The sequence below is a fragment of the Hibiscus syriacus genome, unplaced genomic scaffold, assembly GCF_006381635.1.
Source record: "Hibiscus syriacus cultivar Baekdansim isolate YM2019G1 unplaced genomic scaffold, ASM638163v2 tig00116994_pilon, whole genome shotgun sequence".
NCBI lineage: Eukaryota > Viridiplantae > Streptophyta > Magnoliopsida > Malvales > Malvaceae > Hibiscus > Hibiscus syriacus.
The window spans coordinates 672,083-744,171 of NW_024063510.1; the positions used below are offsets into that span (position 1 = coordinate 672,083).

The 72,089-nt window shown below is 34.4% G+C and overlaps 1 protein-coding gene and 1 pseudogene across 1 annotated transcript; both read right to left on the bottom strand.

Annotated features, from left to right (window-relative positions):
• Window positions 1-17,694: 17,694 nt before the first annotated feature.
• LOC120193260 lies at window positions 17,695-18,890 on the bottom strand. Its single transcript, XM_039195801.1, has 2 exons — window positions 18,580-18,890; window positions 17,695-18,256 (listed from the first exon to the last, which is right to left on the bottom strand). Exon 2 carries the CDS (start codon window positions 18,243-18,245, stop codon window positions 17,784-17,786), a length of 462 nt encoding a protein of 153 aa, XP_039051732.1. The 5' UTR covers window positions 18,246-18,256; window positions 18,580-18,890; the 3' UTR covers window positions 17,695-17,783.
• An 11,024-nt stretch (window positions 18,891-29,914) lies between these two features.
• On the bottom strand, window positions 29,915-40,647 carry LOC120193293 (annotated as a pseudogene).
• Window positions 40,648-72,089: the final 31,442 nt, after the last annotated feature.

A 72,089-nucleotide genomic window follows, 5' to 3' on the forward strand; every position in this document is an offset into this window, starting at 1 on the left:
GAGCGAATATGCTATGATCAATAGAATTACCCTGAGGATTTAACGCAGTTGTATGAGTTTTAGTGGCGGAGAAGCCTGTTTGGTAGCTAGGAAGCTTGTGGGGTGAAATAAGTATCAGTGGATTAGCATGGGCCATCACACATTCAGAGGTTTCCATAGTCGATGAAATCTTCTCTTTGCCTCTTTCTTGGTTGAGCCCAATCAGTTTGGCTACAATTTGATCGACTAGGTCATTTTGGTTTTACAAGATGTATGATCTATACTGGCCTTTTGCATCTGCTCCATTTTAACTTCCCACTTTGCTTGCATCTTTTGCAAACTCCCTTCCAGCTCTTTCTTCAACTTCTCAAATTTTCTTCCATTCTCAATACCGTGTGAACGAAGTTGCACAGTTAGAAGCACTTTCTCATAGTCCTCCACGAGACAAACCCATGATTCCATGATTAATGCATGTAAAAATGCTTCAATAAACGTCATGCAGAATGCGAATATGCAAATGCAGATGCAAAAAATGTTAAAATGTTTAAATAAATGTAGTGCAGAATTTAAATGCAAAATGTATCGATTTTTAAAAGTAATCATTCTTAGAAAGAGTTCCATTTGTCCAAAAGAGTTTTCATCTTTACAAGAGAAATCAATCTACGAATGTGTTTTGTGATATGTAATCCCTAGGCAAATTATCTCCTTTTTGCTCTTTGTGTTTCTTCATACCAAGCTCGAATCGCCGGATTGCGTTCTTCCTTGTTATGAAAACTCTTTTCCATTTTAATGATCGCTCTTCTATTCTGATGATTACTTGGTTAATCAACACCTTTATTTTATTTATGATGATCATGCAAAATGCCAAACAATAATAAATAAATAAATCAAACATAGAAAATGCGTCAGTATAAAAGAATTCAAATATCAAGCAAATATAAAGAAAATAAAATAATGCAGGTAAAGAGAATAGGTTTAGAGTCGTTTCTCCTTTGTGTACACTTATTTTGGGTACCTACTAACGTACAGAGGTTTGACACAAAATTTATCGGGGTGGGTTACTAGAGCTCATTATATGCTGTGTTGGGTTTTAAGAAAAAAGGTACTCAAATTGTCCATGTTGGTGACTCCTTAGGCTACCAAACCCTCAATCGTGGCCCATTACAAGCTCATACAGATTGAGTTCAATTCGAGAGGATGCATTCGCTTATTTCCGTGCGGAGAAACAATTTATCTCACGTAGATAAAAGGTATATAAACCCCAAAGATTACTTATTAAAATCTGTGCGGAGAAACAATTTATCTCACGTAGGCTAAGCTTTCACCTCAACTTAAAAGGGAAAAAGATCGTAAGTGAGCTTATGATATGTATACACGTGTTGTGTGTGCGGAGAAACTCACAAACCTTTAAAAACACGAAAAAATAACACTCTCACAATTTACAAAATCTATTCAAATCTTAAAATCATTAAAATAAAAAATCAATTAGTTTAAAAAATAATATGTTGAAACTCAAAATAAATAAAATGATCATTCATGGTCTGAGTCTTGAAGTCCCCAGCAGAGTCGCCAAGTTGTCATAACGTCTCTCGCGGGGATTCATTAGACTTAAAATTTAGTTTTGGGGAATGTGATGAAATATGATTTGGAAAACGGTTTGATTTTTTTGAGTCACCACCAACCATTAAGTTAGGTAGGTTGGAAACCTTAAACATAAAAAAATGGTCTACATTTTATCAAAGATTCATTTTAAGAGTTCGAGAATCGGTTACGTGTAGGGAGGGTTAGCACCCCCACAACGCCCAAATTTCGGTACCTAAATGATTATATATTGTTTAAATATTGGGAATTACAAACTTGAAAATATATTTAAATTACGATCATTTTATTCATTTGACTTTATTCAAAAGGTGTCAATTTTTGGATAATAAATGCTCTTTTTGTGTGAATAGTCTTAGGGAATGCACTTCCTTTGCAGTTAGGAAACTTTCCCATAGATTCCTCTAACAAAAAACATTATTTTGCAATTTTTGCAAAGATAAAATAAAATAAAATAAAACAAAATAAAAGTGAAAAACGTTGAAAAATACTTGAAATAAATAAAATGGAATAAAGAAAATTATAGAATATAAAACAAACATTTATGCAAAAAATCCTCGAAAAGATATCTTCCCTTTAGTTGGGAGATATCTTCGTAGATTTTCCTCGCATTGAAATTTTCTCATTTTCGTATATTAAAACAATGATGATTTATGTAAAAATAACAAAGTGGAAATAAAATTTTATACAAAGAATGCTTTCAACAACTACATAATTTGTATACAAACATATATGAAATTATAATGATTGATAAAAAACAAAATTACAAATTTGTATCAAAATGTACATTAACATGATAAAATAAAATACTAATAAACATATCTATTAAGGACTAAATTGTGAGAACAACAACTTTAGGGATATAATATTAATAATATAACAAATCATGGCTAATATATCAATATCATTTAATATGAGTACTAAAACAGAAATAAATCCCAAAAGCAATAGGCAGGACCAAAATGAAAAGAGATAAAACATATTGTCATTTACAACAATTTAATCAAAATCTCAATAATTAGGAACAAAGACTAAAATGAATTATTCTAAACATGTATTGCTGAAATATAAATGAACTAAAACATGGTGACTCTAATTTGAATAAAGCCATAAAAACACTTAAAGGTAAATAGAGACGAAATTGTAACATAAATAACATAGAAAATCAAAATAGAAGAGATTAAAAGCTTCATTTATGGTTAACATGAAATATTACAAATGATCAAGGACTCAAACTGCAATTATCCCATGCACTATAGAACACACGAGTGAGTTTACAAAGTAATAGGGATCAAAGTTACAATTATAAAAAACACAAAACACGCTGAGCCCCTTCCTCTGATACTACGTCGTTTTGGTCAATGTATAAATGGCCCATTTCCAAGCCAAAAACAATCCATGCCTCCTCATTTCCTCTCTCTCTTCAGTTTAGAGAGAAAAAAAATATTATCTCAACATTTTCTTCTCACTGTCGAGGGAGAGGAACCGTCCCTTCTCCGACCACCGTAGATCGGGGGGTCACGGGAAGCAAAGAAACTTCATAACACCTCCTTTCTTCCCCTACACTTTGAAACAACCAAAACCCAAAGCCAACTCCCCTCACTCAAGAATCAACCCTAACTACCCAAAAGTGATATCTTTACCTTCGATGATGGAGACCTGGGTCCGATGAAGCGGTGGCCAACACTCCTTTTGGGTAAGGAATTTTTTAGTTCTCTCTTTTTTTTCTTCTGATTTTCTCTCATTTCTGTCTTTTTTTTCTTAGTTTTCTCTTTCTGGTTTTTTTTCTATTTTATGGTTGTTCAAATTTCCCATTTTTGTTATAGTTGATGAATGATGATATCTAGGATTAGGGTAATGGGTCCTTGACTGAGTTTGGTGAAAATCCTGAATTCTTGGGATTTAGATATTTTTATTTTAGGGTTTTGATTTGGTTACTGTTGATGATATCTTAGGTGCCCTGTTTGCAAGTTTAGGTGACGACGACAACGTGAGAGTGATCGGCAGCGTCTCACGCACCAACTGGATGAGCGTGTGCATCCCACGTGCCAATGGGTGATCTAGATCCTGTGAATGGCGATAAATGGATGATGTTAGAGGATTAGGGTGAAAACCCTAATCTGCTTAGGGTTAGGTCAGATCAGATCCTGGGCCTAGGGTCTAGATCCGGGTCCTCTTCGGGTCAGGTCATCTGTTGCATTTGGGTTTATAATTGAGTCGGTTTTGGGTTAAGTGTTGGCTGTTGGGCTTCTTGTAACGGGCTCTGGGTTTGTGTTTTAGGTCTGCATAACATGTATTAATAATAATTAATAATAAAAGTAATAATAATAATAATAATAATAATAATAATAATAATAATATAATAATAATAATAATAATATGAAAATAGTATTTTTGTAGACTCGGACAAAAATGAGTGTCTACAAGGAAATCTTCAATCAATGGAGCCAGTGACTGTCATGGTAGATTGAGAATTGGAAAGGCCTCAAGAAATGCCAAGACGACAACTCTTGATTGGTCTAAAGAGCAATGCTTTGAGTTTCAATTGGTGATAGAGAATTTGGAAGAAAAAATGAGTGGGCTGGAGTCAAAATTGTAATCAGTGGGCGATAGTCAGTCCCTTCTTATGGAGCTTAGAATCCTTAAATGTAAGTTATGGGAAGAATTTATGAAGGAGAGATATTGGCTTCAAAAGTCGAGAATCAGATGGATTTCAGAGGGCAATTGCAACACAAGGATTTTCCACAACTATACGTCTTTCAGGAGAAGGCATAACACGATCGTTTACTTGTGTGAGAATGGGGCTCAATAGAGGATCCAGTAAGTGTGAAAGGCATAAAAAGGCATAATCTTGTCCTACTTCAAAAAAGGTGTATGAATCCAAGTTCGCGTTAGAGGTCTCTGATATGGTTATGCCTTTTGCGAAATTAAAGAAGGACCAAGCTTGGTTTTTAGAAAGAAATTCTCCGAAGAGGAAATCTATCAAGTGTTAAAGAGTTCAGACTGTAATTAGGCTTCGGGGTCAGATGGGTTCAACTTCAGTTTTTTTAAGAAGTTTTTGTCATGACCTTAGATGAGAAATTGGGAAGAGGATGAGAGGAATTAGGGATTACAGATATGAAAAATGGGAAATTGAAAAATGAATTAGGAATTCGAGAGTTACCTGTTATTGGGGCAGATGAGGAGGCTGATAATTAGGTTAAACAGCAGATGGGCACGACAGTTGGGCTGAAGATGGTAACTGGGCTGGAAGGCAATTAACAGATCAGACAAGAAAGGCCATAGCTGGATGCTGAGGTGGACCATACGGTTATGCTGTTAGAAAAATATACAGCTGTCAATAAATAATTTCATTATCTGAGGAATATATATGAAATGTATCAGAACAATGGAATTATGAATGAAAATACATAGAATTCCTTTCTGAAATCTAAAATTCTTCTCTTTTCCTTAAACCTTTTCTCACCATTTTCAGGGAAAACCTGACAATTGGTAATCAGAACTAGATTAGTGATCCCAAAAAAATTATTTTTAAGCTGGGTAAGACAAAGAAAATGAAGAAGAGTGGAACCATAGAGACACCAGAACAATCAGTGGAAGCTGGGAATGAAGAGACCTTACCATCTTGGTGGGCTGGTCAGAAAAGTGAGCTGGAAGCAAGGATACAAACATTTGAAATTGAAGTGATTGAGAATAGAGGATATTTGCAGAGAATATTGCAGATGGTGAACCAGATAGTTGAAGAAAATGATTCTCCTTTATCTGATAAAGGCCGATTGCAATCAGCTGAAGATCAAACAAAAAAAGGAGGTAAGCAACCATGCTTAATAACAGTTCTTAATGAGCATGAGAAATATACTTTCAGGAATGATAAACCTGGAATATTGTCATCTAGACCTGCTATTATTCCTCAAAAGTGTGAAAGTCCACTTAATGATATTATGGATGTGCAAAAATTGAAAATAGAAGGAAATACAGTGGACTTAGGGGAGTCATCTGTTGGTGGAGAGGGTCAGTCAAATTATGTTTTCAGGCCAAAAATAGAAATTCATATGTTTGATGGAACAAACCCAAGAGGTTGGGTAAGGAAATGTCAGAAATATTTTTCCATCTTTAAAGTACCTGAATACCAAAAAATAGAATTAGCTACAATGTACTTAATTGGAAAAGTTGAGATTTGGTTTGATGGTTATATAGCCCAGAAGAATAAGGTGAACTGGCATGAGTTTGTAGCAGATATATGCCATAGATTTGGTGATAAGAATTGTAATGACATTGTGGAGGAGTTTAACAAGCTGGTTCAAAAGAATTCTGTAGAAGATTATCATGAGAAGTTTGAGGAGCTGAGATCTTATATGTTGCAGTACAACCCATTCTTGGAGGAAGGGTATTTTGTTTCTAGTGTTTTGAGTGGGTTGAAAGAATAAATTAAGCACAGAGTGAAAGTTCATAATCCAACCACTCTGGTTGTTGCTTTCAGACTAGCAAAATTGGTTGAGTTGACTTGGGAGGTGGAAAGCAGGAAGTTGAGGTTTCAACCTAGAATGACACCTACAGGGCATAGTTCCATCTACAAATCTCCTAACCCTATTCCGAATCAACCTCAAAGAGGAGTTGCTCAGAATACTAATCAGAGTAGATAGTCTTTGGTAGAGTATAGAAGAACACATGGACTGTGTTATAAATGTGGTGATAAATTCAGTCCAGGACATCAATGTAAAGTTAAGCAGCTGAATTATATGGAGGATATAGAAGATACATGAAAGTTTGTGAATGTGGAAACAAAAGACAATGAGGCTAAAGTAGCAGAATCTATGGAAGGTGAACTTGAAATCTCTATTAATGCTATAACAGGACATACAGGTCATAACACTCTAAGAATTCAAGGTCATATCTTAGGAAAACATTTGAACATACTGATAGATAGTGGAAGTACTCACAGCTTTATAACTGGTCAGTGGTCTAAAGAGGGAGTGGAATTAGAGCAGACTCATCATTTAACCGTTACAGTTGCTAATGGAGAAAAACTATATAGTTCGACTATGCGCAAAAAATTAAGATGAGGAATGCAAGGTTCTCAGCTTGAACATGATTTCAGAGTTTTAGCTCTGGAAGGTAGTGATATGGTATTAGGGGTAGATTGGCTGAGAAAATATAGTCCATTATTAATGGATTTTAACAATATGACCTTGAGCTTCCAGAAGGATGGGAAAGATGTTACTTTGAAAGGAGGGCCGAGTTCAACTACTATTAGATTGATATCAAACAGTAAGCTGCAAAAATTGATGGAAAAAATAATGATATTACAGGAGAAATCTTTATGTTACTGGAGGAATATTCAGTTATTTTTGAAGAACCAAGAGGAATGCCACCCCAAAGGGAACATGACCATTCAATCATATTAAAAGAGGGTGTTGAGGCAGTAAACATTAGACCTTATAGAATGCCCTACCATCAGAAGTCAGAGATTGAAAAACAAGTTAAAGAAATATTATCTTCTTCTATAATTCAGACAAGTAAAAGTCCATTTGCCTCACATTGTTTGTTAGTTAAGAAGAAATATGGAAGTTGGAGGATGTGTATAGATTATAGGCAGATGAATGCCTTAACTATAAAAAATAAGTTCCATATTCCTGTGGTGGAGGATTTATTAGATGAGTTGAGTGGGGCAACTTATTTTTCTAAACTGGATTTGAGGTCAGGGTACTGGCAGATTAGAATTACTCCTGAAGACATTCCTAAGACAACCTTTAGGACTCATCATGGTCATTTTGAGTTCAAAGTTATGCCTTTTGGGTTGACAAATGCTCCAGCAACCTTTCAGGCTTTAATAAACAAAGTATTTGAGGCCTATTTAAGAAAGTTTGTATTGGTTTTTTTGATGATATACTTGTTTACGGTATTGATTTGGAAATTCATACTAGGCATCTCAGAATTTTTTTGGAAGTTTTAAAGTAGAATCATTTTTTTTGCAAAAAGAACCAAGTGTTTCTTTGGTCAAAAGGAGGTGGAGTATTTAGGCTACATTATTTCTAGCCAAGGAGTAGCTACTGACCCAGCAAAGATTCAGGCAATGCAACAATGGAAATTGCCAAAAAATTTAAAATCTTTAAGAGGATTCCTAGGCTTGACAGGATATTATAGGAGATTTATTAAAGGGTATGGTGAGATTGCTAAACCTTTGACCACTATGCTAAAAAAGGATCAGTTTCAGTGGACAGAAGAAAGCAAAGCTGCCTTTGAAATACTTAAGACTGCAATGTGTCAGACACCTGTTTTACAATTGCCTAATTTCACTAAAGGTTTCTTTTTGGAAACAGATACAAGCTCTAAGGGAATTGGAGCAGTTTTATCTCAAGAAGGCAGACCAGTGGCCTATGTCAGCAAGGCCTTAGGACCTAAATAACTAGATCTGTCCATTTATGAGAAGGAGTATTTGGCCATACTAATGGCCATTTATAAGTGGAGGCATTACTTGGAAGGGGTTCATTCATTATTAAAACAGATCATGAGGCTTTAAAGCATTTGTTAGAACAGAAGTTAACTACTTCTACACAGAAGAAAGGGCTCACAAAGTTGTTGGGACTGGATTATGTTATTCAGTATAGAAAAGGCAGACATAATTTGACAATAAATGCCTTATCTAGAAGAGATAAGAATGAGGTGGAATTGCAACAATTAAAAATTACTGTTATTATTCCAATTTGGTTCCAAGAGGTTGAGCAGAGTTATCAGAATGGTTTAGTGGCTACAGAATTGATTACTCAGTTAGCTGTTTCTGTTCCAGATGCAATATAATGGACTTATTCCAAAGGGGTTTTAAGGAACAGGGGTAAGGTTTATATTGGTCAAACCAGTTCCTTAAGAAAGCAGATCATAGAAACTCTATATGATGACTCACCTCAAGGTGGACATTCAGGAATCCAAGCTACTTACCATAGAGTGAAGTCCTATTTTTACTGGAAATGAATGAAGATGATGATTAAGGATTATGTGCAGCAGTGTGACATTTGTCAAAGGATTAAGGATGAACATGTTTTGAAACCAGGATTACTTCAACCACTTCCTATTCCACAACAAGCTTGGGAATTTGTCACTATGGATTTTATTGAAGGACTTCCAACCTCTAACAGTTATAACTGCATATTGGTTATCATTGACAAATTTACTAAATATGCACATTTTATACCCCTAGTACACCCATTTATTGCAACAGAGGTAGCTAAAGTCTATTTGGACCAAGTGTACAAATTACATGGGCAGCCAAAAATAACTTTATTTGACAGGGATAAGATTTTTACAAGTTTTTTTCTGGATAGAATTACTTAAGCTATTGGGAACTAATACTATCTTCACTACAGCCTACCATCTAGAAACTAATGGTCAGATAGAAAGATTAAACCAATGTTTGGAGCAATATTTGAGGGGGATGTGTTTTATGAAACCTACAAGTTGTAGTAAATGGCTGTCCCAAGCATAATGGTGGTATAATACCAACTTCCACACTGCTTTGGGAACAACTCCATTCACAGCTCTCTATGGGTATACTCCTCATACTATGACTTGGTCAACAGACTCAAGGGTAGTAGATGTACACAAATTATTACAGGAGAGAGATAGTATGAATACAATACTATATGAGCAGCTTGACAAAGTACAACAGCGCATGAAGCATTATGCATACAAAAAACGTAGTGACAGAGTGTTACAAGTGGGGGATGAAGTTTACCTTAAACTTCAACTATATAAGTAGTCATCTGTGGAACTGAGGAAGAATCTGAAGCTCTCAGCCAGGTATTATGGACCCTACAAGGTTATATAAAAAATTGGATCAGTGGCTTATAAATTGCAATTGCCTGAAAATTCGAAAATACACCCTGTCTTCCATATTAGCCTTTTGAAAAAGAAAATTGGACAGGAAGTAGTTACCTCTAGAGATCAACCAGAGGTCAATACTGAGGGTCAACTTCGTGTCTATCCTCTCCTGGTATTAGACAAACACATAGTGAGAAGAAACAAAACGGCAGTCACTCAGTTATTAATTCAGTGGGTGAACTTTGGACCGGAGAATGCTACCTGGGAGGATTTCAATGTGATGAAGTCGCTATTTCTTGATTTTGATCCTTGGGGACAAGCATCAACTGCAGAAGGGGGCATTTTCATGACCTTAGACGAGAAATTGGGAAGAGAAGGAGAGGAATTAGGGATTACAGATATGAAAAATGGGAAATTGAAAAATAAATTGGGAATTCGAGAGTTACCTGTTATTGGGGCAGATGAGGAGGCTAACAATTGGGTTAAACAACAGATGGGCACTGTAGTTGGGCTGAAGATGGTAATTGGGCTGGAAGGTAATTAACAGATCAGACAAGAAAGGCCATAGCTGGATGCTGAGGTGGACCAGACGGTTATGCTGTTAGAAAAATATACGGCTGTCAATAAATAATTGCATTATCTGAGGAATATAAATGAAATGTACCAGAACAATGGAATTATGAATGAAAATACACGGAATTCCTTTTTGAAATCTAAAATTCTTCTCTTTTCCTTAAACCTTTTCTCACCATTTTCAGGGAAAACCTGACAGTTTTGTCCTAATCTCAAAGAGGGGATTTTGAGTTTCTTTGAAGTCTTCTTTGATATTGGGGGTGATAGAAGCTGACTTGAATCATTCCTTCATATCCTTGATACCAAAAAAAATGAATTCTTAATCTTTGGAAGACTGTAGGCCAATTAGCCTTGTTGGTGGGGTGTACAGGTTGTTAAGAAAGGTGTTGGCTAATCGTTTATGATCAGACCTGGGGTCTCCAGTTAGCAAGTCTCAGTTCGCTTTCATCCCAGGTAGGCAAATTTTGGACTGTTCGTTGATTACAAACAAAGTTATTGATCGATAAGGAAGAGTGGCAAGCCGGGTGTGATATTTAAGATAGATTTTTGGAGGGCTTATGACTCGGTTGATTGGGATTCCCTCATCCGGGTTATGAAGGCGATGTGTTTTGGCGAGTGATGGTGTAAGTGGATTCTTGAGTGTGTTTCTTCTACCTCTATCCCTGTTCTTGTCAGTGGTCTCTTACCGATAGTTTTTTCTTAGGTAAAGGCCTTAGGCAGGGGATCTCGCCCCTACTCTTTAATCTGGTAGGCGTGGAATTCTTAACACCTACATCGGTGATGGTGAAAATCTAAATTTAAAGAAGTTTTTCGGGCTCCAAGTGGGGGATGGTAGAGCAAATAGGTTTTGATATCGGTAATCGTCCTCTCAAGTGATGTTTTTTCGAGGGTTAGCTTTGGATAGAGGAGAGTTTATTGCAAATTTTGGTGTCAAGAATGCATGGGGTGGAGTTGGAACATTTCTCTAAGGAGGAATGTGTTTGACTGGGAAAGGTCTCGATGGGAGGAGTTTTTGCGTCTTCTTAACGGTTTTATGAGTTCGTCTTCATGTTTTGATTGGGTGAAGTGGCTCGGATCTAGCGATGGGCTTTACTTCGTAAAATCAGCAGTGTCTCTCATGGTGGTTCAATTGACTTTTATTAATTTTATTTATTTAATTCATTGATTTTTCATCTGGTAAAGTGATGACACATGTCGTCACTCTATTAAAGAGGGAAAATAAACAGGAGAAAATGTGCTAAGGGGGAATCAAACCTGATAATGTCTCAATAGTAAGGCCCATGCCTAACGTCTTAATAGTGAGGCCCACGCCTAAACTACCCAGCTAAATAGCTAAACATCGTATTTTGTTTTAAATTACAACATTTTTATATAACTTATTATAGGTAGGGATGGGCATGGGATCCGAATCCGACGGGTTTTGACCTGACCTAATATGGTCGGTTTTTTTTAAAAAAAATGAGTTCGGACCGGATTGGATTTTATAAAGGTTACGTTCGGGTCGGATTCGGGTTTAGGGTGAAAAATATCCAACCTGACCCGACTCGAAAAAAATATAATTTTACCTTATATATTTAGTAATAATCACAACAACACCCCTCTATATATATTATTTTTTTCAATTAAATCACTATTTTTATTGAATAAAAATAATATTTTTTATTATTTCGGGTCGGGTCGGGTTTGGATTTTATCTCAAAAAGTTGAGTCGGGTGGAGGGTATATATTTTTCGATCGGGTCGGGTGAAGGATGTAAAATTTTTGGGTCGGGTGGAGGATATATATTTTCGGCCAACCTGACCTATGCCCATCCCTAATTATAGGTTAATGCCAAAAAAATGCCAAAATAATACCAAGAGGATTCGAACATATGATTGTAAGAATAAATAACATCAACATAACCACTAAACCAGATTACATACTTAAAAAAAAATTGGTATATTTAATATATTCATAAGTTTTACTAATATAAAAAATAATTCTTAATTTTTATTTATTAATTATAATCTGATATTATATATATATACTCATTATGATTTAACATTTATTAAGAATTATTTTTTTATTAAATTATATTAATAATTTATATATTAAAAATTAAGAATATTTTTTTTACATTAACAACAAATACGAATATATAGAACATATTAATTTTCTTTAATTATATAATTTAATATTATATATTTATTCATAGTTATATTTATTAAATTATAATATAATGGAATAATAAATAAAAAATTACGACTATATTAAACATACTAAAACTTTTTCTTTTAAGTATTTAAATTGGCTTAGAGGTTAGAGTGGTTTCAACTATGCATCTTAGGTTCAAATCCCTTGGAATCATTTTTACTTTTTTTTTTCTCCTGTCATTTGGTAGAATAAGTTATATATAAAATGTTGTAATACAAAGTCAAATGTGAGGTTTAGTTGAGTGGTTAAGGTGCGAGCCTTGCTATTCTGGTGTTCTTAAGTTCAAATCACCCTTGGTGTATTTTCTCTTGTTTATTTTCTCTATTTATAGGGTGATAAATAAAGAATAAGAAAATAACATCTAATTAGGTACAGACACTTGTCACTATTTAATTAGAGATTAAATTTATTTTAATTGGATTAAATTATGATCAGATTGATAAACTATATAAATATTGGGGACCAAGCAAGCAATTATACTAAATTTTTTTATGTAACTCTCTAAACTCGAATGGGCATAAAGTGCTACATCGTGCCATCGTGGCAACCACTTATCTTTAAAAACCTTTTTCATTTCCATTTAAAAACATATTGTATGGTATCAAAATAGACATATATGATAGTTATAAACACTTTTATAAATCCATGCTGTGTGACACATAGTTTAAATCAAATAATACAACTCAAGGTTTGATAATCCAAATACATAAATAGGAGTTTATGAATACAATGCCCACTAAAAGTAACAATACAATACTCTAGAAGAGATGTTGGAAATCATACTGCGATTGTGCTTTTCGAACGACTCAACTACTAACTTATAGATGGAAACATCCGAACGCTTTGCTTACAAAGCCATGCAATATAATCGCTAATCTAGAGTAACATTAAGAGTCTCATAAAAATAGCATGCTAGAAGACATGGTAATAAGCAGTAGTCATATGCATGATCATAATCAAGTGCTACGTACTTAAAGTTCAACTGTTCTGCCACTAAAGTAAGGGTCTCATGCTTTCTTTAGTCCTCCATTAAAGGCATCGCCATGAGTATACGTGTACGAGGTCTTTAACCATAATATCTATAACTATTGCGCATTCTCTAAATGTAACATACAACACACTACTAGTATCCGGTCTCACATAGCCGTCAGATACTAGTCAACTCGGGTAACTCTGTAATCACAACCTCGATAAAATTCTCACTAAGCTATTAAATGATCTCCTGATCCTCACAAAGCCTTTAGGTAGACCATGGAAGGAAACCCGATCTCATATAAACATTGGTAAAATTCTCGCTCAAACATAGCATTAGCTCAGTCTAATATAATAGTCAAGACAAGCATTAAGGATATATGTTGTACTATATTGATGGAAACATACATGCATACCTAGATGGAAATGAGGGATTGATATGGAAATTATTTTTATGATTTGGTTAAGTACATAAGAAGATGGAAGTTGTAGTTTTGATGAAATGGAAGTATGGCGAAGGTATATGTTGGTAATGGCGTGGAATGTAAGATAGATTGAAAGGAAAATGGATTGTAACCCTCTAACTATATGGAGTTAGGAACCAACAATATGAAGTGATGGAATCGAATTGAAAGTAGGTGAAACGTGACCCACTAGCTATAGATGAGCTAGGAACCAACACTATAATCAAATGTAATGGATGAAGACTACATGATGATCTTGAAGCTGATAAAGTTCTATCAAAAGAACTAGAATGAAAGAAAACTCTCAAAGCATTTTCATAAATCAAATTGTGCGTTACAAATGAAGTGAAGGTTCCTATTTATAATGTTTATAAGCACCATTAGAAGACTCAAAAGATGAAGACATTCTTATCAATTTAACAATAAAAGACACTTGAATACTTTGTCTTTCTTATCTTCAAGGCTAGTTGAATATTCTATATCCTTTTTAGGGATGAATCTAGACACTTTGAAGTTGAATTTAGCCTTATTTTCGTCCAAGGGGTGGAGGACTCTTAGACTGCCTTGTCTTGCTTGCTTGTGAAATAAAAGAGAATGAATATAGGCTTTGAATGAGAATAAACACCTTACCATCTAATTTGGCGTGTCTCTTCCTATTCCATGCTGATATTCATCACTTAATTGTCTTAATAAGTGAATTAAACAAACCTTTATTGCATTCTCACTTGAAGAATATGAACAACCCTTGAGATTATATGATAATTTCAGCCTTGAATGCCATGAATGCGTGAATAAAGATGACCTTAATTGCATGGATAAAATCATATTTGAATAGCCTTGAATAGGTGAATAAAGAAGGCCTTCAATTGCTAGCATAAAATGACTCTTCCTTGGCTCAAACTCATCCAAATCATCCTAGCATAAATTTTTTGTAATGAAAATTCCAACATGCACTGTCTTCGGTAAATCGATCATATATCAAGCTCACGATATTGGATTGAGGTGATTCAAAAGGATTTGGAAATCTAAGAGATAGGAGAATAATGTCCAATTGATTTTTGGATCCAAACATGTCTTTATCGCATCCATAATTTGAAGATATTCTGATTGATAATCTTGCATCGGTTGAAACTGTTCAACTTCCCTCATGCACCTAGACAAAAAAGTAGGTTTTATTCAAACTTTAAATAAAAAACATGCATGAAACAATTAAGAGCTAATTTGATTAATGAACTAGTTAAATGAATGAACTAGTGTAATCAATGAACTAATTTTATTCAATGAGCTTGCTGACTTAAATGAAGTAGTTTATTAAGTGATCTAATGCATGAATGAACTATAAGCTTAAATGCAATGCATGCTTTAATCAACAACATACTTAATAAATGCAATGAATGTTATGCATATAATGAGCGAGGTAATGGTGCATGAACATATCATAAGCTAAAGATGTGTATGAATGCATTATGCTAAGCAAAGTATATGATGGACATAGTATAAGGACTAAAGCATATCATGATTAAGCTTAACATAGAATGAATGTATGGTATAACAAAGTATGATAAATATGGTATTCATAAATGATGAATGGAAACATGTAATAATAGTATCCTAGGAGATGAAATGCAATCATGGCATATATGTGTATGATATGGATTACATGGTATTCTAAGTATATAATATAATATGAATGCAAAGATATAAAGTAAAGTAAAGAAGGAAGATACTCCCTTAGAATCCTTCATGGTAAATATCCAAGGTATGAGAAGTATATACGAAATGATGGGGTTGGTTAGGATCACATCATCTTGGGTAAACTCGAAAGTACTAGCCCGGAACTTGGGGTGATACATTGAGTATGAATACCAAAAACATCATTGATGTTCCAAAAATTACTCCAGTATCGATACTAGAGGGGCAATATCAGTACTCCCCCTTTCAATAACGATACTTCTATATTAAACTACCCAGAAATCATCCTAATTCTTCCAGTATCAATACTATTCATCTAGTATCAATAATCAAACCCAAAAATTTCTTATTTAAGCTTGGGAAACACTAAAAAATCCTCCCAAGAGTCTTAGTTTGGTCCCAAATCATGTGCTAAAGCTTAGGGAAGTTACTTAGGGTCATCTAGCACCCTAACAACACAATATAAGCAACGAAAACATCATCTATGACATAAATCAAGCAAAATCCTAAAATGCTTAAACATCCAAATCTCAACAAAGCATCATGATTATGAAAGCCTTAACACCATAAAAGATTAGAAAGAAACTACCTTGATGCTAGAATCCTGAAATAAAACTCCTTTCTTAGCCACACTTACTCCCTCTAGGATTTGGTTGCTCAACCCCCACTTTTTCTAGCAAACAAAGAACCCAAGGCTTTGAATCATTAAAACAGAGTTGTTGGAGGGATTAGGGGTGAATTTGAAGTTTAAAATAAGTATGGAAGGCTCAATGGACTCACCTTTAGCTATGTCACTTGAAGAGGAAAGGAGGAGAAACAAATGATGAAGAATAAAATGAAGAGAAGAAGATGAAGGAAGATAAAATATTGAGAGTTAAAATATTTTTTAAAAATAAAATAATTATTTATTTAAAATTAAGATTTTTTTTGAAATTATACCTTAAAAATCAATAAATAAAAGTTTTAAAGCTGAGGAAAAAACATGCAAGCAATGGAGAGAAGGGTTGGAATCTTACCTATTTGGATAATGCCAAACCTTCCAACCACCGGTACATGTGCCAGCAAGCTAATTCCATGTTTTCTGCAATAGATAGCACCACATCAACCATGTTCTCACACACTTATATAATTACAAACTTTGGTAAAATAATAATTTTGTATATTAAAATAATTCTGCTGTATCAAAATTATTTTTAAACATTATAAATTTAACTAATTTATGACTTTAAACTGCAACCAGTTTTGTTTTATCATAAAAACAAAGAAACAGAGTGAGATGATCTGTCCTCCTTTGACGGAATCCATGACCCTACTTGTTATTGTTTAGTTAACAACCATGCATGCACCCACAATCTTGTGTCTGTTGACTCTTTACATTAGCCACTGCAGAGCTCTCCACAATTGCATCCATTGATGTATTCCGGGAACGGATATAAAATTTTATGTTAGAAAATAAATTTATAAAATCTTAGATATGTAAATAAATTATTAATGAAAATAGAAAAAGAATTAAATTATACGATGATTTGAAATTTTCAGTAGAAACGATTGTCTAGCCCCCACGACCTATCTCTGGAGAGATCTGTATTTGATTGCAATAATATTGTTTATTCAACATTTTATCTCTCTATTTATCGTAAGTGATTCAAAGAGTTTGCACGAACCAAACAACTTTAGTAGTTAAAGGGATGGTTACTCTCTATAGTAGTCCCCAGTTTAAGCACAATGTCGACAGGATGTTTAAGTGTTTATTGTCAATGAGTCTTTCAAACATATATTACATTGATAGCTCTTTACATTAGCCACTGCAAAGCTCCCCACAATTGCATCCATGTATTCCGGGAAAAGACATAAAATTTTATGTTAGAGAATAAATTTACAAAATTTTAGATATGTAAATAAATTATTAATGAAAATACAAAAAGAAAAATTTAAATTATACGATGATTTGAAATTTTCAGTAGAAACGACTGTCTAGCCCCCACGATCAATCTCTGGAGAGATCTGTATTTGGTTGCAATAATATTGTTTATTCAACATTTTATCTCTATTTATCGTTAGTGATTCAAAGAGTTTGCACGAACCAGACGACTTTAATAGTTAAAGGGATGATTATTCTCCCTAGAGGTCCCCAGTTTAAGCACAATATCGACAGGATGTTTGAGCGTTTATTGTCAATGAGTCTTTCAAATATATATTACCTTGTAATCATCCCGAACTAAAAAAATATAATAATGTTTGATAGTTTACATTGGAATAAGCATATAGAATTAGATTAGTTAAATCTTAATTTTGTCCTAGCCCCATAGATAAAATTTTTAAATCTTAATTTTGTCCTAGCCCAATAGATAAAATTTCCCAGCAAGTGAAATTAATATGCAACAAATTGATCTACATAAGCTTAGAAGAATGGAAAAGACAAGTGCAATTTATCTGAAAGAAGTATATTTGAGATCAAATCTACATAGAATTTCCTCTTACAACAGTACGGCTCTTTCAACCGGAGAGGGTAGGGAAACAACTCTCGGACCGAGTAAGCCCTGGACCCCGAATCTCACCCACCTTCCTCGTGGGGCTACTCGGGGTTGACCTCAAACCTCTCGGACAATCCAAACACCTCCTAAGAATACTTCTCATGGCAGATATGAGATGAATTGTAGGATCAGAAGGCGGTCCCGACGAGACGAAGTCTCGGCAAAAATTCATGTGCCTGGCCATTGCTTCCTCGGTGCTGATGAGCCTGTGTGTCCTCGTAATCTCATCTTTCACTGCTTCAGTACACAGCCCGCAGATCCATTTACCTTGATATCTTTCTCGTACACGTTCGACATACGTCGGGGTACACTCCTCGGTCAGTCCGCAGCAATCGCACTTCACCGACTCGACTTCGGGTTTTGCCGATATTGCTTGAGTTTCTGATGATACCGCCATGGTATCGCCGATTATGGTTTCAGACATTGCCGATAGCGCTGTTCGAAGCAAACAAGGTATAAATAAGGTGAATAAACAACTGTTTGCTTCTTCTTCTGTGTTTCTGTTTTGACGTGAATACGGTGAAAAAGAAGTGAAAGAAGAACGTTGACTTTTGAGATATGTTACACCTTACCTAACGTTTAGCTGGCGTTAGTATTATTAACGACTAATAAATTATCATTCTTTTTTTGATCGTTCATACAAGCCAATCATCAGTAATCTAAATGCATCGGATTATGTTCAGATTTGCTTTTGACATAATACCCAGAAACAGCAACAGAGAAGAAAAACAAAATCAAAGTGTGTTGACAAGAATTACCAGAAGATGAAACAAAACTTTGGGGTTCTTCTTCTTCCTTCTTGTGGTGCTGTGGGTTTTTAGGCGAATACGTGATGTTATTATTATTATTATTATCTCTCCTTCTCCCACTCTCCTTCTTCCAGCTTTCCAGCAGTGAAGAAAATCTCAGACATGAGAATCATTTCCTTCCTTATTTTTTTTCTTTTCTCTCTTCTTTCTGGCTTTCTCTAAAAGTACAAAAACTCAAAGACGAGATCTTTCTTATGAACAAAAGCCAAGAGATTGCTTTTTGTTTCTCTTCCACACAATTCCCCTCTCGAAAGCGGTTGCAATAAATGAGAGAAAAATGGGGGGCACCCGGAGCCAATCATATAAGTTTTGTTAACTTCAACTCAATGCTATTAGTTAAATGCTATAATCATGACTATATAATTGCATACATATTACGTCATTAATGTATTTTTAATTTTAAGATATAAAAAATCGTGCTTTAATAATTATACAACTTTTTGAAAATAACAAATTATATAATTTCTTTATTACTTCGCCAAACACTTTTTATTAAATATTTTTTTGATTAACACTTTTTATTAAGCATGAATCCATATTACACGGTTTTTTTTTATTTTTTTTATTACAAGTATAATATAATCTGATATTAAATATGTTTGTCTAAAGTTATTATTATTATTCCATACAATTGATTAAGAGAAAAATAATTAAATTAAATATATTGAATGACCCGATAAAATGAATGTTATTCTTTTTTTTTAAATTAGAATTTAATTAATTATTATATATGATTGTGTTATTAACGAAAAATTATAAATAGATATTATTTTATAATTATTTTATTTTTTTTAATAATCAAATTATCTATTTTGAACAGAATTTTTAGAACCGAATGTTTTAACTAATAGATTAATATTTGTATGATTGAAAATTTTGAATTTGAATAGATTTAAATATATGTTAAAAAGGAAGAATTTTGAAATTATTATTATTAAAAAATTATTTATATAATTAAACATTCATTTTTAATTGATTAATAAAAATAAGGTATTGAAATATGTTTTTAAAATAAATATCAAGGCATTTTTCATATTTAGAAATAGAAAGAGAGGCCAATGATTGAACTTTTAAAGGGTCGATTATAGTAGACTATATTCCACATCATCGATATTTGTTTTAAGTGAATCCTGATCGTTCATCTCTTGATTGCCAGCTAAGCTATATCAACTTGGAACAAACTATTTCATTCCTTCCTTCCCCACTAATAATCTTCCGCCACGTGCGACCCGAAATCGTGTAAGGGACAACTTCGAAGACTCTCCTTCTGGATATCTTTAATTGTTAGGATGTTTAAGCAAATAAACTTAATATATGGTAAATGTTAATATTTTTTTTAATATTTTGGGCAGAATGCTATTTAAAATATTATTTTTTTATCAAAAATTTTAATATTAAGCGCTATCTAAAATGATATTTTTTCTACTGAAAATGTTAATATCGGAAATAATCATTTTCGGTAACGAAATTAACATTTCCGGTAAAAATAACATTTTAGGTAGAGTTCTACCGAAAATATTAAAAAATATTAATATTCTCGGTAGCACATTTCTTTAATATTATATTAGACTTCCATACAGCAGAACTACCTTTACTAGCTGGATATATGAAGTCACACACTTATGTAATTAAAACGAATGAAACTATCTCAATGATTAACATTTATTATTATCTTTTAAGATTTTAAATTTAAAAATTGTATAAGTTAGAATTATGAGTGTTTATTATCAAATAATAAAAAATAATTGAATATATATTATATTATATTGATATTAGATTTATAAAAAAACTGATTTAATATATGATGTCAGAGTTCTTCATTCATAATAAATATTCAAAGATTTTAAAATAAATATCATATATTAATATTAAATTTTAAAATAATGTCATATATTAATATTTATCTTTAAGTTTATAAGATAAAGTTCAAAAATATTAATAATATAATAATCAATATTATATGAAAAATAAAATTTTATTTAAAATATTACCTTTAAGATAAAACTATTGAAATAATTTTATCTTTTTTATAAATAAATTCATCAGGTTACTTCAATAAAAAAGAGATTCTAAATTTGCATAACTATATCTGTGAAGTATATTTATGTTATTAATAATTAATAAAAATTTTAAACAGATGTTATTTTATGCTCACTCAAACTATTCATAAAAAAAATCTTAAAATTAGAAATAACATTTTATGTGTCTAAATCATATTTCATTGCAATTTATTAAAAAAAATTAACAGAGTCTAATAATAATGTGCTACATGTTTTATTTTTATTATATTTTATTTGTATATTTTTCTATATTTTTATAAATTTTATTTCCCCCCATAATAGGTATCTTAAATTTAAAAATATTTTAACTTTTTTATATTTTATATTTTTATGATCTTTAGTTTTTTTTTAAAAAATTAAAATTTATATTTTGAGGTATTGTTTCACTCAACCAATCAATTTTTTAAAATCTTTTTTTTTCTTCGAAAAGTTATATACTTAATATTTTGTATGCCCAAAAGTATTTTGGCTCTAAAAATATTTTCCAATCGTAATATTAAACAGGGCATAAGTAGGATTATACAAAATTTTGTTCACAAACTGAACTGAGTCATGGTCTAGTTCTAAAAATTTGTGCAGGGTTGAATTTGATCCATCTTGATGGCTTAAAATTAATGTTAATGTATTATAAAATATTAAAAATATTTTTATAATTAAATGTATTTTTTTAAAAATATTTAAATTAAGATTGAAAATAGTTTTATTTCTTATCAATAAAATGAGGTCAATGATATATATAAAGTCTTAAGTTTAGATGATACAATATCTTCTTAAAGAAAATATAATTAGGAGGAACAATCGTAAATTCTAGTTATAAACTTTTTTTTTTAATTGAAAAGAGTCTAAACATTTAGGGTGTAAATGAATCAAGCTTTAACAAACGAGACAACGTTCGTGTTCGTTTATTTATTTTTAAAGGTGTTCATGTTCGGGTCGTGTTCGTTTAATTTTTTAATATCATGTTTGTGTTCGTTTATTTATTTTTAAAGGTGTTCGTGTTCGTTCATTTAACGTTCGTGAACGTGTTCATTTTGTAACGGCCCAAACTTTGGGCTAATAGTTTCGGGTTTACCCGAGAGGCATGTGGACCTCATGCATTTCATAATTTAAGTCGTTGGGCTTAATTGTGTTGTGATTGGATCCAATTAGCCATAAAAAATGGATTTTTTCATAGTAGAAAGATGAGAATGAACCAAAAGCTTAATTATCCCATTTTAAAAAGATGAGAGCTTTATATCTCCCTCTTCATCTTCTTCCCTTCATTTCTCTTCATTCATTTCCTCCTCCTTCATATTCTCTAAGTTCCATATCTCAAAGTTAAGTTTTTGGGCATCTTTCACACTTCAAATTCGTCCTTAATCCCTCCAGCAAATCGTTTTGATGATTCAAAGCCTTGGTTTTCTTGTTTGCTAGATAAAGTGTGGGTTTTTACTATCCAAGTCTTGGAAGAGAGTGGTTGCTAGTTAAAGAAGCTTCATTTAAGGATTTCGACTGCAAGGTAGTGTATTTATAATCCTTTGTGGTGTTAAGACTTTAATAAGCATGATGATTTGTTAAGATTTGAGTATTTGAATATTTTAGGGTTTATGCTTGATTCATGCCATAAAAGACATTTTTTATTATCTTAGATTGTTTTTTTAGGGTGCTAGATGACCCTAAGTAACTTCCATAAGCATATAACATGATTTAAAACGAAATTAAGACCCTTAAGATCATTTTTGGGTGTTTTTCGAGCTTAAATAAGGTATTTCTGGTTTCAAGTATCGATATTGGATGAACAGTATCGATATTGGTTGAATTGGGACTAATTTTGGGAAAATGATAGGGAGTATTGATACTTCCAGGAAGAGTATCATACTGCCCTTATAGTATCGGTATTGGGCCAATTTTTAGCAATAAAATCCATTTTTGTACCGATACTCATAGGGGTATCGATACTTGACCCTAGAGTATCGATACTACTCACTTTGGATGGTTAGATTTGACATTTTACTGTCCATAAAAGTTAAAGAGGATCCGTAATGGTGGAACTTAGTCCATGAGGGACGCAAAGAACCATGAGGGCCTAGAAACACTTGTAAGAGTGGGTTATAACCGAAGTAAACATACTAAGCATAATACATCCAAGTATTTTCAATCGAGTACGTATCAAATAATTAAAATCGAAGATTGTTGCAGAGGATATACCGACAAGCGATGAGATAAGTAAGTCAGATTCTTTGGAAACAGTAATGAACTGAGAACGTGTAAGTTGTCCTTCAGTTCAAGGGGCATTGAAGGGAAATACGATAATAATGACGAGAGTATCACTACTCAGTAATGAACCCAAGTCAGGTATCGGGCTAGCTAGTGTTACAGCCAATGAACAACAAACACAAAAATCATCGTTAAGTCATGAAATGCATAGAGACCTCTTCTAAGATAGAAATGACAAAACACCTTAAGTAACGATTGATCAGAATAGAACAACTTAATAACTAACAATAGTAACAGACTAATAAACCCTTTCATAATATTCTAGATGAGAGAATGAGAAATATATCAGATAGTGAGGGGATAACCTCATTTTAGTATGTCCAACTATATTAGGGTGTAACCAGGCTACTTTAATTGCCCTAGTGGGGAATTGTCAATGCGTGAGGCACTAGGGCACGAGGCCTGAACACTCACGAGAAGTGGGTTAGAGATGTCAGTTTTGTATGGCCTTTGGGCCCTTAAATATACATGTATAGTTACATCAATCCAGTACAACATATATCCTTAGAGCTTGGCTTGACGACTGTGTGAGACGGACCCAATGCTTCAGTTGAACGAGAATTGTACCAATGCTATGTGACACTAGGTTCCCCCTCCATGATCGACTTGATGACTATGTGAGACTATGAGATCATTTAACAACTTAGTCAGAATTTTACCGATGCTATGCGACGTCAGGTTCCATTAGTTAACTAGTGTATAATGGCTATATGAGACCAGATACTAGTCAGGGTTGCATTCAGATAATGCATAACAGATTCATTGTTGCATTCAGATAATGCACAAGAGTGTCAGTGTCGTATTTAGATAATGCATAGCAAATATAATTAGTGTGGTCAAAGATCCTTTAGAGCTATACTCAAGGAGAAACCCTTAGTAGAGGATTAAGGGAAGCATGAGACTCCTACTTTAGTGATAGAACAAAGGATTAAGGGTAGAACTTGATTAAGATCATGCATGTACCTAACTCTTAGTACCATGTCTTTAGCATGCTTGTGTTTATGAGACTCAAAATGCTGCTCTATATTAGCGATTATACTATTGGGCTTGTAAGCTCAACGTTCAGATGTTTTTTGTTTGTAGGTTAGTAACTTGAGTTGTTTATGGAGCACCGTCAAAGCAGGGCTTCCATCATCTCCCTTAGAGTACTATATTGTAGCTTTAATAGGCATATGTATTCACAAAACCTTACTCATGTATATGGTTTATCAAACTCTAAGTTTGTATTATTTTGATTTAAAACAATGTGTCACGGAGCTTCGATTTACAAATTTTTTTATAACTATTATTTATGCCTATTATGGTACCATTCAATATGTTTTGAAATGATAATGAATAAATTTTGAAAATCAGGGGTTGTCCCGGCAGCCTAATGTGGCATATTCATCCCAATCAGGTTTAGGATGTTATACGTTTAACATTCGTGAATATGTTTGTTTAACGTTTGTGAACATGTTCATTTAACGTTCGTAAACATGTTCGTTTAGCGTTTGTGAAAATGTTAAAAAATGTTACCAAACAAACAAAAAAGAACAAATTAAACAAAATCACCTGATAAAACTTATATAACATTCACAATAACAAAATACAATCTTAAAACATTTTAGTAGTATTTAGAAACATCCATAAACATTTCCATATTAAAACATCTATCAACATATCACGTTTTAAAATATACTTAAAAATAAAATGGAACAACTAAATCGGGCAGACTACACTGATGTAACAAATGGGTCAATCCCAACAAAATCAAGAAAACAACAAAATCATACAACAACAAAAAACCCAAGATACATCACCTGCAGATCGTCACATAGTGAACAACACAATCAAAACAATAAAAGAAAGTGGCAGGCACAATCAAAATATCTTCCTAAAACATTATATCACCTGCAGAACCTAAGAGATAGAATCAAACATCAAGGATGAGAAGGAAAAAATATAACAACTTGAAAGATAATTTAAATTACTAAGGTTGATAATAGGAATTACTAGGTCATGGATTATATATAGACTATAGTGATTTTAAAAGGGTATTCAAAAAGCATGAAGTGATGAGGTTATCTTTTTGTTGTGTTTGACAATTAATAAGCTATGTATAACCCCTTAAAACTTAACTAAATTGTATTGACAAAGAAAAAAATCAAATTGGTGCATGAAAATTAAATACCTTTAAAATTCTTTAAAATTATAACTTCAAAGCAAAGAAATCTCTTTAATTTCTTCTTTTTCCTACATTAAAAAAATTAAAATAAACGATCAAATTAAATAATATTTCAAAAATTAAATAAATAGAACAAATACTTGAAAATTACTTACTTTAGATTTCTTTTTCAACCCATAAAAGTTTTGATACTAATAAAAATAATAAAATAACTTTGCACCATATCAATTCCCAAATATGAACGATATGCATCAATCAGTCTACCCCAGTACTAAAAAGTAGATTTTGAGGTAACTGTGGTAATAGAAATAAACAAAATTTCACAAGCCATTTTTGATAAAATTTAAAACTTGAGACTATTAACCTTCCACCACTTTAAGGTATCAAAATCACCACAATGTTCCTTACAAATGAACTCTCATTCTTCCAAGTTTATATCTAGTTCAAACTTCACATTATTAACTATGTCAACACTTCCAATGTATCTCTCAAACTTGGGCCTCCCAGTCATAATTTCCTTTGCTCATTCTACTAGTGATAAATGCATTTTTGACTCCACTTTCTTGCACGCCATTTTCATTGATGTACCAACATTGGCTACTGCATATTCATCCACATATTTCTTATAAAGCTCATATAAAAACTACCATACACAATAAGAATTTGTCTAGGAGCTTCCTCTTCAGAATAAATGATTGTTGGGTAATCATGCTAATTAACACAAGAAATAAACAAACAGTAAAGAAAATAAAGAACACAAGATTTAACGAGGTTAGTTAATTTGCCTACATCCTCGGGAACGATGAGTGGTTGTTTCCTAATTATTAAGAATAATAAAAAATTAGGTTACAATTACAGAATAAGAGCAACCCGGTACATTACCAAAATACGTCGTTCGCTTCGTCCACTTTGCTCAACTCTGCTCCAGCATTGTCCCTCATTTGGTATATGAGCCATATCTAACAATGATACTAAAATTGAAGTCAATCAATTGCATATTGTTCCTAGGATCTACTATAGAAGTAATAGAAATCACCTTTGTTTTTCTTAATTTTGGCCGATACGGCGTCCGATCGTCGCACCTTCACCGTTGTTGCACTTTTCGAGTTGTCTGAACAAAACCCGACCAGTGTTACTCGTCCCCTTCATTGTATTCTCGGGGTTGTTTAGTAAGATTTCAGTTCTTTTATTTTATTTTTTTCATTGTTTGGTTGGATTATTGGGTTAATCTGAGTTGGAATGGTGTTTAGATGAATTTTGGTTAATCGACTATCTCTCTCTATCCTTATCATCACCCCACGCGCTAACACACATGTTGTCGTACGTGGGCTTGCCCAACGACCAAACCTTCTTGATACCAAGTCAACTCGAAACTGAGTTGATCGAGTCACTCAGACTGAGTCGGTCGAGTCAACTCAGACTGAGTCAATCGAGTCAACTCAGACTGAGTCAATCGAGTCAACTCAATCGAACTGAGTCAACCAATTGACATGGTCGTTAAACAGACCCATTGACTCTAACTGAATTGTTGAATTTGGCTTTGACTTTGACTTTGAACGCGTTGAATTTGACCAAAAAGTTAACTTTCTGAAAAAGTCCTATTTTATGTTTTCGATATCCTGAGTCCAAATCTGAAGTATTTTTCTTCAAATTCTAACCTGAAAGCCTTTGGATGACCTTTGAACCCAAGCTTGCATAATTATTTTAATTAAATTAGTTAAGGAATTTTAAAGAAAAAACAATGAATGATGTATGACTTTGGGTTATGATAGGTACATGTGTTTCTCCGATCGTTCGATTGTTCGACCCAACTCTTCTCGATCTGTTCGACCGTATGAGTCGTGATTACATGTATAGTTCTACTTAGTGCATTATTTTGATGATAACCCTGTTCTGATCTGATTTAGGATCGTATGCTACTTTGTTCGTAATGAGTCTGGTGCTCAGTAAATCCCTCAGATTGACCCGTTTCACGAGGTGTGTTCCTACTTATTAATCTATTTAAATATATATAATGAACTACCATGTGCTCATACTTGTTTAACTGATTTTGAAATATGATTTCGTTTACTGATTTCCGAGTTTGTTTTCCCTAGTCTGAATTTTTTATTGTGGTACATGTTCTCTGGATTATTGTTACTGTAAATGTCTGATTATGATCTCTGATTTTACCAGTGATATCTGAATAGTTTATTGGGTACTGTCTGGGTAGGTGTATGGGTGATTTTGAAATTATGATTTCGTTTACTGATTTTCCCGAGTTTTGTTTTTCCTAGTCTGAAATTTTTTATTGTCTGGTACATGTTCTCTGGATTATTGTTACTGTAAAATGTCTGATTTATGATCTCCTGATTTTACCAGTGATATCTGAATAGTTTTATTGGGGTACTGTCTGGGTAGGTGTATGGAGACTATGAGGTTCAACTAGATGGTAATTTCTTTCTGTTTTGATCTTTCATATTGGACTCCTAGATCTAGGATCTAGGGTAAGTCCTTATAGATGCATGTTATGGGGTTTTTCATATGGTTTACGGGTGGAGGGTAGTTATCTGTTCTAAATAAAAACTTTACTGTCATTTTTACTTTGTGATTTCGGAAATCAGATTTGAAATGTACCAGCATGTTTTATTTTACACGTATTGGAACACACTGTACTCTCTCACTCCCCCGAACTTTCCTTTTTTCAGTTACTTTTGGATAGGCCTTCCAGACCCCGCACTTGGAGTATCAACACATTCCGTGTAGAAATTTTGTTGTAATGTTTACAATCATCTGAAGTGCATTTATTTCTAGTGACATGTGCCTATTATTTTGATATGCTGGTTTATGACTAATTTATTTTCACCTTTGATGTATGAAATTATTTTCTTCACTAGTTATTTATTTAATCTATGTTTTATATTACATAGTTTGAGTTTTATCTTTATAATCATGTTTTTAAAGAAGTTATGGTTTTTTAAGTGTGAAAATTATTTTGGAAATTTTTATTGTAATCCACTAGATCTGGTCAAAACATAGAGGTTAGGTCTAAAGGGTTACAATTAGTTGGTACCAAAGCCTTTGGTTTTTTAAATTCTCGAACTGTGGATGAGTTTGAAGCAAAAACATATTTTTGAAATTTCTTACAAAACAAGTTCTGAAGGCCATGCCAACAAGTTTTTACAAGTTTTATCTTGTACAGTACTCCAAGTGCCAAACCTGACCTTAGGTTTTATCTTATGTAGTGATATTTGAAACCCTCTGAGATGAGCACTAGATGAGGTCGTCGACCTAGTCGTTGGCGAGGTCGTCGACCTAGTCGTTGGCGAGGTCGAGCGGCTATGTTTGCTGACCCGTTAGATGATACACGTGTAGATCCCCACCTTCGATAGATACTTCTGCTTCTCCGGATCCTATGACCCTGATAGATCTGCCTCCTGCTCCTGGTATAGGTTTGACTACCCCTGTTAGAGGAGCATAAGATTTTAGGACCAAGCCTACTAGTGTTGTTCTGGATGAGAATCTCGTTAGATAGTTTCTCTAGATGGTTCAGGGTATGATTAAAACCGTAAGCGTTACACCCAAGGTGCAATAACTACAGAGACAACCATCGACGGTCGGCGATGGCTGGAAATAAGATGAGATTTGTGCGATGGGAATTAAAATACAATTTTAGAAGTATTGAGCCTTTCTTAAGATTTGATTTTTTTTTTAGGTTTTTCTAAATAATATTTTTTATTTTAAATAAAATTTCTCAAAATTATCATAATGTAGCATGTGTCACTTAACGGAGTTTTAACGACAGATAACAGCTGAGCACATAAACGTGTAACAGAGAAAACATTAGACATATTTTTAGCGAAAAATTCTTTAGCCACTAAAATGGTTTTCGAAACATAGTTTGGACACTTATTATTGTATTAAGCATAATGATGCGTTTGGTTTATGGAATGTAACATTACCTCCATGAATAATATTACCAGAATGTAACATTACCTGACACATTACTGGGAATGTTGCATTATTGTGTTTGGTTTGTTTAGCAAAAATATAAGATTACAATATTTGATTAAAGAAATAAAACATTATTAGAATGTATTTTATCAAATTGTCTTGTTATATATTTATTTTTTAGCAAGTTGAATTCAAAATATTCAAATGAAAATATTTGTATTAAGATCATAGAAAATATAAAGTTTTATTATTTTTAAATTATATATTTCTTTATAAAATTTAAATTCTTTTTTTTTAAATCTAAAACAGTTTGAGGATAAATTTGCAATTTACCCTTTATAGAAAATTTTTATTCAACGACAATAGAAGGATATTTTCGGGGAAAATTGTCTTAAGAGCATTTTAGTCCAAAACTGAGAAATGACAAATACCTAGACTGGGGAAATAACTTTTCCAGTCAAACACCCCCAGAATGCCACTGTGGAAATGACTTATTACTCCTATTAGAAATTTTTGCAATCCAAACATGGGTATTACATTCCGGAAAAAAAAATTCCCACAGATAATCTTCTTTTCTACCGTCCAAATGCACCTAAGAGATAAAATTCTAAAATTTTAAAAGGAATAAACTTATAAATTCTAAGATGAAAAAAAAGTATTATTAATAAAATATATCCATGATATATAATAATTTAAAATTTTTAGAAAAAGTATTCCTGATCAAGAGCCAAAAGGAGACACACGCCGTGGGGATGAGGAAAATACAATCTAATATGATTTTTCCCTTGATTCAATTCAACATATATATACTAAGAAAAAGATCCCCAAAATAATTTGTTTGCAAAAAAAAAAAGAGTATGGATTTCCTAACCTACCTCTCCAGAACATCCACCATGATCCAGGTCTGGTTCTCAACATTCTGACCTTGCTCCTCTTCAAGCTCCTTTATTAGTGTTCTATTGTCTTCTATAAACAGGCATGAAATGATCACTTATCATGCTCTGGGAAAGCCGCAATTTACTATACAATGATCTTGGTGTAAGGAAGATCCAATCTTAGGCTCCTTGTCCTTTGCCTGTTATCGGAGTCAATGGAGCTCGAACTATCACCTTCAGACTCCACCTCATCAGACTGAAGTGTAATTTATGCATTATCTTTCCAGCAGGGAAAAACCTGTGCACTCCTTTGTTTCCGGAACTGAAGTATCTGACTGCCCTCACCTCTCACCTCTTCAATGGCTGCCGCTTCTTCTTCCCTTATTGGTTAACAACATCAGTCTCGTCACCTTCAGGCTTATCGTAAGCTCATGCTCTAATTGTTGCCACAACTCAACTTCATTCATGCGGTCTCATGTGAGTTGTGGCTTATGAGCTCCTCGCCACTTTGATATCAACATCTCTACTGTGATGTCGTTCATCAAAGAACATGGATACTCGATTTCTGAAGTCCATTCAACTGATGAAGCACAGGAAGTTCTATGGCTTCTTTTGTACTTGAAGGGAAGGTGTAGGAGAGCCTCAAACGCTTCTGCTTTCTTGGTGCTAGATTCTATAGGACTTCCTTCTTCATTCGAGTTTGATCGAGCAGCTGAGCCACGATGACGGGTCCAATGCATGACCAGGAAGACAAGTCTATGGTGGGACGCCTCCATGCTGCATGAGCCATGCTCTGTGCTCTCTCATAACGACCTATACATAACAATTCTAAGAGAACTAAGGCCGAGGAATGAGAATTAAGGTAAATTCAACTGGATAGCATTTTAGAACTAAACAGGATCTAGTAAAAACATCTTAATGGAGAAGTAAGAACTGGGTCATCATCAACTACCTGTGTACCATTAGAAACTGGGCGTAAAATTGCCCCAGCCCCAGCAACTTTGGCTTTAGCACTGGCTATAGATGGAAGGCGAGAACCCAACGCTGAAGCAGATCGATAAACAGTACTTAGAATCTTGTATGCTCAATTTGATTCCTCAGATCATTCAGCCAAGCAGATGCTGTCACCTGAAATAGGAAAACAGTTTCTTCATGATACATATTTGATATTACACAACCTTTAAGAAAATGAACCAGACAGTCCAACAACATTTCAATGAAATCTTATTTGTTTCGAGCCTAAAATCTATCAGCTATCAAAAGCCACAAACCATGACGAGGACAATTCAATCACAACGCGGGGGATGAAAGGAAACCAGAGACAGGCAGACAACTGAAGGTGAGGCCATAAGAGTTTTCAAGCCAATTATTTATTTGCTATTAAGGGCTTCAAAATCCTTCTAGTAGAAATTACCATGTTTCATTGAAAAGCAATAAAAGCTTAAGGAGCACATGCATATCAAATGAAAAATGCAAGGTACTAATGTCTTTGCTTGCAGTAGAAATATCTCAGCATCCCTTTGTTTCACTAGGAAAGAATGTAATTTCTAAGTGACTGCAATCATTTACCTCAGCACGCAAATCATCCACAGAAGCAGCTGAGAATGTAGGCACCAAGTCAGCTCCATTATAATAGAAGTAATAAAATCAGTCCCCGAGTCTGCTAACTCCCATGTCATACAAGCACTGCATGTAGCATAGATCAGTCTTATAACTACGTTCAACGAATGAAGGTATAACATTAAACAAACATCCTAAGCGTAGGTCATGCTGCATTACAGCAGAGATGTTCAATACAGGAACAAGTGGCATCTATTCTTGGTGGCTAACAGAAGACAGAGAGGACAAACCTGGAGCAAATGTGACACAGGTTGTTGTTGATAACTCCTTTCGCTCCCGCAACACATACGTTAAAAGAGCACCAGTTCCTCCTCCAATGAATGCCCTACAATCTGTTAAAATCAAATTCAATAAATCTATTAATTTTAGCAAATTTAGATCATGTAGACGGGTTCATTTGTAAAATAATTAAAAGGTCAAAAGATTGATATTTACCCAATTAGCAAACTAATTGGCAGATTATTGTCAAGCAAGATATAAACAGAAAATAGCCACGGAATAATTATAACATAAATTGCAAATTATGCCTTACCTTAACCTTATAAGCTGGATATTGACCAAGCGCTTCAATAAGACGAGAGTGCAAGCTTAGCTATCCACCGAGCAGCTGCTACCATTCCACATAACCTAAAACTAAATCCTCACCACCCTTTTGCACAACAGAGTGATGGAATGGAACTACAGCTCCAGTGCAGCTGTCAGGGTATCCTTGATACTGTGTGTTCCACGAATTAGCAGAAGAAAACATTGTTTTATGGTCTACTAGTATTGTAAATGCAGGCTTCAAAATCTGCAAGATTTCAATACATACAAACCACTAATCATTAATTCAAAAGCACATAAACAATACAATTGAATTATCATACCTTTGAAAATTGACTATAATATTAAAAATCTACACATAAGAAATCCAAAAGTAGGGGGGTCAATTGAAACAAAATTTCATAACTATATATGACTTACTCCTGCTTTGGGTTCTTGGAGAAGAACATCTTCCTCGCATAACCGTCTCCTCCAAAAATAAAGAAATGGTTTTTTGAAAAATGCCAACACAAGTCACAAGTTTAACAATATTTAAGTTCAGCGTTATATCTGGCCCTTTGAGCTCAATGCTATCTTTACCACCAAATACACTCAACATGTAAATGTCCCTGAAAAAAATATGACTATATTTTATGCAGAGCCAATATCAATAAATCAGTTAGACAAAAATTATTAAGAGTTTCTATAACACTACTTCATAAAACATAAAAAACTGATCTGGTTATTGATTACAAAATAAAAGAAATTCCTTGAGGCGGTAAAGATATCATGTTAAGTCTTATAATTATCTCAATGGAATAAAACCAGAGCATTGTAGGAGAAGCAAGAGTTTCTGCCTAAGAAGAAACAAATTCATGTACAGTTTATTGACTTTATAAATATCATATGAATTTAACTTTGATAAAAAAAGAATCTAGGGTTTTAAACTAAACCGATAGGAAGAGCTACAAAAGCAAATCACTAGTTCCAATTGATGCTCATGATGAGGTGCAACAGGTTTATAATGCTGAAATTTATAGACATGCACAACTATAGCTGTCGGACAGATACATGATAGATATATACTCAAAGTCTGAGAAACATGCAAGGGTTTAACAAATTTAAAAACAGCTAATAACATTAAGGGGGGAAAAAACAAAATCATTTGCAATGTATTCAGCCTTCCAATGAAAAACCTTACCATAAAGATAAATCTCAAGATCTAATATTAACACTGCAATTAACAATAAGTTCAACGGCTGTAGATTTAAACTAACTGGTACAGAATCAACGTTCTGATAGGAAAAAAAATTAGATTTATCTTATACAAATTAAACTACCAACATTTTTATGAACCACTTTCCCCACCATTCCCGAACACTCATATCCTAGTTACAGGAATATATTTTTCAATCTAAAACCAAGAAAAATGAAATCAATAAAAATAAGCATGGTGTCAAACAATACAGCAGCGGTGAAAATCAAAGAACGCATACGGTACCTGCCTCTTCAATAAGAAGTTGATCCCAAATGCCAAATCCCTATGGGCCACTTGCCGAGAGTCTCAGAGTATGTAAACCTAAGAGTTTCAGACAATGTAGAAATCGTCTCCACCCATGTTGCAGGAGCTTGAATTAACCTATGTGAAATACGGTCAAGTCCCAATTGAGAATTATTGGATAAATCATTTCCATTTCCATTATCATTTTCATCATCACCAGAACTATTCGTCTGTAGTTTACGATTCAATGTATAATATAAAAGGGCAGCTGCACCAGCTGCAGTAGCCTAGTTGCAGTTGCCATGAGTTATCCCTAAAATATTAAATAAAAAACAGTTATTTGGCAGAAATTCGACAAATTCAAATATAGCCCAATATACAGAGAATGCTTTTTAAATGCAAAATGAAAAAAAAAAAAAGAAAAAAAGAAAAGAGAAACGGTCATGATCTCCAGCATTATAACCTTCTATTTGGCTGCTAAGAAAACGAAAGATACCCAAATGCAATTCCTATTTCCAATAGCTAACATGCCTCACCGCAATGAATATTCCACGGACTAAACCAGAAAACATATATAAATACACGTAATTCGAAAAGGGATACAAAACCTATAACCTAAACATGAGGAAAATCTTTGAAAAGAAAACTAATAACTCGACAAATCAGAATATTATATAATTAACGAACCGAAGTGTTCGATTGTCACTGAAATTCTCCGATTTGATGCGATAACTACCTTCGTGTATAAGACCGGTTGATCACTCAACGCGTTAACGAATGTCACTTCCTTCGATTTTTTTTTTGGGTTGGGGGATATGGGGTTAATTAATAGAATTTTTTTGTGATGCCGGTTTAGAGTACACGTGTCTGAATTTAATTAATCGAGAGCTAAGAAATAGGTATTTTTTAAATTTTAATCCGACCTTAGCTTATACGAGGAATTGTACTTTCCGGTCTTGGGGAAGGGGTGGCAAAGGTACAAGGCTTGACAGATTTATTTATGACTAAAAAAAGTATTGTCGGAAATATTATTTTTTAATATTTTTGATAAATATTATTTAAAATTTATTTTTATCGAAATTTTAATATTAGACGTTATTTAAATGTTTAATATTTTTGATAAAACGTTATCTAAAATATTATTTTTTTATCGGAAATATTAATATGAGTTATACCGAAAAATTAGTTAGCGAAAATAATTTTTTCAATAAAAAAATAATGTTTTAGGTAACGCCTTATCGAAAATATTAAAAAAATAATAGAATATTTTCTTAACCTTATATTAAGAGTGTCGTACACAACAGAAGTACCCATATTGTTGCCTCTCAAGATACACTTATAATTGGATTCAGATTATTAAATTTAGATTATTTGATTTTTATTAGTGTAATAGAATGGATTGTAAATGAAATCAAAACATTAATCTATATTTTTTGAAAAAATAAGTGCTAATACAATCAGTTATGTTCTGAGTAATATCTTTTCAACACGATATAACTTTTACAAATACGATATTAAGAGTTAATTGTATTACATCACAATCTATGATCCTCATTTTAAATTGATTCCTAAATTTTTAAATATTTCGTTTCATCCTTAAATTATGATTTTCATTCTAAATTAGTCCTCAAATTTTGAAATCTCATTTTCATCCCCATGCTATGATCTTCATTCTAAATTGGTCCCCAAACTTTAAATATTTCAATTTTATCCTAAATTATTCACATGTACTAATCACATCTCTTGTTAATAAAATCATTAGGCAAGTTATATTATTCTATGTTTGAAAAAAATATATTTAGGTTAAAACTACGGTTGAAATGGATTACATATTTGGATGAATAGGGATTAAATTGGAAGACCTAAAGTTTAGGGACCAATTTAGAATGTGATTCATAGTTTGAGGATGAAATTTAAATGTTCAAAAGTTTAAGGACTAATTTAGAATGAGAGTTATAGTTTAAGGATGAAATTGGAATGTTTAAAAGCTTAAAGCTTAATAATTAAATTGATTATGCAGATTTCTTCCTTCAAATAAGATGACAGTTTAAGCATGCAATTAGGGATGGCAAACGGACGGGTCGGGTGCGGATACCCCCCCCCATCCCCATACCCATAATATTTTTCAATCCACCCGCCCCCACCTATGATGGGTAAAAATTTTCAAATCACACCCGCCCACGCGGTTATATTCTCAAATCCATCCCCACTCCCACTACCCATTGGAGAGAACCGGCTAGACCGCCTGACAATAAACTTAAGTTATACATAGCAACAAACATAAACAAAACACATCTATTAAGAAACATAATAAAATAAACAATGATTATCTGAGTTAAGTGTTATATAGATCTTAAAGTAAATAAACATCATAATAAAAGACATAATTAAAGTCTAGAAACATAAATGACAAACACATAATGTTTTTGTTCTTTGGCACAACATTCTAAAATTTCAAGCAATACTTGTGACATCTGATACTCCCATTACAATCATCATTCTCATAAAACACACATAAAACACCAATATTGCAAAATATCGGTTGAAATTTGAATTTGAAAAAGTCATTTTCAATGCGTTAAAAATGGAGGTTTGAGAAGCACAAGTGAAACACTTAATTCTATTCAGTGCGTTAAAAATAGAGATTTGAGAAGCAACGATCTGACTCTGTTAGCAAAAAACGTAGGTGCTCAGTCACAAGATACTGATTTGTAGAACATTAAGAAATTAAGCTTAAAACAAATATTAAGATGAATCTAAAAAATAATTAAAAATTAGTACGAGCAAATAAAAATTAAACTCTTAAAACGAAATGCAGAGGAGCTTAAAATGAAATGACTACGGAATTGACTCTTACAAAAATTAAATTTCAAGTAAAAAGGAAGAAGAAACATACCTGAATAAGCTGGAGAGTGAAGACAAGAGGTTTGAAAGAAAAATTTATGCATAAACTTATCCCTAATATTTGGTTAAACAAGTTATATCTTATACAATTAAGATTTATAAATTAATCTCTTAAAATTACACCTAAATTCATAATGGTCCAAAATTTAATGGATATTAGTTGGGCGGGCGGATGTGGGGCGGGTGGATGCGGGGCGGACAGATGCGGGGCGGGTGGATACGGGGCGGGTAAGGTCTCAAATCCATTACCCGCCTACTACCCGCGACGGGTACCACTTTCTAAATCCACACCCGCCCACTACCCACTAAAATTATACCCATCCCCGCCCCAATTGGAGCGGATGCGGAATCCACAAAATTACCCGGTTGCCATCCTAAATGCAATTGCTTATTCACAATTTCTTTTGACATTTGAAGAATGTATATAAAAGAAATTAACCCATGAAATACATGATTTATCTTATAGTTGCACTTTAAAATACCAATGCTTCGGCCAGCCCAAATTAAATCTAAGTTGGGCTCAAGCATTGAATGTAGGTTGTTTTTTATATTTAATTCTGGTTATTTTTTATGCTTGTAATTCGTTTTTTGAAATAAAATCAGTTAATTGTATTAAATAAAAAGAAAATCTAAATTATAATAAAATTTACGACAAAATCGTAGATTAGATACATAATTGAGAAATTCTTCTAAAATCATTAAGAAACTAGCCACTCAATATTATATCAGGACCATACAAGGAAAAAAATGAAAATCTCTTCCAAAAAAACTCGAACAACGGGTAGATACTAACAGATCTGACTGCTATGACAAACCAATTACAAATAAGGGGTTTAAACTATTGAAAAAACACAAACAACGTAAATCAGAGCCAAACATCACGGCATAATTATCTGGGATTGCAAGTTACGTATCTAATTTCAATTCGATGGTCTAAAACAGGGAATATTAACGAGATAACAAATAAGCGCCATCAGGCCCGTCCATGAGTATGAGCAAAAGGGACACTCGCCCAGGGCACCACTTACTCAGGACTAAAACTATACATTTATTATAATTAAAAATAATAAATATTATTAGTGACTCATTATTTATTATGTTTTGTCCATCCAATTATTTTTTTCTTCAAAATCTTACTTAACTTTTTAATTTTGTTTCTTTTTTTTTAATTTTTTTTAGCATTGCTGTTAATTTTTAATAGACTTTGATAGAGTTTTATGGAAATTGAATGAAAAATAAAATCTTTTGGAACAAATTGATTTATAGTAGTTCGACTTTTCAACGAAAGTCTACATCCACTACCTTAATTTTTCACCACTAAGGATTTTAACAAATTCAACTAATTATTCTTATCTTTAAGGATAAAGTGTAACCTTACAACTCTATCTTTTAATGACTAAGGCAGAACCACTCTAGTTTTCTAAGGCTAAACTACAATTACACCCTTTTATAAGGTTTCTTTATGTACTGACCTCTAAGCTTGGTAGGTATAGTGACATTCTTCAAGTGTCACTTGAGTGTTTTTATTGTATTGAATGAGTTTCTAATTATTATGGCCTTAGGGATGAATTATAGCCGTTGGAAGCATTATTCCACTTAATTTCTGCACCGTGGTTTCGAAACCAATAGAGGAGTTTAGAAACCAAATGGGGATTTAGAAACCATATAAGGGGTTTCAAAACCAAACGAGTAAGTTTCTGATTGGAATAGAAATTTTTGAAACTTTGAGCCTTCTGTCGTAGATGTTTCGTAACCTTCCTATGGAGTTTTGAAACCATGCTCCAAATTTTGTAAAATTTGTCACGTTTTGTATTTTAAAACTATTTTTAAATAAAAAATTGATCGAGTAAGTATTTTAAAAAGTTTGACGAAGTTACTAAACATTAAAATATACTTTTTCAAATTAATTTTAAATTTAAATTTTTTGAGTCATTTGAATAAATTCAATTAAGTTTAAAAAATTTTGCCTTTGTTTATTATATTAAAATGTAGGTTATAAAACTTTTTAAAAATGATATATTAATATAAATTCTTACATTTTTCTTATACATGTAAATCAGTGATACTTAACATCAAAGCATCCACATAGGCCTACCATGATTTTGTAGTTATTTTTTTTTAATTATATTCCATTAGATTTTAATGTAAGGGTTTGTTTTTTTTTTCTCTTTTCTTTGTAGATGATTGTACAATAGTTTTATTAGTATATTATGGGCTTTAAAAATGCTCAAGTAGATATTTAGTATGTAGCTTGTATTAAATTGACTCTTAATAAGTAGGGACGAATATGGATTATGTTTTTATCAATTTGACTTGAACCAGTGAAAACATACCCTCAGTCTGAAATCTAATTCGACCTCGAGTTAAAGTGGTTTTACTCGATCCAAAATTTAATCATTTTGAGATAAAATCTGCACCCGACCTGATTCAATACACACATAGGGTCTGGATCCACTTTCAATATAAAAACATCTTTTAGATTTACATAAACTTATGATAGTTGGATGAGTAGAATAGAAAGTTGAGATTAACTCCTTATTTTTCAATAAACATCTTCTCATTTTCTAACTCATATATATGACATGATCCACTTACACATAGTGGAAAAAATTTAGTTTTACACATTTTTATTATCGTTTGATGAGCGAAATAGACGATTGAAATTAACAGTAGGAATGAGAAGATATTCATTGAAAAATAAGAGGATAATCAAAACCGCCTATTTTAACTCACAACATCTTAAAAAGGTGTAAAACTAAAAGTTTACCTAGGCGTAAATGGATCTTAACTCTTTCTCTCTCTCTCTCTATATATATCTTAATTTTATTTAATAAAATAAGGATCTAATTGAAAAATAATATATAAAGATAAATATTATTATAATATTTATCCTTGAATATAAACTATAATACATATTTTTAGGTCGAATCGAATATTTTTCACTATAACCCGAACACGACCAATTCCAAACTCAATCAAAAAATCCGACCTTATCTAAACCTAATTTTGTTTTATAAAATACCCAACCTAATAGAATAGGTCGAGTCAAAACCTGTCGTGATTACATCTCATATCCATCCCTACTATAAATATATAAAAATAACATTTTATTCATTTTAATATCAATATCAGTTTTAAAAATGTAATTTGTTTTTAATTTTTTAATCATGTTGTTTCTGAAATCTAAGACATAAAAAATTATATAAATTTAATAAAAATTAATTATTAAATAAATATACAACATTCTTCGCAGAGGTAGGAAAACTAGTACTTATTATTTTTTTATTTTGGTAATAAGAGTAAAGCCACTAGAACTAGTGGGAGCTTCTTCTTCCCAGCGTCCTTTGGTCAGCGCTGAGGGTGCTTTGGATTTCAGGAGGTGGAGCTAGCATGTAAACCCAGAGGCCTTCCTCTATCCAGCTTGGCAACTTTATCCGTAAGGGAGTTAGTTTCACAAGGTATGCCTCACCTGGACTGTCCACTTTCGTTGCAAATAGCCACGGATTCGTCGCAACAGGGCCAGTTCATGGAGAGATGGGTAGCTGTCGAGTCTTGTAACTATTTCCTTGCTATCAAGCTCTACCTGGTGACATTTAACACCAAGGGACCAAGCGAGTTCCAATCCGTCGAGTACTGCCCACAACTCTGCTCAAAGTATGGATCCATCGGTGTTGAGCTTGGGCTCCCAGGTTCAAGTGCTGACATTTAAGACCAACTTGATTTGGTTTCCTGGTAGCATGGGATCCTTATTTATCTTCATAATGTGCGCTCACACCTGGCCGAAAGTATGATTGCCATTGCCAACCTTGGCCTTTGAAGGCAAAGCAGTTACTATTCTTCCAAAGTCACCATATCAGGACACTGAAGACCTGTTTCCAGTGAAACTCTGGGGTATCCATACCTGCACTATTAGTCAAATTGAAAAGTAACCAGTCCAGTAAAGGGATTGAGAAAAATACCAATATATTGCTGAGGGATTAATTGAGTCCAAATGATCGAGCAGGGTGGCAGTCAAGAAGAAATGAAGTATAGTTTCGTCAACTTCACCACACACCGGGCAGCAGTTGTCTTCCGTGATGCCCCGTCTCTTTCGTTCGTCTTGGTCATGAGACGGCAACGAAGGACAAGCCAAATAAATTTCGAATTCTTTGAGGCCCTTTGAAATCCCAAGCTAAGTTCCATTTATCATCGCTGGCATCCCAATTTCCTTTGTTCAGCAAGCTAAAAGCAGACTTAATGGAACATGCACCCGTTTGATCCCATCTCCAAATAGGGAGATCACTATCCTTAGGAGGAGGTATAATTCTTTGGACCACGTCTCAGAAAGCAACCGATGCAAGAGGGAATGGTCCAATCACTTCTATAAGACAAACCTCGCAAACTTTGTGATACATGCTCACAAGGCTCACATCAAGGAAGAAGTAATAACTCTTCCAAATGATCCACTCGTCCAGCCTTAAAGAAGAAGACCAGAACAGTGGCAAAATTGCGACAACGTTTTGAATGAGATATTGATCTTATTTGGTCAACATGTCTTTTGTAGATACAACCATCTGTCTCTTATCTTTCCAACGATTCTTGAATCGTATCAATCCGATATCGGAACTCAAGATATGACCATTTTACTAAAGGCGGTGCATGCAGGAAATCCTATACGGGATTAATACGGGATTTTGTAAATATTACGAATTTTCAATATTTATGATTATTTGTGATATAATTTAATATAGGATGATGAATTATCTTTTAGGATCATATTTTATTTTATTAGGAATTAAGGTTGGGTTAAAACAATAATTTATATTAGGTTATTAGGAATTAGAGTTAAGACATGGTTAGTTTATTATTATTTTATTCTTTAGTTATTTAAGATCTTTAGAACTCAACCCCTATATAAAGGAGGTTTCATTCAACTTTGTAATGAAGATTTCTTCAATGAGAGTTCGTTTTTGCAAGTGATGATTGCCTTGTGCCTTCGAAGCTTCTTCTCCTGGAGTTCTTTCAAGTTCTTGTGAGGGAGATTAATCTTCACACTCCAATTTGCCTTTTCATCGCGACTAAGAGTTGGTTAGAGCCATATTATCGTGTTTGCCTTTTCATTGTGACTAAGAGGGCTCGATAGACACTTATCCATCTATTCCACAAATCCATCCTCACCATTATCATCTTTACCGTTCACATTCATAAGGGAGATCTTTTGATTTCTTGGTTATCATACTTACTTTCAATTTCTTTATCTTTTGTTTCTTGTTCTAATCTTGTTTTACCTTGTTTCCAGTACTTAAAAGAAACTCTAAAAGACCCTAGTTGCTGCCACCACCTTCCCTATTCATCCCTCTTTGTTCTTCATCGAGTCTAGAACTTTCTAGGTTTGATTCTTCAACAAGAGCAACGTTCATTAACCCGCCACCGCTTCCCTATCAATTGGTATCAGATGGGGCCAATTCTTGGAAATAAGCAAAAATCTTGCTTTCTTGCATACAAAACCGTCAAGGTACCCCAACGGAGCTAGTTCAAAGAAGATTTATCGTTTCAGGAGGTTTCTTGACGCATCGAAAGACATTCAAGAATTTTTCCAAAATATTTGGACACCGGATGGGCGGCAATAACAACAAGACACTTACGGCTATCTTAGCCGCACTTGCGACTCACGACTCAAGTTGAAAGATTTGATGAAATCATGAGAGAACGACAAGAACCACAACTGGATCTACCAAACCAGAATCCAAAACCAAACAATGCTAAACTTTTGGTACCCGGGCGAGAACAACCACGTTTCCAAGCACCCGAACTCTTTGCAAAACCAAAGTTCACGATCCCATCTTTCAAAGGAGATAATGATCCAGACAGGTACATCGAATGGGAAGGAAAAGTTGATCTCATGTTCGCATACCATGACTGCCTCCAAGCTAAACAAGTTCACCTCATCACCAGCAATTCGAATGATATGCTAGAACTTGGTGGATGCAAACAAGGAAAAAATCCAGAACTTCCAAATTCCAACAATCACTTCTTGGACTGATTTCAACAAACCATGAGGAAACGATTTCTACCGACACATTATACACGAGAAGTTAAACTACGACTACACCAACTTCGACAGGTATAAGTTCAGTTGAAGAGTACTATAAGGAGATACAGTCCTTACTCAATAGGGTTAACATAACCGAAAAAAGAAGAGGTCATCGTGTCAGATTCTTCGTCGGCTTAAACTCAAACATCACTGATCTTCTTGATTTATAAGGGTACGAAAACCTTGAAGATACACTAAAGAAAGTAATGACAATAGAAGCACATATCCAAAGGAGATCTCGATTCAGTGAACATTACCAAGGTACTTCATCCTCTTACCAAGGTAATCCTTCAAATCCTTCATTATCTTCTACTCCATCTTCTCTAAAAAAGCCAAGAGATGACAAACATGACAAGGAGAAAGAACGACCAGCAAAGAATGACACACTTCCAGTCCCTAAAGATCAAATGATAATTTGTGAGGAGGTAGGAAAAGCAAAAAAAGAAAAAGTTGAGAAAGAGGCAAAAGCAAAAGAGGTCACTAGTTACAAAAGCCAAAAGAATAATGACCCATGGGAGGTGAGTGAACCTAAATGTGAGAAGAAAAGAGTGACTCAAAATCTATGTGTGAGCACAAAAGAATTGAGAGAGAACCTTCTTTACAACCAACCTTGCATCCTTGTTCGCTTTAGGGAATCAATTGTTTCGATTTCTAACATTAACAAGGATTTGCCTAGTGTGTTTTCATCTCTTTTACAGGATTTTCGAGAAGTGTTAGGTGATCTACCTAACGAGCTACCACTAAAAAGAGGAAAACAACACCAAACCAATCTAATTCAAGGTTCCATCATACCTCGTCAAACATACAATCTCGAAGAAACCAAAGAGTTGGATTTGTTACAAAAAGGCTACATCCAGGAAAGCCTTATTCGTGACGCCATCTTAACGACGAAACATGACTTGAACAACTCCACATGCTTTATAGTTCGTGCACAGGGAATCCATGTAAATGATGAGAACATAAAAGCAACACGAGACTGGCCCACACCATCTTCTATCGCCAAGAGTTGTCGAATAGTGCTAGGTGACCCTCATGACGAGTTACCACATGAAAACCCTAATCACTATGTCATATCAATGAAGAGTCACAATTTATGGGAGTCCAAAGATTCGAGGACGAATCTTTTTGAGGAGTGGGGGAATGATACATGCACTAGATTCTATAATACATGCTTTTTTGGACTAATGTTTCTACTCGAACCTATTAGAAGAACAAAATTCGAGGACGAATCTTTTCGAAGAAAGGGAGGATGATACATGCATCACAAGGCTCACATCAAAGGAAGAAGTAATAACTCTTCTAAATGATCCACTCGTCCAAGCCTTGGAAAAGAAGACTAGAACAGTGGCAGACTTGCGACAAATTTTGAATAGGATACTGATCTTATTTGGTCAACATGTCTTCTGTAGATACAACCATATGTCTCTTATCTTTCCAAAGGTTCTTGAATCGCATCAATCCGATATCGGAAACTCAAGATATGACCATTTTACTGAAGGCGGTGCATGCAGGAAATCCTATACGGGATTAATACGGGATTTTGTAAATATTACGAATTTTCAATATTTATATTGATTATTTGTGTTATAATTTAATATAGGATGATGAATCATCTTTTAGGATCATATTTATTATTTTATTAGGAATTAAGGTTGGGTTAAAACAATAGTTTTAGTTATTATTAGTTTATTAGGAATTAGAGTTAATACATGATTAGTTTATTATTATTTTATTCTTTAGTTATTTAGGATCTTTAGAACTCAGCCCCTATATAAAGGAGGCTTCATTCAACTTTGTAATGAAGATTTCTTTGATTAATAATACAATGAGAGTTCGTTTTTGCAAGTGTTGATTGCCTTGTGCCTTCGAAGCTTCTTCTCCTGGAGTTCTTTCAAGTTCTTGTGAGGGAGATTAATCTTCACACTCCAATTTGCCTTTTCATCGCGACTAGGAGGGTTGGTTAGAGCCATATTATCGTGTTTGCCTTTTCATTTTGACTAGGAGGGCTCGATAGGACACTTATCCATCTATTTTCACAAATCCCATCCTCACCATTATCATCTTACCGTTACCTTCATAAGGGAGGTCTTTTGATTTCTTGGTTATCGTACTTACTTTTAATTTCTTTATCTTTTGTTTATCTTGTTCTAATCTTGTTTTCTTACCTTGTTTCCAGCACTTAAAAGAAACTCTAAAGACCTAGTTGCTGCCACCACCATCCCCTATTCATTCCTCTTGTTCTTCATCGAGTCTAGAACTTTCTAGGTTTGATTCTTCAACAAGAGCAACGTTCATTAACCCGCCACTGCTTCCCTATCACTTTGGCTTAAGGGTTCGGCATCTGGCTCACGGTGATGACATCAACAAGGGGTCTCATAGCACTGATCCAAGAGTCGTTCCAAAAGCTCGTACTTTGACCATTGCCAATAGACCAACACATATTCTCTTGGATGTGATTCCAAACCTTAGATAGAGACTTCCAGACAAAAGACCCATTTTTGCCACTAATAGAAAGGTATCGGCTCCTTGACTTTGCACTTAGCCTGCATGATCTTGGCTCAGGTTGAGTTTGGTCGCATGAGGAAATTATAGCCAAGTTTAACAAGGAAGGCTTCGTTTTGAGCTTGTAAGGAACGAATACCAAGACCACCCTGTTTGGTATGTTAACAGCAAGTTTTCAATTAACCAAGGCCATCTTCGGTTTGAGCTTTATGCCTCCCCATATGAACCGACGAGTAATTTGTTCCAGGTGGTCACAGACTCCCTTTGGAATTGTCACGGTTTGCATGAAATAATTTGGGATAGCAAGGAGGGTGGATTTCGCGAGAGTGATTCGACCGGCTAAGGAGAGTTTGAAAGCCATCCATCCGCTCAACTTCTTCTCGACTTTGTCAATTATGAACTGAAAGGTACTCTTATAACTCTACTATGGAACAAAGACACACCGAGATACTTACCGAGGTTCGTTGAGACTTGGAAGCCGGGGAGTTACGCAACCTCTGCTAGGTCTTTATCAGTATTAGTGGAGAAAAAAACTCTCGTCTTATTCGAATTAACTTTATGCCCAGAAAATCTACTGAATTGATCTAGAAAAGCTCCTACCATGTTGGTTTGGTCATGATTGGCTCTGCAAAATAAAACGGGACCGTATGTAAAAAAGATGAGACAGAGGAGAACTACCTCGAGACATGACCATGGGTTCCCAAAGGTTATTCTCCATGGGGTAATGGATACTCTATCCAAGTCTTTCAATGCACAGAACAACAAGGTAAGGGAAATGGGGCATCCCTACCAAATGCCTCTGGTAGGTTTAAATTCATCTGTAAGTGTTCCATTCCAGAGAATTTGCATGGATGAGGTAGTCAAGGCTTTCATAATAATACTTCGGATATTAGATGGACATCTCATATCCACGAGAGAGTCCTCAAGGAAATATCAACCGACACGGTCATAAGCTTTTTCCAAGTCTACTTTAACTGCCATCCACTGGGTTTTACCTTTCTTCCTTCGCATCGAGTGTATCGCTTCTTGAGCCACCAATATATTATCTGTAATGTTACGTCCCGAAATAAAACTCGCTTGATTCGGGGGCAATGATTTTAGGATAGATTACCCTGAATTTGTTAGCAATAATCTTCATGATTAATTTGTACATAACAGAACACAAGCTTATCGGTCGAAAATCAGCTCAAGTCTCAGGATTCTCAACTTTAGGAATTAGTACATGAAGAGTTTTATTGATAATAGGGTCAATAGAGTTACCGTTGAATATACTTTTAACCTAGGCACAAATGGAAGGGCCTACCGTATTCCATCGACTTTGGAAAAAAAGAGAGCAAGAAGACCGTCTTTCTGGGAACTTTAAGAGGGCTCGTGTTAAACAGAACCTCCCTAATTCATCATCCTGAACGGTGGCATCAAGCAATTGAACATCTGTTGGAGTCAGCCTAGGGAAAGAATTCTGATTGGGAATTTGCCCGAGCGACTACCATCGTCTCTATACAAAGAAGCAAAAAAAATTATGGCCTCTGCACGGAGAATATCTTCATCGTAACACTATTCGCCGTGATTAAGCTTGAGGGCTTGGATGCGGTTGGTTTTCTGATGGTCTAGAACGCGACTATGGAAAAATTTGGTGTAACGGTCACCATCAAGGATCTAGTCGTATCTAGACTTTTGTCGCCAAAGGAGTTGTTCGTGGTCAAGAACTTCTTCAAGCTTTGTACGAACCTCCAACTCTTAGTCGATGAGGTAGATATTGTCGGATTAGTCCATATCAGCTTGGAAAGTGGCTAATTGTCGTTTGAGCCTTCTCTTCTCCTTGGATATATGTCCATAGACTTCCCTATTCCAATTATTGAGTTTATAGATGTATTCATTGAGTGGGGAAGGGTTACCTTCAGGCCGCCAATATTCGCTAACGAATCTGTCGTAACCGGTTTTCGTCCGGGCACGGAATATTATACTTGGCGGGAAAATTGATATGAATAAATGGTTTTGAAAATAATTTGGGAGTCGCCATCGGCCTTTTGGGTCAGGTAGGTCGAATACCTAAAAATTATTTTTTTAAAAGAGTTTAAGAAAACATCAATTAAAAATGAACTGATCTGCGTTTATAACCAAAAATTCGTTCTTTTTAATAATAAAAAGGGATTCGTGGTCGGTTACGTTTAGGGAAGGATTGCACCCCTACAACGCCCAAATTGGTATTTTTAATTATAAATTGTCTCTATTATTAAAAATTTTAAAAATTCAAATATATTTAATTTATAATCCTATTATTTCAAAATTATATAAAAATATTTAAAATATCGGAAATGACTTCTAGGTGCCATAAGACAGCTCTTTTCTTTGATATTGATAAATATTAATTTAAATTAAATAATATTTTTATAATTTTTAATTTTAAAATACCAGAATAGGACATCCAGTTGTATTAAGACTGTCATTTTCTTCGATATTGAAAAATAAATATTAAAATAATTTATTTAAAATAAATATTTATTTATTATATATATTATGACTACATAATAAAAATATTTAAATATATAAACAAGTAAAATTAAAATAAAAATACAATTAAAACTATATATTTAAAAGCAAAAAAATAAAAATTTAAAATTATTGACTAAATTATAAAATTAAAATTAAAAACCTAATTCAATATTAATCAAAATATAGGGATTAAACATGCTATTTTCTTATTTATTAATTTAGTGACTAAAATAAACTTATCTAAAATTCGAAATATCAGATTAAATAAATTAAAAATATAAATAGGGATTAAATATTACTTATTAAAATTAAGGGATTAAATTGTTATTTATCCTAAATATATTATTTTAATACAAAGGACTAAAATAAATAAAATTAAAATTAAAGAACCAAATTAAAAGGATTTTAAATTGATTTAGTGACTAAAATGTAAAGTTTACAAATTAGGCTGACTGCGGAAAGGATTTAACTATTATTTAATTACACGAATAGCCCTCCCCAAAACGGCGTCGTTTGGGAAGGGCTATTTAAGCCCCTAACCGGCTGGCCCTTCGGGCCAGCTATCTCATTTTTCTTTTTTTTTCTCTCTCAAACAGAGAGAGAGCCAGAGTTCTCTCTGGCCTCTCTCTATATTCCCTCACCAGAGGGAATCCGGCAGCCGTCTGCCGCCGCAAATTCTGCCGCCGACCACCGCCTTCGGTGGTCGGAAATTCCCCAAATTCACCTAAAATATAGATCTAAACACCCTAAGACCGAATCCGGCCTTTGTTTCCCCAAAAAGACTCCTAATCGGAGTAAATCTATGAAAATACCTTCGGTATTTTCTGTTCTCCGGCGATGTTTAGTGCTTCCGGCGATGGTCAAGGCTTCTTTGGTAAGCTTCTCTCCTTTTTTTTTGTTGTTGCTGTGTTGTTGTTGACTGGGATCGTTGGTAGTTTTTTTTATCTTGTTTCTCTGTTTTTCTTTCGGTCTCTGTTGTGTTTTTCTTTGTTCGCAGATGGGGTGATGGCTTCATAGCCATCACCGGTGTGGCCATCGGACCGGGTAAAAGAATACCCTTCGGTGAGTCACCGGACTCCCAGTGGTGACTCACCCCATAGCCATAGCGTGGACGGCTGGCGTTGGAGCTTCTGGAGCCTTCGGTTGGGGTGTGGCAGCGGCTGGAGCAATGTGGAGCGGCGGCAGCTGGTGTAGTCCCTAGGGTATCAGAACCCTAGGGTTTCGTCTGGCGCTATCTGGACCGTTGGATCTTGCCAGATCCAACGGTGGCAAGCTGAGGCGGCTGTGAGAAGAGGGAAACCCTAATCTGGTTTAGGGTTTCCATTGGGCTTCTGAATTTGGGCCACCATTTGTAATTGGGCCCCGATTTTGGGTTTTGTAATATTAAATATATATATTAATAATAATAATAATTATAATTATAATAATAATAATTATTATATAAATAACATTAAAATGAAAAAAATGAATATCTTCAACTGCCCCTCTTTGCTTATTCTTAATAAGAATAGAGCAAAGACGAAAAGATAATGAGTTTTTTTTTATTTGACTTCACTTGATTAGTATGGAGATGTTGAATAAATTCTTCTCTTTCTTCAGATGAGTTCTTCTCATTATGAACTTTCCGTTGGGGATGATGTTGACCTCTTTCCTTCTGTGATAGAGTCATTCAAAGTTGAATAAGCTTCTTATTATGAACTTTCTTCCTTCTTCAGATGAGTTCTTCTCATTATGAACTCGAACTGGAAAAGCTAATCCATCAAGTGATGGATTTAAGCAAAAGGTTGAACAAATTCTTCTCATTATGAACTTCTTCTTCCTTCTTCAGATGAGTTCTTCTCATTATGAACTCGAACTGGAAAAGCTAATCCATCAAGTGATGGATTTAAGCAAAAGGTTGAACAAATTCTTCTCATTATGAACTTCTTCTTCCTTCTTCAGATGATTCTTCTTATTATGGACTTCTTCTTCCTTCTTCAGATAAATTCTATTATGAACTTTCTCTGGAAAAGTTGATGTGATTAAACTAAAGTCGAACAAATTCTTCTCATTATGAACTTCTTCTTCTTCTTCAGATGAGTTCTTCTCATTATGAACTTCTTCTGAAAAGCTAATCCATCAAGTGATGGATTTAAGCAAAAGGTTGAACAAATTCTTCTCATTATGAACTTCTTCTTCTTCTTCAGATGAGTTCTTCTCATTATGAACTCGAACTGGAAAAGCTAATCCATCAAGTGATGGATTTAAGCAAAAGGTTGAACAAATTCTTCTCATTATGAACTTCTTCTTCCTTCTTCAGATGAGTTCTTCTCATTATGAACTCGAACTGGAAAAGTTGATCTATCAAATGATGGATTTAAATCTTTGCTAAAATCTTTGAAATTCCTTCAAAATTCAACATGGATGAGAATGAATGAAAATGCACCTATTTTTGCAAATGCCTAAATATGATGCATGATTGTTAAGTTATTTGATTTCAGATTGGTGAACTGAATATTTCTTCAGTTATAGAAACCCAATAAATCTTTCTTCTTCAAATCAGAGAATTATCATCTTTGACAAATATAGATGTAGATATAATGTCACAAAACCTCTTGAAAATAAAACTCAATAGTATAGGCTCTTGAAAAGCTTGCCTTCATGCCATATGTTGATTCTGATAACAACTCATCTGATTATGAAATGATCTTTCAAGATGATTTCACAGATATCGATAGTTCTTTTAATACCGTGAAATCTTGAATTCTGATTCTGATGAGGAAAATAAACTGTTATTCTTGATAAAAAATGGGATTCTCAGAGGCTGAAACTTCAATAGCCATGGAAAGATGTGGTTCAGATTCATCAATTGCAAAATTGACAAATTTTATATGTGCTGCTCAAATGGCTAAGACTGCTGACACATTTCTTCCGGTAAAAGATGGGAAGCCATTATGCAATGATCCCAATTACAAGCAAAGGCGAAACTTGGGCTATGATTTGTGGAAAAGGAAGAAGCAGAGGAAGCTTGAAAAGAAGCTTCTTAATGAAGATGATCATGCAGTTCATTTTTCAATTCCAATGATCGGTTCTAGGGTTCATACCGAATCAGATCAGATAAACTCAAAGAACACTTTCAGAAGATGCTATTGGGTCTCCTTATTTCTACTATGAGCAAATTCATCTTTTAAATCTAATGATTGGTTTTGGGGTTCATACCAAACCAGATCAGATAACTCAAAGAACACTTCCAGAAGATGCTATGAGCACATTCATCTTTCAAATTCAATGACTGGTTTTACCAAACCAGATCAGATAACTCAAAGAACACTTCCAGAAGATGCTATGAGCACATTCATCTTTCCAATTCAATGATTGGCTTTACCAAACCAGATCAGATAACTCAAAGAACACTTCCAGAAGATGCTATGAGCACATTCATCTTTCAAATTCAATAACTGGTTTTACCAAACCAGATCAGATAACTCAAAGAACACTTCCAGAAGATGCTATGAGCATATTCCTCTTCCAATTTCAATGATTGGTTCTGCCAAACCTGATCAGATAACTCAAAGAACACTTCCAGAAGATGCCATGAGTACATTGTATTTGTTCCAGTTAATGTTTGGACTGGGATATCACAGTACTTATTAGATGTAGAGCCAGACTTTGTAGATTCGAAGCATTTTCATGCTACTACACTAAAAAAAGGCTATATTCATAATTCTGCCAAGTAAGAACAAATCTTCTCTTATTCTGCTTCATCCATGTGCTGATGCTTTTCCATTGACAAAGAAATGATGGCTTTCTTGGAATCCAAGAGCAAAGTTGAACTGTTTATAAACATGTACAGGAAGTGCCAAATTGACAGAAAGGATCTTTAAGGCTCTTGAAGCTTATGACAAAGAGCCACTTTCGAGTGTCCAGAAGTATGTTCTTGATGAGTGCTGAAAATGGAATCTAGTATGGGTTGGAAAGAATAAAGTTGCTCCACTTGAACCTGATGGGGTGGAAATGCTTCTAGGTTTCCTTAAAAACCATATACGAGGATCTGTATAGAGACATGTTTCCCAGTGATATCAATGTCTTGTTTCTTTTTACTGGAATCAGTGCTGCAAAGGTTGCCTTCTACTGTCTTAGTATATCTTTGAAAACAGATGTGCAAGAACTGAATGGTGATCGGTTGGAGCAATTGATGAGTAGATTTGGCGGATTCGACCTTGTTGTCGGTAGCATCCCGTGTAACAATCTTGATGTTCATGGCTTTAAGATGGTGATGATTTGCTTACTTTGTATTCCATGCTTTTAAAAGGTATTAACATAAAGTGATATTCAGAAATCTTTAACTTATTTCAAAATTATGTTAATTCAATAAAAGAATGAATTGAATTTTCGAAAATAAATTGAATCTCAAATAAATTGAACTTGAAATAGATAGAATTGTATTCAAAGTTATGGCAAGCATAAGAATGATAAAAATTCAAATGTCTCAACAAATTATTAGCATAAGTATTTCTAAATTAATCAAGTTGACACAATTTAGAGAAATGATGTAAGCTTTTATCTGGAAGATCTCAAACGTTGTCAAAATGCTTGTAGATGTAAAGTTTCTCTCAAACTGTCAAAATCTTAAGAGGATTCAATTGCCAGATGCCTAATATCAACCTGCATTTGAGCCGCCTTTTCAGGTTTTCAACTCAAATCCTTCCTTTGGTTACAAGATGCCCTTTGCGGGTTTTCATCTTGACCCCCCTTTTTCTTTTTTCTTTTTTTTTCTTTTTTTTCTTTTTTCTCTTTTCCTTTTTTTTTCTTTTTTTTTTCTTCTTTTTTCTTCAAGCATAATATTTCTTGATAGAATCCGAGTTTATTGGATTTCTCAGAATTTTTCCATCCATTTCTGCCAAGATCAATGCTCCTCCGGAAAAAGCCTTTTTTACAACGTATGGCCCTTCCCAATTAGGCGTCCATTTCCCACGGAAATCTTTATGTATAGGCAAGATCTTTTTTAGTACTAGATCACCCTCTTGGAACTCTCTTGGATGTACTTTTTTGTCATGAGACTTCATCATCCGTTTTTGATACATCTGTCCATGACAAATAGCTTTCAATCTTTTCTCCTCAACAAGGTTCAATTGATCAACTCTAGCTTGGATCCATTCAGATTCATCCAATTTTGTTTCTCTCAATATTCGAAGCGATGGAATCTCAACTTCAATTGGTAAGACTGCTTCCATTCCGTAGACTAAAGAAAACGGATGTTGCCCCAGTAGATGTTCGAACTATAGTTCGGTATGCATATAAAGCAAAAGGTAACTTCTCGTGCCAATCTTTGTAAGTTTCAGTAGTCTTTGTAATGATTCTCTTGATGTTCTTATTTGCTGCTTCAACTGCCCCATTCATCTTTGGACGATATGCCACTGAGTTTGCATGTTTGATCTTAAACTGTGCACAAAGTTCGGTCATCATTTTGTTGTTCAGGTTCAGAGCATTATCTGTAATGATCCTTTCTGGTAGGCCATACCGGCAAACTATCTATTTCTTTATGAATTTGCAAACTGTGGACCTCTTAATATTGGCATATGAAGCAGCTTCAACCCATTTGGTAAAATAATCAATTGCCACAAGAATGAAGTAATGTCCATTCGATGCTTTTGGTGTGATTGCTCCAATGACATCTATTCCCCACATAGAAAACGGCCAGGGTGCTGTCATTACATGTAAAGGAGATGGGGGTACATGAATCTTGTCTGCATATATCTGGCATTTATGGCATTTCCTTGCATAATCAATGCAATCTGTGTGCATGGTAGCCCAATAGTATCCATATCTCATTATTTTTCTGGCCATGGAAAGACCATTTGCATGTGTTCCACATATTCCACTGTGTACCTCTTCAATGATGCTTTTAGCTTCGCTGGTATTTAAACATCTCAATAGCATTTGATCATTGCTTCTTCTATACATAATCTCGCCATCAAGAAAATATCCAGCAGCCATTCTTCTCAAGGTTCTTTTATCAATTTTCGATGCATTTGGTGGATAACTTTGATTTTTGATATATTACAGAATATCATGATACCATGGTTTACCATCTACCTCTTCTTCCACACTATAACAATGTGCAGGAATTTCATATACTTGCATTTTGATTGGCATCATGTCAACTTTCTTAGTTGCCTGAAACATAGCAGCTAATGTAGCCAAAGCGTCTGCCATTTGATTTTCTTCTATAGGGAGATAATTGAAGGTGACTTTCTCAAATTCTTTCACTAATTTGAGGGTAAAATTTCGATATTCCAACAATTTAGGATCTTTTGTTTCCCATTCTCCTCGCAATTGATACACCACTAACGATGAATCTCCATATATTTTGAGACATTTGATTTTTCTTTCTATAGCTGCTTTCAATCCCATGACACAAGCTTCGTATTCCGCCATGTTATTGGTGCAAAAGAACTCCAGTCTACTTGTAAAGGGATAATAAACATTTTCTGGAGAAATTAACACTGCCCCGATTCCTCGTCCCAAAGCATTGGATGCTCCGTCAAAGTAAAGCTTCCAAGATGCAGATGTGTCATTTGTTCTGACTTCTTCATTCATGGATATACATAACAAATCTTCATCAGGAAAATTGAAACTCAAAGGCTGATAATCATTTGATACACGACTAGCCAGAAAATCAGCTATGACACTTCCTTTTATCGCTTTTTGGTTGACATATACAATATCAAAATCAGATAATAACATCTGCCATCTAGCCATTCTGCCTGTCAAAGCTGGTGATTCCATTAAGAATTTCAAAGGATCAAGTTTGGATATCAACCAAGTAGTATGGTATAACATATATTGTCTGAGTCTTCGAGTAGTCCACACCAAAGCACAACATAATTTTTGTATTGGTGGATATCGAATTTCACAATCGGTAAATTTCTTGCTCAGATAATAAATAGCTTTTTCTTTCCTTCCAGATTCATCATGCTGTCCCAGTACACATCCCATTGAATTTTCAAAGACCGTCAAGTAGAGAATTAATGGTCTATCAGGCATTGGTGATACTAAAATTGGGGCATTGGATAAATATTTCTTAATAATATCCAAAGTTTCTTGACATTCTTCATTCCAGACTTCAGGATTGTTCTTTCGAAGTAATTTGAACACTGGATCAATTTGTCAGTTAATTGAGAAATGAACCAGATATATAATTTAATCTTCCCAAAAAGCCTCGAACTTCTTTTTTTGTATTGGGTGGTGGAAGATCTTGAATTGCTTTTACTTTATCTGGATCAATCTCGATTCCTTTTTTGCTGACCACAAATCCCAAAAGTTTCCCAGAAGTTACCCTAAAAGTGCATTTAACGGGGTTGAGCTTTAATTGATATTTCCTCAATCTCTGGAAAAGCTTTCTCAGATTTTGAATATGTTCTTCTTCAGTTCGGGATTTGGCAATCATGTCATCCACGTATACTTCAATCTCTTTGTGCATCATGTCATGAAACAAAGTTACCATGGCTCTTTGATATGTTGCCCCTGCATTTTTCAATCCAAATGGCATCACTTTATAACAGAATGTGCCCCACATGGTTACAAATGTTGTTTTTTCCATGTCTTCAGGATTCATTTTTATCTGATTATATCCTGAAAAACCATCCATGAATGAAAACCATGTATGTCCTGCAGTATTGTCTACCAATGTGTCTATGTGGGGTAATGGAAAGCTATCTTTCGGACTAGCTTTGTTAAGATCTCTGTAATCCACACACATTCGAACTTTCCCATTTTTCTTTGGTACGGGAACAATGTTAGCTACCCATTCTGGGTATTTAGATGCCTGTAGGAAACCTGTATTGATCTGTTTCATCACTTCTTCTTTGATTTGCAACAACATTTCTGTCCTCATTCATCTGAGCTTTTGTTGGACCGGTTTATATTCTGGATTGATTGGAAGCTTGTGTATCACTATATCTGTGCTTAAACCAGGCATATCTTGATAAGACCAGGCAAAGATATCTTTGAACTCTTGAAGGAGATTTATCAATTCTTGTTTTATCTGGATTGTCAGAGTAGTACCAATTTTCACCTCTTTCATTTCTTCATCTGTTCCCAAATTCACAGTCTCAATTTCTTCTTTGTGGGGTATAATTTGTTTGTCTTCTTTTTCTACCAATCTTAATAATTCAGTAGGAACATCACATTCCAGTTCATCCTCACACCCATTGATTTCTTCCAGACATATAGGTTGCTCTAAATTTATCTCTTGATTAAATTTAGGAATAAACATGCTATTAACATGGTGACACCTGCAAATTTAAGTCGGACATATTTCCGAAAGAATATAGTAAATTTATGAAATAAATAAATGTATAAATGTAAGAAAATGTAAAGAATGATTGCCATCTGAAAATTTTAAAGAAAATTTCTTATATTTAACATAATTTCTTTTACAAGATAACAAAAAGTTTTCATATTTTTGAGCTAAACATAAAGATTAGTTCTGAATATTACTTTGCGTTAATATTAAAAACTATAGGAAGATCTTCATTGGTCCAATTGTTGAGTGTTTCTCCAGGAAAACATGGGCGAATCCTATCCAAGTATTTGCCAGTCTTGTTGTTATTCATGATAATGTTGATAAATAATCCATTCATAGCTTCTTCAACTATGCTTTGATCTTTCGTCAACTTTTCTTCTTTAAAGGTTTCAACCAACTGTTGTTCTACATTAATTGTTCCCCCTGATCTGAATGTGGTCTTCAACTGTGGGAAAAACATGTGTTCCCAAAGGATTTCTTTCCCTTTCAACCTTGCCTTTCTGTCTTCACATCTTCTTTTCATCTCTTTGTTCTTTTGCTGAAAATTGGGCTTAAATCCAAGCCCAAAACGATCTTTCTTCATCTGTATATTTACAGGAACCGAAATCCCTTGAAGATTCTTTCCTAAACCTTTCCCAGCTTTAGCTCCGATGCCTAAAGTTTGTCGTACAGTCATCTTGGTGCAATCAGATAATCTGGGATATGGAATTTTGCTTCCTTCTGCAATAAAGGTTGCATTGACAAATTCAAGAGCTCGGAAAGAGCATTCAAGTGCATCATCATTGGTTTCAATATATGGAACATCACTTGTTACAGACGCAATGATTTCTTCTTCAGCTCCGACGTATATTAGTTGTCCATCAACAACAAATTTCAATTTCTGATGAAATGAAGAAGGAACGGCTCCTGCTGAATGAATCCATGGCCTCCCTAATAAACAATTATATGTAGGGTGGATGTCCATCACCACAAAGTCAATATTGTACACGACTGGTCCAATTAACAACGGTATTTCCATTTTCCCGAGCACCTCTTTTTGAGTACCATCAAAGGCTCGCACTACATTCTGATAACTCTTCATGTGTGATTGATCCACAGGCATTCTTTGAAGTGTGACTAGAGGCATCAAGTTGAGAGCGGATCCATTGTCAATCAATACTCCTGGCAACACATGACCATGACAATGTGTCGTGATATTCAAAGCTTTTACTGACCCCATTCCGCCTTCCGGTATTTCATCATCCGTGAACGTTATGTAATTGTCAGCGGCTATATGTCCCACAATTCTGTCAAGTTTATTGAGGGATATATCTTCAGGGATAAATGTTTGATTGAGAATTTTCAATAAAGCATTTCTATGTGCTTCTGAATTCATCAATAGATCAAGAATAGAAATTCTCGCTTGTTGTTTGTGTAGTTGTTCAACCACACTATACTCACTATGTTTCAGGAATTTCAAAAATTCTTGAGCTTGTTTTTCTGTCACAGGCTCATTAAATGCTGGAGGGGATTCATCCTCAAAAACCTTCTGAGGTATTACCATGGCTTTTCCTTTTGCTTTCACTTGTTCTGAAGCATTGGATGTTTCGGGAGAGTAACATCTCCCACTTCTTGTAAAGAACCCGACTTCGCTCACTGCTTCAGACGTCGATGTTGTACCCAAACTCTGTATTTTCTCTTCTGTTTTTTCTAGAGAAACAGATCCTCCTACCACTGAAACATTGGTAGTATAATTCCAAGGTACCCTGCGGGTATCTTTGTATGGAAATGGTAGAGGAGTGGTGATAACTACTTTCGGCTTTATTGGTGCAGGAATCACCGTAGATGATTTCACATTAATGATCACAGGATCATTTATTCTTTGACTAGGTTTAGAATCCTCTGATGAGCAAACATCATCTTCTTTTTTCCTTGGTTCTTCTTCAAAGAATTCTATTTCTCTGTGGTTCATCAATTTTTGCACCAAATCCATAAACTCGGGACATAGTTGAATTTTATGCCCTTTCTCTTGATGATATTCACAATAATTCTTGCCTTCATTCTGTTTTGGCCTGAATTGTTGTGGAATTATACCGGCTAAAGAGAGTTGTTGGAATACCCAAACAAAAGGAGATTTAATTTCAGAAATGTCAATTTTTGCTTTCTTTCCAGTGTATTGAATTCCAACTTTCCAGTGTTGATTTGGCAATGGATGATTTGATGCAGATGGTGTATTGAATTCCAACTTTCCAGTGTTGATCAAATTTTGAACCACCCTTTTGAATGCCAAACAGTTTTCAATAGAATGACCCGTAATTCCTTCATGGTAAACACAGTGTGCCTTTGTATCATACCAAGGAGGGAATGGTGGTTGCATGGGAACCAAAGGATAGGGCCGTATGACATCTGCTTTTAACAGCGAATCATAGATCTCCGCATATGGTACTAGTAAAGGTGTAAAAGACAACCTTTCATTTTCCTTTCGAGATCCTCTGGACTCTACTCGATTAGCGTTTGTCCTCTTTCTTAACCCTTGGCTGGGTTATTGTAACACTTTTCGATGAATCCTTGTTGTAAGAATTTGCATTGTTGACTTCATTCTCTTTTTTCCGGTACATAGGTCTTTTGGAACTAGACCCCTCATTTGATTCAATTTTGCCACTTTTCAAGACATTTTCAATGAGTTCTCCAGAAATGACCAAATCTGCAAAATTTCTGGTTGCATTCCCCATTAGATGATTTAAATAAGGAGCTTTCAATGTATGGATAAATATTACTGTGGCCTCTTTTTCTGACAAAGGTGGTTGAACTTGGGCTGTCGTGTCACGCCATCTCTGGGCATACTGTCTGAATGTTTCATTATTCTTTTTCTCCAAGTTTTGGAGAGTCCATCTATCAGGGACCATGTCTGTTACGTGGCGGTACTGCTCTAAAAATGCTTTAGCCAAATCTTTCCAGGATCTAATGTTGGCTTTGGTCAATTGAGTATACCATTTTAAAGTTGGTCCTGTCAAACTATCCTGAAAGCAGTGAATTAACAATTTCTCGTCTTTCACATATCCTGCCATTCTGCGACAAAACATAGTAATGTGGGATGAAGGGCATGTAGTACCGTCATATTTATCAAATTCGGGAGCTTTGAACTTGATGGGGAGGATTAGGTCTGGAACTAAACTCAACTCACTAGCGTCAAACCCATAAAATGATTCAGTTATTTCCACGGATTTCATTCGTTCTTCTAAGCTCTTGATCTGTCTGGTCAATTCTTCATTTACTTTTTCTTTCTCATTCAGCTCATTCAAATCTGGGATTAAATGCTCAGTATTAAGATCCCTATTTTCATATCTGATATAAGCGGATTTTTGCTTGAAGATGCAGGATCCACTTGTTGATTTTCATGTGGTTTGGCTTCTTGAAATGCAGATGTACGAGCATTGATTTGTATAGGTGTAGTACCAGAATGATAAATTGGTTCTGGTGGAAAACCTAGAGGATACATAGGTTCTTGGTCGAAAGATACAGGATTTTCATGCATTTTTCCAATGATAGCCTGTCTTTTAAACATGTCCTCTATTTTCTGCATCATGCTGTCTTGTGAATTTGCAATATTGGCTTCAATTTTCTCTAGCTTCATTCTCATTTTTGCTTGTTCTTTATTATGCTGTTCCTCAATACGTTGTATTTTATCCTCCATAATTCTCTTAGTAACTTGTCTAGTACCGTAGTGATGTTGTATTTCTCTTTTGGCCAGAATAACTGCGATTAAAAAATCTTTTGATATTATTTTTTCCAAATTTTAATTAATGAATTTTATCTTAATAATAAAAATTATACATAAAAAAAATCATGAAATGAATAATGAATGTATGCAAAATGCATGTATGCAAAAAGGTATTGATCCCAAAAAGTTAACTGTCATAGAACAACTTTCATCGGCATACAAAAGTTTCTTTATAATAATTCATAACTACAGATAGGGCGTAGCTTTCCTATTAAGCTCTATAATTTCTTTAATTAACCATGACACCTTCTTTCCGCACTTAGAAACTGGATCAACGTGATGCTCAATTATTTTGGCTTCAACAGCTAGTTCCCCAACATATCTAGCAACTTCGCTCATTTGTACCATGGCCTCGAACACCATATTACTTCTTTCTTCACTTCTTTCAACATAGAAATCAGTTGACTTTTGCCATTGTTCATTCGTTCCTTCAAGAGTTTGCTCTAACTCAGTGATTCTGACTTGACAATTGTGCAGAATTTTTTCAAGATCTCTAATGCGTCTTCGTAGTGAAGCGCTTTCTTCATTACTTTCTTTGAGATCATTAGGTCCTAGACGAACCTTTTCTTGAAATAATGACTCTTCAAGTTGCAAAATGTAAGCATTAAACTCTGCATTTTTGTTTCTAGATTGATCCAGATCTTCTTCAAGTTTTGTTTGTGCTTCTTGCGTTCTTTGATTAAGCTTTTGGATTTGAAGATTCTTGTTTCTGCATCTTTGCATCCAATTACTAGCCACTTCTTGCTCTACCTCAAGTTTGGTGTTGAAATTCTTTCTTTCCAGCTCCCATTTTTCTTTTTCAACATTGAATTCTTCAATCTTTTGGCCCCTGACTTCAAGTTCAGCAATCAGCTGGTTCATTTCAGATTCAAATCCCTAGAACATGATATTTTTCTCACCTTCAAATTTATCAAAGATGTCATTCTTCATTTCTTCTAAATCTTTGGCTCGATCCCTTTCTCTTTGCATTTCATTCATGATCTCGCGGTGTTCAGCCTTGTGTTTTATAATTCGCTCTCTTCTATCGACCTCAAAATCTTCCAGTTTTTGCTTTCCTTTCTCAAGGCTTTTGAGTAGAAGGCTATTCTTTCCTTTCAGATCTTCAACTCGTCTTTTCTCGATGTTCAATTCTCTGGTCATCTGTATTGTTGCCTGGCTTGATCCTGATGCTTTCTGGGATTTATATAACTCCTGGTAATTTTTCTGTAATACTCTGAATTCATCATCAACTTTTTCTTTATCTTTTCTCAACATTGCACATTGTGATGAATGAAAGTCAATGTCAACACCCAACATAGCTTTATCTTGTCTCATTTGCTCTAATTCTTTTGACCAGCCTTCTCTTTCTGCTTCAAACTCAGCTCTCAGGATTTCAATCTCTGATGAAACCACCTTAATGCGATCTTCCATAGAGATATCCTCTTTTTGATCTGGTAGAGGAATATTTTCATTTTTCCTGACAGATCTCCATTCCTCATAATCAGGAGTTAGCATTTCTTTTGCTGCTTTAGCTCGGATACAAAAAGTTGTTTTCCAAGCTGTAACGGCTTCCATGATATTTCTTTTATAATTTTTGCTGTGGAATGCGAACTCAGATGACTGTAATCCAGCAGTGACAGGTACAAATTGACGACCTTCATACTGTCTTATGACCAGAAGTGGTGCATATCCAATTCCTCCCCATAATTCGAGTAGTATTATCCAATTGTAATCTCCACATTTGTAAAAGAATTCCCTTTGGATTTGCCACGGGGCTCGCCAAACAATGTCATTGCTTTGCAGATTTCGAAAGGCATTAATCCACATATCTTTCTTAATTTCTTTCGGCCATTCCTGCTCCAAAAATTCTTTTAATGGTGAGTAATCCGTATTAAAGCGTCGGTATAAAACTTTTTCTGTCCTCCAGAAATGACTACGGATCCAAACATATAACAACTGGGTACACCCTGAGAATCGTCCACCTCCTAGCTTTCTACAAGCATTTAACGATCTGAAGGTCTCTGCTAGAATTGCAGAAGCATGATTAATCTTTTTCGGTAGCTGCTCAAACAAATCTACCACTGCAGCTTCAACATATCCCAATACTTTTGGGAAGATGACCATACCATACATACCCAGAGCAAATAAATCGAATCGTACTTTAATATCTGGATGGCTCTTAATAAGTTCTTTAATGTTGGTCCAAGCAATGCCTTCGCTTTCGCCTTTTTGTTTTGTACGGGATGCCACCCATTCTTCTCGTACACCGGCAATCTTTGCTAATTTAACTCGAAAGGGTTGAGTTTTAATTGACTTTGAATAGATTCGATTCTCCAAAGCCCCTTCGATATGTAACAAAGTTGTGTACTCTTCAATAGTAGGGACCAAGTCCTCTTTATTGAGAGTGAAGCAATTGTACCCTGGATTCCAGAATTGAATTAGGGCTCTGAGTAATTCATCATCAACTTCAACATAGAGAAAATATGGGATGTCTCCGTAAGTCTGATAAAACTGCAATTTTTTGTTTGAATCCCAACTTTCCCAAATACTTCGCAAATCTTGCATATCATTTCTTTTTAGCGAAACTGGAGCATAACTGGCCAAGTCAGATACATAATCATCCTGCAAACTGTCTCCTTCTTGTCTTTGTAAGTCCTCAGCCCACTGTCTTACTTCTGAGTTTAGAATTACTTGATTTGAACACTTTTTATCCATGGATGAAGGCTTTCCAATGAGACAATTAACACAAGGATCAATGCCTTTTATCCTGTATGATGCTATGCAAACAGAAAAAATAAAGAACACACAAAAAGAAATGAATTAGTTTACATAATAAAGAAATTTAATAATAATATCTACCTAAATATTTTTATTTAAACATGCTTTTTCATAATTTAAATAATTTAAATATACATGTAATTTAATCAGTAACGAAAATAAATAAATTAACAGGAAAGTTAGAATTCATTTCTCCTGTGTGTACACCTATTTTGGACAAAATTTCGGCATGACTTCGTATCGGAAGAGTTTCTAGGGTTTATTATATGCAGGGTTTTAGATCTAGGAATAAAGGTACCCGAATTGTCTTTGTTAGTGCCCCATTGGGTTGCTAACCCTCAATCCTAGTCCATCACAGACTAAAATGGATCGAGTTCAATTCGAGGGGATACATTTCTCTATGCCTGACACGGAGAATAAATTCTCACGAAGACATAGAGCATATGAACCCCGAAAGTTACTTGCTAGGTCTGACACGGAGAATAAATTCTCACGAAGACGTCGCTTTCACTCCCACTTAAAAAGGACAAACTCAATTATAGAGCTTTATGTTATGCAATGCAAGTGTTGTGTGTGAGGAGAAATATTCAAACATTTGACAGAAAAATAAATAATGAAATAAAATACTTGCAAATAAAATGAAACATATAAATATTATGAAAATAATAAGTAAATATAAAAATTTTGAAAAGAAAGAATTAAAAATTAAATATATGAACTTTTAATTTTTAATTAATAGAGACAATTTATAATTGATTTTAAAGTTTGACCAGGGTCCCCAGCGGAGTCGCCAAGCTGTCGTAACCGGTTTTCGTCCGGGCACGAAATATTATACTTGGCGGGAAAATTGATATGAATAAATGGTTTTGAAAATAATTTGGGAGTCGCCATCGGCCTTTTGGGTCAGGTAGGTCGAATACCTAAAAATTATTTTTTTTTAAAGAGTTTTAAGAAAACATCAATTAAAAAATGAACTGATCTGCGTTTATAACCAAAAATTCGTTCTTTTTAATAATAAAAAGGGATTCGTGGTCGGTTACGTTTAGGGAAGGATTAGCACCCCTACAATGCCCAAAATTGGTACTTTTTAATTATAATTTGTCTCTATTATTAAAAATTTTAAAAATTCAAAATATATTTAATTTATAATCCTATTATTTCAAAATTATATAAAAAATATTTAAAAATATCGGAAAAGGACTTCTAGGTGCCTTAAGACAGCTCTTTTCTTTGATATTGATAAATATTAATTTAAATTAAATAATATTTTTTATAATTTTTAATTTTAAAATACCAGAATAGGACATCCAGTTGTATTAAGACTGTCCTTTTCTTCGATATTGAAAAATAAATATTAAAATAATTTATTTAAAATAAATATTTATTTATTATATATATTTATGACTACATAATAAAAATATTTAAATATATAAACAAGTAAAATTAAAATAAAAATACAATTAGAACTATATATTTAAAAGCAATAAAATAAATAAAAATATTTAAAATTATTGACTAAATTATAGTAAATTAAAATTAAAAACCTAATTCAATATTAATCAAAATTATAGGGATTAAACATGCTATTTTCTTATTTATTAATTTAGTGACTAAAATAAACTTATCTAAAATTCGAAATATCAGATTAAAATAAATTAAAAATATAAACTAGGGATTAAAATATTACTTATTAAAATTAAGGGATTAAATCTGTTATTTATCCTAAATATATTATTTTAATACAAAGGACTAAAATAAATAAAATTAAAATTAAAGAACCGAATTAAAAGGATTATAAATTGATTTAGTGACTAAAATGTAAAGTTTACAAATTAGGCTGACTGCGGAAAGAATTTAACTATTATTTAATTACATGAATAGCCCTCCCCAAAACGGCGTCGTTTGGGAAGGGCTATTTAAGCCCCTAACCGACTATCTCATTTTTCTTTTTTTTCCTCTCTCAAACAGAGAGAGAGCCAGAGTTCTCTCTGGCCTCTCTCTATATTCCCTCACCAGAGGGAATCCGGCAGCCGTCTGCCGCCGCAAATTCTGCCGCCCGACCACCGCCTCCGGTGGTCGAAAATTCCCCAAATTCACCTAAAATATAGATCTAAACACCCTAAGACCGAATCTGGCCTTTGTTTCCCCAAAAAGACTCCTAATCGGAGTAAATCTATGAAAATACCTTCGGTATTTTCTGTTCTCCGGTGATGTTTAGTGCTTCCGGCGATGGTCAAGGCTTCTTTGGTAAGCTTCTCTCCTTTTTTTTGTTGTTGCTGTTTTGTTGTTGACTGGGATCGTTGGTAGTTTTTTTTATCTTGTTTCTCTATTTTTCTCTCGGTCTCTGTTGTGTTTTTCTTTGTTCGCAGATGGGGTGATGGCTTTATAGCCATCACTGGTGTGGCCATCGGACCGGGTAAAAGAATACCCTTCGGTGAGTCATCGGACTCCCAGTGGTGACTCACCCCATAGCCATAGCGTGGACGGCTGGCGTTGGAGCTTCTGGAGCCTTCGGTTGGGGCGTGGCAGCGGCTGGAGCAACGTGGAGCGGCGGCAGCTGGTGTAGTCCCTAGGGTATCATAACCCTAGGGTTTCGTCTGGCGCTATCTGGACCGTTGGATCTTGCCAGATCCAACGGTGGCAAGCTGAGGCGGCTGGGAGAAGAGGGAAACCCTAATCTGGTTTAGGGTTTCCATTGGGCTTCTGAATTTGGGCCACCATTTGTAATTGGGCCCCGATTTTGGGTTTTGTAATATTAAATATATATATTAATAATAATAATTATTATAATTATAATAATAATAATTATTATATAAATAACATTAAAATGAAAAAAAAATGAATATCTTCAGAATCTGTGGAAGTCCGGATGCTTGGTCCAGCCGGTTAAGAAACGAAAAGGTCGTGGTCGACTCGGTTTGGAATCCCCGACTGTGTGGAGAATGATAGGTCGATGGTCCGACTTTATCCGAGGGAGATGCTCGACAATATAGTTGAAAGCCATCTTGATCCAACCTTCGTTAGCAATCATACGATCAAGGCGTTTAAAAATGCCACCTCGCATCCAAATAAAAGGTGGGCCTTTAAATCCCAAGTCTTTGAGCTGATGATCATTGAGAAAGTCTTGGAATAGTTTTCAACCTTTTCCGCTTCGAACACCTCCACGCTTTTCATCACTCGAAAGAATAGTGTTAAAATCACCAGCAAGGATCTACGGATCATCTGTGGCCATTCGCATATCACCCAAACTCTCTGGAGACTCTGCCTTTTCTTCCTATCGGACTACCATAAACAATGTTAATAGAAAAAGAATTATTGGAATTAGGCCACCAAACTTTAACCTTAGCAAATTGAGGGTGAGCAGCAGCCACCACATCAGCGATGAGAGGATTGTTCCATATGAGCGAAATGCCTCTTGAAAATCCAATTGCTTCCACTCGAAAGGAATTATCGAAGCCAATCTTGGCTATTGTTTGGTCAACTTTGAAGCCATTAATTCGGGTATCTAGAACCACTACCAAGTGGGGTTTATGCTCTTGGGTATATTCTTTCAGAATTCTCGAAAATTTAATTCCGCCACATCCCTAACAATTCCACGTCATTGGTGTAAAATCCATATTGTAATACCCTAATATTTTCCTAAAACTAAATAAGGAACAAAATTCAGGGACCAAACTTTAATATTACCTTTTTGTAATTTATGGGGGCTTTAAAAGCCAAGCAAAAAGCAGATTTCGGTCTCTTTCCCTTTTCTTGTAAAGCAGAAAGAAAGCAAATAAAAGTTGAGTCTCTCTCTCCTGAGTCTCCATATTTACTTTTTTATATGCTTATTTTCTTTAAGTAATAAAGCAAATGAGGTGAGGATGTTTCGGTCGGCGGTCGGTCGTCGATTGTCGGGGAAGTCGATAGTCGGTCGTCGTACCTCGGAGAGGAGTGTGAGTGGTTGTCGGTGTGCGTTCGGGGGCTATATCGGGCTTCTTTATTTCGGGTTGCTTAGGTCTAGGTTGTGGTTAAACCGACCATTGTTAGCTCGGTCGGAGTTTATAGCGTCGCCGATTCACGGCTAGGAGAGGGTGGCCGTGCTCTTTGGGGGTTCGGGCAACGTGAAAATGGAAGAGAAATAAGGTTTTTTATAGCTGTTTTGTCTTGTTTAGGTGATTTCTTCGGCCACCCGCGTCGTGGCCGGTGTTAGTGGTGGGAGGGTTATCGATCGGAGCTCGACAGTTGGCGTTGGTATGGTTGTTTGTGATGAGTTGCACCGGTGAAGAAGATTGGAAGCTTTTAGCTTCCACTGTTCTGTTTAAGCTTGGGATTGCTTGTTTTATAATTTTGGGTAAATTGCCTTGTAGTCCTCCATATTTGTTGTATTATCACGTTTTGGTCATTATTTTAAAGGAAAATCGCGCGTCCAGTCCCCTAGTCTTGGTATGTTACAATTTTGGTTGCTATTTTAGGGATAATCACCTTTAGCCCCCCTGTATTTTAACCTTTTTGCACTCTGGTCACATTTTATTTATTTATTCCGAATATACATGCTGATTTGTTTTATTTTAATTTGGTCACTATTCTGCTATGTTATTTATTTCTAACTATTAACTTTTATTTTATTGCATATTAGCTATTGACTTTTATTTTATTGCACTCTAACCATTGTTTATTTATTGTTTTTATTATTCGATTCGACCTTGTGGTGACTAGATTTGGGGTATGATCCACATTATTATGGTTTTGAATTTGCTAACTACTAACTTTTATTTTACTGTATTCTAACAATTGTTTATTTATTTAATATACAAAAGGTGTCCAACGTATGTTCGTTTTTCTAGTTCAGTGCTTAAGGTTTTTTTCGTTCTAGTTTGGTGACTAACGTTACATTCTGTAACTCAAAATGGGTTACGTCGTGACATGCCGTTAGTTTTCTCTGTTAAGTGACATATGTCACAATCTGGTAATTTTAAAAATTTCTTTTTAAAAATAAATATTAAAAATATTATTATATTTATAAAAAAAATACTTATTTCTCTTAAATTACAAAAAAGCCCAAATCCTCACACCGAAGCTTACCCACGGCGACAGACTGCAATTACGACATGACTCACTGGTTGGGTTTTGAGCGGACGGTGACGAGGAAGCTAAATATAGTGGTGGTGAGGTGAACGGAGGTCTGATGTGGTCAGAATCGTCTAAAATCCTAGGTGTCGGGGTGGGTTTTTGACGGAAACGATTCCGGCTATGGCTAACGAATTGTTTTGGGGATTTTGATTATGGCGGCGAGGCGCTTCGATTGGGCTCAACGGTGACAGCAACAGACGAGCGACGACGGTGATCGGCGTAAGTTTAGGGGTTGAAATGAATATTTTTAAAGTTTTGGCAACTTTTTAATAATTTTCACTTTTTAATAATTTTGGCAACTTCTATAAAGAAAAATGTTATTTAAAGTATTTAAATTAAATATTTCAAAATAAAATTATCTATAAAAATTAAGAAGAATAAATATATTAAATCATTTTATCAAATCGTTGTAGCATTCTAAATTCGATAATCTATTTAATCTCTAAAAGGGAAAATAATAACATTGTTAATCTAACATAAATTATTTTATAATTTTTCTTTTAAATACTGTGCATTGTTATTCATGCAAGTTATTCAATTTTTGATCCAGCGTTGGGTGGAGAATTCCATCAGAAACGCCCATTGCAACATGTGCATTGTTTCCAACATATGCCAACGTGATTAAATCAAGAGATTGGTGATTGAAAATGATTCAATAAAACAAATAATCCCAAAACTTTAAAAACCTTCATTTCAACCTCTAACCCCACGCAGATTGCCGCATCGCTCGTCCATTCCTGTCACCGTCGAGCCCAATCGAAGCTCCTCGCTGTCATGATCAAAACAATTCGTGGATAATCGTCGCCGTTCGCCGGAATCGTTTTGTCGAAAACCCACCCCGACGACTCGAATTTTGGACGATTCCGGCCGCCTTGGACCTCCTTTCGCCTCACCGTCATTATATTTAGCTTCCTCGTCGTCGTCCGTTCAAAACCCAACCGGTGAGTCACGTCGTAGTCGCCGTCTTGGGTAAGCTTCGGTGTGAGGTTTGAGCTTTTTATAATTTAAAAAAAATAAGGTTTTTTTTATAAATATAATAATATTTTTAAAAAGAAATTTTTAAAATTATCAGATTGTGACACGTGTCACTTAATGGAGAAAACTAACGGTCCGTCACGGCGTGACCCATTCTGAGTTACGGAATTTAACATTAGGCACCAAACTGGAACGAAAAAAACCTTGGGCACTGAACTGGAAAAACGGGCATACGTAGGACACCTTTTGTATATTAAAGCCTTATTGTTTTTATTATCCGATTTGACCTTGTTGTGACCAGATCCGGGATATGATCCACATTATTATGGTTCGGACTATGCTAACTTTTCTAACTGCTAACTTTTTTTTATTTGTTTTATTTTATGTTCGAACCATATACGACCTTGCGATGATCTATCTCGGGGTATGATTGTATTATTTAAGGTACAAGATAAATAATAAAATTTGACACTAATATTTTATTTTATTTATGTTATTTAACTTTATTTACTTTTAAATTTATGTTTTTTTATTTTCTTCATTTAATTTCAGTATTTACATTTTATTTACTTTAATATTCTAATTGTTTATTTCTGTTTTTTTTATTTTTCTGTACTTTAATTTTATTCATTTAATTACTGTGTTTTATTATCTGTTTATTTTACTTCTATAATTTAATTTTTCCATAGTTAGATTTTGTTTCCTTATATTTTACCATATATGAATATTATATATTTGTTCCTATTATTTAGGTATGCATATATTCTTTGCTCTTGGAAATTGATTTTGAACGATTGTACAAAATGTTTGTTTCATTCATTTTCAACGCTTTTTTTAGTCTAATATTTTCAGGAACACTTATTTGTAGAATGAGCGTGGAAAACACTGCTTGGTCGAAGTAGTGCGATCCGATACGACATTTGAACGAAATGTGAACTTGGAATAAATCGAAGTTATTTTTTAAAAAAGTGCTTATTAATTCGTTTTTATTCTAATTCAAATGATGCAATGCGTGTTTTTATGTAATTATGTATTTTATGCAAATTTTCAATATCAATTTTTTAAATAATTCGAAGATAGAATATTCTTTTACAGATGAGAAATAGTTGAGATGGCTTTCTCGACGGAGGATTGCAATTTTCGAGATTTCTTATCAAGTTAAAGAATTTTCTTTAAATAATTAATTCAAAGTAAATTAATTAAACTTTAATAAATGAATCATATTTTAACTTTATATTCGATTTATAATTTCCGCCATTACAACAATGTATAAGCGACTAAGTATCAATTTTGGGTGTTGTGGGGGTGTTAATCCTTCTCCACACGTAATCGACTCCCGAACCCGTTACGTCGAATCTTTGTAATCGTAGACCAGTTTTTTGTCTGAAAACGATTCTTCTAAAAATTGTTTTTAAAAGACGGTTTTAGGTATTCGACCTACCTAACCCAAAGGTCGATGACGACTCCCTTTCAATTTAATTCAAATCAATACAAAACCGTCAATTTTCTAAATAAAAGCCATAATCATTTTTAAAATAATATTTAATTATTTTATCAAAAAAAAAATGGTTATGGCACATTGAAAGGGTACCTTTAAAATTAAATGCCCTCAGCATTAGCTTCCTGGATCTTCCCAGCCATATTTATCGACTGTGTGTTTTGAATGTTAGACACAACCTTTGCCATAGCCTCACGTAAAGGCGTACTGTTTATAGTCTTAGCTTTAAGCTTTGGCCCTTTATTACGAATAACGTAGGGGGCTATTCTCTCCTTGGAACCAGTTGAGCGGCGTTTGGTCATCGATGAGTGTTGCTTGAGAGTTGGCCGATCGGCGTTAGCGGCTTCTGAAGCTTACGTCCTAGTGATGACCTGGGTCCAAGGAGACTTCCAATTCTCTTCCTTCCATCCCTAAGGAATTGCCAAACACTAGATTGATGTTAGAGGAGAAATTAGAGTCATTAAGACTTACCGTATCGCTTTGTTCCATGTTGTTGACAGGTAAATGTGTAGCCTGTTCTTCATGTTGGCCAACGTTGTGGGTTTGCATGGGATTATTCACGTGAGTGTTGTCCACGCTGGCTTGTTTTATATTATTGCCAGCTTTTGGCCTTAAAAGTGGTGGGGGCACTGTAGTAGTAACTCTCTATGGTTTTACCATAGATGAACCTTGTGGACGGGCATTGGAAGGAATCGCTCGGCCTTGATTCACGCCGTCATTGTGCTACACAGTAGGGATATTATCCTTGTTAACATGGTTACTGTTATTTATGTTACCTTCAATTGATAGAGCTATTGTATGTATGGAAATAATATCAAATTCACTTCCTTGTTTATCGCCTGATGAATTTGGCAGCTTCCTTCACTACAGCAAAATTGTTCTTTAGCGGCGTTTTTAGTCCTATAGCGGCATTTTTAAGCGTCGCTAAAAGTACTTGCGTAGATTGAAAAAACACCGCAAGAAGCGCCAGCAATACCAGCGCCGCTAAAGGTAGCGGCGTTTGAGAACCAAAAATGCCGCAATAGGTCAGGATCTATAGCGGCGTTTTTGGAACAAACGCCGCAAAAGGTCGATATTAATAGCGGCGTTTTAGAACAAACGCCGTAACAGGTTGATATTTATAGTGGCGTTTTTGGAACAAACGCCTTAAAAGGATGATATCTATAGCGCCATATTTGGAACAAACGCCGTAATAGGTCAGATCTATAGCGGCGTTTTTTTGGAACAAACGCCGCAAAAGGTCTGATCTATAGCGGTATTTTTTGGAACAAACGCTGCAAAAGATCATATCTATAGCGGCGTTTTTGGATACAAATGCCGCTAATTTCCTTTTTTTAGCTTAGATTAATTGATTTTGCATATTTCATTTATGCAATACATCACCTAAATTTAATATCATGTAGCTTTATCTAATTAACAACCACCATAAATTTTAATTAAGACTTACATTATGCAGAAAAAATACTTAACAACAAAATAAATTAAAATTTATAAATATTACAATTAAATGTAATGTAGTTTGACATTATTCTCTATAATTTAGTCTAGGCTCTTTCACTTTCAATTAAAAAAAATATTGTTCACCCATGTAGGCCAACATTCAACGATAACCCGGCACCACTTGCTGCATTTTTCTGCTCAACATTCAGAACCGAAGTGTTACGCTGCTCCACATTCAACGTCGTAGTTGACTCGCAAATAGCTCCTGATTTGAATTTTGGTTTTGGCTTTGCATGGATTCCGATATAAAGCCTGTGTTAAAATCAGAAGATTGTGAGACCTGCATAGTTGTGCATCACTCATACCATCTTTAAAATACAACATAGAATGTTGTGCATCACTAGACCATTTCTAGAATCAACACTAATATTAGTACAGCAGAGTAACGGTCCCAAAACACATAGTTGTGCAGCACTAGAGCACCTCAGGAAGAAACAGAGAAATACAACAAGTACACAATTTCAAGGAATAAACAGGTAAGGTAAAGACAACTAGAACACCATATCAAGTCACTAACCTAAAGCTACAACAATATGGCATAAATGATACATCTTTTCATGATAAAAATCAACTAAAAAAGAGAGCAGCATAACTCTTCACATGCCAAAACAACAACTTAAAGTTGAAAGGAAAACAACATTTAAACAAGGAACAAAAAAATGATAAC

Excerpts from the sequence above, each read along its gene's own strand:
- LOC120193260 (XM_039195801.1), bottom strand. The coding sequence starts at position 18,245 with ATGTCTGAAACCATAATCGGCGATACCATGGCGGTATCATCAGAAACT.